This window comes from Strix aluco, chromosome 5 (assembly GCF_031877795.1).
Source record: "Strix aluco isolate bStrAlu1 chromosome 5, bStrAlu1.hap1, whole genome shotgun sequence".
Lineage (NCBI taxonomy): Eukaryota > Metazoa > Chordata > Aves > Strigiformes > Strigidae > Strix > Strix aluco.
In genome coordinates, this window is record NC_133935.1 from 73,765,631 (window position 1) to 73,832,764 (window position 67,134).

General features: G+C 40.3%; 1 protein-coding gene across 3 annotated transcripts; it reads left to right on the plus strand.

Moving 5' to 3' along the window:
- The first annotated feature begins 29,574 nt into the window (after window positions 1-29,574).
- Window positions 29,575-60,254, plus strand: NAMPT (nicotinamide phosphoribosyltransferase). 3 transcript variants are annotated; one of them, XM_074827801.1, is made up of 12 exons: window positions 29,575-29,738; window positions 40,909-41,065; window positions 42,240-42,343; window positions 45,034-45,162; window positions 45,648-45,806; window positions 46,167-46,303; window positions 48,317-48,542; window positions 49,725-49,844; window positions 52,378-52,395; window positions 55,158-55,298; window positions 55,451-55,585; window positions 57,335-60,254. In XM_074827801.1, exons 1-12 carry the CDS (start codon window positions 29,679-29,681, stop codon window positions 57,446-57,448), a joined length of 1,500 nt encoding a protein of 499 aa, XP_074683902.1. In that variant the 5' UTR covers window positions 29,575-29,678; the 3' UTR covers window positions 57,449-60,254. The 3 variants fall into 3 exon arrangements, with proteins under 3 accessions (XP_074683902.1, XP_074683903.1, XP_074683904.1); XM_074827803.1 differs by lacking the exon at window positions 29,575-29,738 and adding an exon at window positions 39,406-39,528; XM_074827802.1 differs by lacking the exon at window positions 52,378-52,395.
- Window positions 60,255-67,134: the final 6,880 nt, after the last annotated feature.

The window sequence follows — 67,134 nt, forward strand, 5'->3', positions numbered from 1 at the left end:
ATCTCCCCTCCTCCTCCTTTCTTCCACTGACCTCAGTGTTTGCAGAGATGTCTTCCCTTACAACAACTCCTCACAAGTGCCAACCACCTCCCAGATTCCCATTCTTAAATACGTTATCACAGAGGCGTGGCCACTGTCACTAATTGGTCAGAGGTGGATCTGACTTGGAGTCAGGGGAGCTTCAAGAAGCTTCTCACAGGGGGCCACTGCTGTATCCCCCTCCCCTGCTACCAAAACTCCACCACACACACACAAACTCAGCACAGACTCCACGGTTGTGTGGTTCAGGCAGCCCGGGCAGGCTCTAACCAGCCAGAAGCACATGTGGGGAAGGAGGACAGCAGCTCACACCCCTCTGTTTCCTAGCTGATGGCAGGAACAGTATTAGCTTGAAGTTTGCATATCTGGGAGAGTCAGGGAACAAGCCTGGAACTTGCTCTCGTGCAAGGACATGTATTAAAGAGACGCCCCTGTTTAACTCCCAAATTACCTAACTGAGCAGGTGGAGCATGAACCTCAACAGAGTGTTGAGAAATGGCGAGTTGTTGTAAAGGAAAGGTAGTAAGTGTTCGCTAGCTTGATGGGATGAATAAAAACAATTCTTAATTTATTCTTATCTTTGAGACTCAATGGCCTAAAAAGTTGGGCATAACCTTTATGAGCTCTTAAAACTGACTGTGATTTCCCAGGGCTCCAGGAGAGGACATAATATTGCTCACTGGCAGTCTAACAAGCAGTCATGAAATACTGCCAAGCCAGCAAGGTGCCTGGCTGCTCCCCCCAAGCCCTTTTGTGATCCTGCCTCCCATCAGGGCAGGTCAACCCATGCTGAGCTCCACACTGCCCACATCCATTGACCACAAGCCCATGCCTCAGCACAACACTGCCACCATTATTTTTGTGTCACTGCAGCATGGGCTGGCCCTGAGTTCTGTTTACTTGTAAGCATGAGAAAGGGAGAGGGTACTGCTATATTTGAAAAATAAGAAATTGGTTTTTTCCATGCCATTTCATTGTTTCAGCTCTTGATTTGGTTCCAGGATCTTGTCACCCCTCAGCAGGGATGGCCCTGTGACATAAACAAAGTCTTTTTGTTTGCTGTGGGTTCCTGGGCCCTTCTAGGACCTATCTCCCACTGAACTGCCTCAAATGCTTTTTCCTGCAGTAAGCTTTGAGGTGGTTCCTTTTCATACCACTTCCTCAGGGAGTTATCCTGCATAAAAATGCTGTAGCTCTTTCCCTGACAGGTTCTTAAGAAATATTATAACTATATTTCATACGGATGCGAAGAGGCTGGCAGCATTAAATTCAGATGGAGCCATTCATCACCAGAGGTTAGCATGGATGAACACAATTTAATAGCACGACGAAATTCTTGTTCTGTTTTTGCTGGAACCCCAAAGCTGTGGGAGAGAACATTTCATGCCTGAGATCCAGACCTTGTCACTCCTGAGTATCGGTGGGCACAGCCCTGGGGGCATTGCTGGAAAGAAAGGCTGACATACGATGCTAGTCTGACAATTCTGGGGGTAGCTGTTATTTTCTGAAACTTTTGCATCTATTTTATTTTATGCTGATCAGGAAAGCTCTGAGCTGAGACCAGATGGTACTGATTTGCTCAGGGTTACTGCTGTTCGAAATTAAACAGCGTTGTGCTCCATTTCCACAGACAGCTATTAAACTGGAAATTTTTATTATTTATTCATTGGTATTTCAGCGGTGTTCAGTTGGGATTGAAGCCACACTCAGCTGAGCACTATTCACTTACACAGGGAGTTACAGTTCTTCATCCCCAGAAACCTAAACCTGAAGTGAAAACCCCAGATGCAGGGTGCCCTGACCTCAGGCTGTTATCACATACTTCTCTCTACTATTTCAAAACCCATTTCTCAGCAGTATGGTTTCCTCTTTTTTTCCTCCCCAACTTGAGGAGACTAGATGTCATTTTACAGAAACTGCTGATCAGACTGGCTGAGAAGACACCCTTCAAGGCACTGCTGAGGCTGCTGCAGCTCCACTGCTGGGGTTGCTGGGAGTGGCTGCTTCTCTTTTCTGCATCAAAATATCCTCTGCCACCTTATCATACAATCTAGGACTCCTGCACCCATTTGAGAGTTGTTTGATTTGGTAAAACAGGCTAAACTGCCTGTGGACAGTCTCTTGGAGATGTGGCCCTTGGGCAGCTTTTTTCTCCTTGTTGAGAGAAAGGAAGACCGCATGAGGTAGTGTTGATAACAGAAACGTTTCCCTGAAACAATACTTGACAAATCCACTATCCTTCTCAAAGGCTGTATTAAAACTACTGGTTCTGAATGCTATGGTCTAGCAGAGCTCAGAGGACCTCAGCAGCTCAGTGTCCCACGTGGCAGGTCTGGGGCAGGCCTGGACAATTTTTGGGGATGGGGGAAAATGGCACTTCAGAAAGACAAAGTGTCTCTGGGGAACTGGAGAGCAGAAGAAACAAAGCACAATGCAACCTCCATTTACCTTTCCAAAAGAAACCAGCAGAGTGTAATCTCAAGAGGTTTTGTGAGGCCACCTTACTTTCTCTGTTAGCTCTGAGTTCTTGGTGAATGTACCTGTTGTGCTCCAGTGTGTGACAACATGCAAATAGTGAAATACACTGATGGCAAATATCAAGATGAAGAAAAGCTTAAAGTTTATGTAATGGTTGCCATAATAATTGACACCCAAATACAACTCATTATCAGGTTGTTTGGCTACAAATGTGACAGAGGCCAGTGATCCCCTTAAAATGGTAGAGCTAAGTCATAAGTTTGGATAAATAAAAGCTTATCTGCAACACTGATTGATTGCTTTGGACAATGTTACAATTTTTCCTGGGAAGTTTTATGATCCTGAATAAATTGGAAGTGCGTTCAATTTGAATATATTCTTTCAATCAGTAATCCAAGAACAGAGATTTCCAAATTCTGAAGACCAGAAAAATATCTGGAAGTGGCAGGAGTTGTCAGACTTAAGTTCTAAGTACGAAACTCAAGTCTGTCCCATAGTTATAACTGTGGCAAAGCTGGTTATCAGGGCTGTGCCTCTCTGCTCACCCAGTGCACTTCAGTCATTAATTCTCTGGGTGGTCCAGGAAAACACCAGCTTGTCATCAGCACAGATGAGATAGTAGGGCTTGAGACAATAGACTGCCCTGAAAGCAGGTCTGAACTCCTTGCCACCTCCATAATTAAGTAGTTGACACACAGGAGCTCTCCAGATGGGAATTTTGGACAGTTCTACATATTCCCCAAGGTAGCTCCTGCTGTAGGTCATCTTCTTTGTATGCCTAAAAGTGTACGTGTTGATTAACATCCAGGGAGGAGTGTCCCTGAGCTTCTCATGAAGTTCTGCTGCTTCGGCAGTTGCAGAAGGGATCAAGTTGTACACAGATAAGACATCTGCAAACAGTCAGTACAAACTGTTCCTGCAGATGCAAAAATACTCATGTAGGACAGTCTTTTGTACACAGTTAAGATATTTAAAACAGTTCTGTATGTAGCTGCCATGAACAAAGCAGTCCAGAGCTGAGAAATTTTACTTGAGTTACTTTATTGCCAGGCCACACAAGCTTCTGATCCCTGATTTGGATATTGAGGGAAAGAAGAACACAAACAGCTAGACAAACATTTACACAAAACTCCATCCTCCCTCCTTCCCAGCCTCAACCTCCCTTATTTTTACTGCAGTTACAACCAGTCCGTCAAAACTTCTCTAGCAGTGGGATGGGTGGTGTAGGAAGTGGAAATGATGTATGTGATGGCTTTCTGCTGCCCTGCATGTAACTGTTCCTGCCAGCTGCATTTTGTGATTCCTGACACACTGCACACCATCACTTCTGCTGCTTTCTTCCTCAGTGTCCCTGCTCTGGCATGAGTTACCCATGGGTGTGTTTTTTCACTTAGTTCAGGGCAGGCTGGAACTATTTTCAGCAGGTGGCAGTTCATGGGCTCACTCCAGGCAGGTCACCACTGCAAACCAATGTTACATACAGCCTGCCACATCTGCCCACTGCAGCAGGTATAGTAACAGGGATGGATTATATGTGGTCATGCAGGACAGCTTGCAACTGAGAACTTGCATGACCATTGCAGTTGGGACTCCTGTTGGCATGGGACAGTGAGCAACCATTCTGAGAGATTTGATTCCCCATGTGAGAGTTTCCTTATGATAACATTTAAAAAATATTTTTTATTTTAAACAAACACTCTGTCATTGAGTGTCTATGCAACATTGGGCTGCATGAGAAATGGTTATTAAAATATCTTTATAGCACTCCCTCTGAAAGATGCACATCTCAACAGCTCAATATATCCCCAACAGCATGAACATGAGGGTTAACTCTGTCTATCAGCAGTTGGCTCACTTCAGTTAGAAACCGTAGTAACCATACTAGAAGTAGAGCCAAAGATTATCAGAGCTGAGTTTTTTGTTTATGCTGCCAAATGAAGGGAGTCTGAAAAGTGGCTGTCTGTCCATCTCTCAGTAAGCATTGCAAAGGAGGGAACCTGACAGCCTGATGTCTGCCGAGTAGCGTTCCTACTTTAGGATGAGTTTCAGTCCAATAATTGCCATGTGTGTGTATGTGTGTGTAACAAGGAATCTGCTGAGATTGCAGAATGGAAGTTAAAGTCCTACCCACAGTCAGAATGCATGTAGCTACCACCCTCTGCACACTTTAAATAGAGATCTGGGACCACTGAGGTTTACATAAAGTGTCTCAGACAATTCCTCTGCATACCTATACTCTGAGCTGGGAAAAGTCTCCTCATATCATGCAAGAGCTGTACAGGCCTGCTCCAGCTGTGTCCATTTTGGGAAAGGATTAAGAGGAGTTTAAGTGCATGGGGGCAGCCTGCAGAGCTGGTGCACTTGGGTGGACTCCATTCTTCCACTTCTGCTGGCTGACTTGGAGTTTTCACACTTGATTGATTTTCACACCAATGCTGCTGAAGGTACAGTGATTGTTATAATTCAATCACTTCATTGATCTAAATAATTTCTGACAGCCTTATTTGTACTTATCTAAATTTATAAAGAACACTGTCAACTCTGGTATCAGTTATAAAGTCCTCAAATACCCTCAGATACTGCTGTCCATGATGAGTGCACTGTGAAATCTAAAGATTCTTTTCAGAATATGTTTTCAAATGAAGAAAGCCATGGCGGCTTCTCAGGGAATGCTGCTTGAAGTGGCTAGGCACTTAATTTTAATGCTGATCCCTAATACTACTTCAAGTAAATCAAAAGTGGAAATAAAATTGTACTATTACACAATTGCCAAGGCAGTCAATTCTGCTGTTAGCAGATGTGGTGGCTAAAGATCCTCTTAATCACAGACACAGGATGCCTGAGTGATACACCCCTTGATAAAAGAAAAAATACTAATGTGAAAGTGAAACATTGGCAAACATTTCACGTAAAACCTAAGTTACGTAGTGTGCAAGAGCATCTGAGTCATAGATACATTATACTGTAATATTAGATGTTGCAGACTGTGAAAATGTCACCATCAGTACAAGTGCTGCCCCCTCCTCAGGAAGAAATAATATACATAGGTCAGTTAACTTGCCACATACTGCATTTTTTTACTATTATGGTAACATTATCTGCATTGAATTCCTACATGTAATTAGACAGGAATAGATAGGTGAATAAATACATATTTAGTTTTTTTAAAAAATTTAAATCTGTATTTAAAAATATATATATTTTGTATATGGATCTCACTACTCCAAACAGTTGCAAACTTCTACAATCACACTACAAAGATTTCTTAGAGGATCCACAAGTTATTGATGTTTACCCCAGGGTAATTACTGTCATTCCATGTGTATCTTTCATGTGTCAGATATAGTAAATTGAGATACAATCTGTCAAATGATGAATTTCAGTTTTCTCAAATTCCTTTAAAGATGCTCAACCTTTAACTGTTCTTCTCAGACACCAGATGAAAGCAGCATTCAGACATTCAACAACTGAGTTTTGCTGCTTATATTCTCCCAAGGCCAAGAGAATGGAGATTCCTTGAGGACATAAGAAGGTGATCTCTGACAACACATTCTCAGCTGGCATGTACTTCAGCACATAATAAATACCTGGGAATAAATCCAACTATTTGGGGGGGAGTTGTATAAAGACCAATCTGATTCAGAATTCCTGTGCAAATGTTGATAGGTAAAATGGCATGAGATAATTTCAAACACAGGCTGTCTTCCTCATTCTTTCTGCACTCCCTTTCTTTTACTTTTTTTCCTTAAACTTTCTTTTGGCTTTGAAGGACCCGATCAAATTTTCATTGCACATGATTATATATGTAAAAATCTGGAAACTGAAGGGTTGTTTAATTTCAGTGTATGCATATGGGCTATGCTAAAGTCCATGTGAGTTACTATATTCCTCCTGAAAGCCTTGGAAACAGCAAAGGGCAATATGTTACTGCAACTTGTGAAAGGCTGCAGCTGTCTATTTAATTAGTCTGAGATTTCCGGAGTCAGTTGAGTTAAGAAGCTGTGAGCTGTGGACAGCGAGCTGACAAGGCTGTCATACTATGGCTTCAAGGGATTTGACCCTCTGCATTCACAGAGGAAGCAAAGCATTTTCAAGGCTGCATATGAGCAGTGTCCTCTTATAAAAGAACACTTAACACTAGTGTAGGTGGAGCCCTTATTTCCATCATCCCCAACAAAGCATAAATTTCTTCAAGAAATTGAGTGTCCAACCTTATGTAGATAATTCCCTGCTTATTACCTGATGAGTTCAAGAACCACATACAGATTGATTGTACTCCTGCTACAAGGCATACACTGCAAAAGACCTGGCTCAGATATTGCTTGTTACCTAATTTCTCCACTACAGAGTTATCTGTAGATCAAAGTTTCAGGCAGTGTCAGGTCTCTCAGTGTTATGGAAAACTATTCAGCCAAACACACGTTCCTCTCTGGCTATGTCTGCAGTATGTGTTTACTACATGTTCTGGTGTGAACTACTGGGCCTAAACTGCTGCCAATTGCTAGGTCTCACTGGCAGTTAGTGGGATATTTGGGACTGTTATTTTGGTATGGAACACTATTGTCGTGGTTTGACCTTGGCTAAATGCCAGGTACCCACCAAGTCACTCTATCACTTCCCCCCCACCCCTTCCCCCTTTTTTCTCAACAGGGCAAAGAGGGGAAAGAAAATAAGATAGGTAAAAAAACCCCCAACCCTTGTGGGTAAAACAAAAGCAGTTTTAATACAAGCAAAGCGAAGCAAAGGTCCGCGCGTGGAAGCAAAAAAAAAAGAAAACAGATTTATTTTCTACTTCCCATGAGCTGGTGATGTCAGGCCTTCTCAGGAAGCAGGGCTCCAATACGTGTAGTGGTTGCCTTGGAGGACCAAGGGTGACCCCACCCCCTTCCTCCTTTCTCCCAGCTTTATACTGAGCAGACGTCATATGGTATGGAATATCCCTTTGGTCAGTTCGGGTCAGCTGTCCTGGTTGTGTCCCCTCCCAAGATCTTGCCCACCCCATCCCACTGTGGGGGGAAAATGTCGGAAAGAGCCTTGGTGCTGTGTAAGCACTACTCAGCAGTAGCCACAACACCAGTGTGCTATCAACACCCTGCCAGCTCCCAACATAAAACACAGCACCATGAGGGCTGCTATAGGCAAAAACCAATTCCGGCTCAGCCAGACCCAGTACAACTATCCAGATTGGGCATGTCTCCACTGCACAGTCGCTCAAGAGCCTTTCCATGAGCACTGCACCCAAATGGCGTGGACACCTCTAATGCACACCACAAACCTCATCCATCTGATGCACATGAGTCTTATCAGTGTCTTTAGTGGCATAGGACCTAGAAGTTTCAACAGGGGCCCTATGGAATAAATGATTTCTCCAGGACAAAAAGTGACACTGAGGCCTCTGGAACAGAAGTCTGAGGAAAGTGTTCTTCTAACAGCAGAAAACTCATTGGCTCTGCTCCATACAAAAAGGAAACTCTGGGGCTGAAGGCTCACAAAGCATGCTCTTGAATGGTCTTAAAGGATTTATCAATCCTATTCCTTCTCTTTGGACTGCTGGTGCTACTCCATTAGGAGTGGCTGCTCTGCCACCCAGTTCCTCCTATACAGTCAACAGGCACACTCTTAGTGGAAGTGGTGCTCCCACTGCAGACCGGGTGCAAGACAACAGACCAGTTTTGATTCAGGGTCCCTGACAGGATAGGGTCACCAGTCTCCGGTTATCTCTAGGCTCTGGGCAGAAGGACTGGTCATGGTAGCATGGCAGCAGCCAGTGTCTCTCTCTCCACCTGAGAACCTTGTGGAGAGAACACGTGTATCAATACCTGCAGATTTCTGAAAACACACAAAACAATGCACCGCTCATATCTGCTCCCTACAGTGCCCTCAGTGTTGAGGTCTACATTTTCAGCAGTGGAGTGAGAAGCCTCAGATAGACTTGTTCATTTGTTGCCTGTGTTGTAAGAGGATTAGGCCACTGAGTGGAAAGTCTCTTTCAACACATTCAGCTCAGCAGCAGCCTATGCTTCAGATCACAGAGAGAGGATTTGAGCAAGCACAGGCAAGGGGAGGGAAAGGAAGTCAGTTTATGCACAGTATATGAAGGACACCCTGGTAAAATGCCCTTCTCTGCTGGTATTTTATAACCAACTCTAATTAGTGAGAGAACTGCACACCTCTTGCTGATTCAGGTCCTCAAGGAAAGTGGATGATGCCTTTGAGTACAGAGACAAAGCCCTTCCCACACTTGTTGTTCACCTGTCGTATGCTGTGACCCATCCAGACTGAGAAGTGGTCTGGTCCAGTATATTTCTGAAAACTCTAACCAATCCTTATTGGCAGTCAAGCAGGGATCTTGTTTTTACAAAGACAGGATGTTATTTGAGGGTTGAAGACTGCTGGGGAGTGACAGGATATGCCTGATGAAGTGGGGCAAGAGCATCTTTGTCAAAAGACTGGCCATCCTGGTAAGAAGGACTTCAAACCAGAAAGATTGGTAAATGGAGGTCACAACCCACAATAGTTAGGTGAGGAAACAGAGGCTGGTTGTGGAAAGCAAATGATGCAAGTGGGTGGGAACAAGAGAGATGTCAGGAATTATAAGATGGGCAAAAGGACACCCATCTCAAATGTATGTCCACAACCTGAAAAACAAGCCTGAAGACCTAGAGCACTACATGCAGAACTGCAACATCTCTGGGAAAACTGAGATGTGGTGGGACACCTTGTATGACAGCAGTAACGTGAGGGATGGATAGAAGCTCTTCAGGAATGACAGGAGGGAAGCGGACAAGAGTTGTCCTCTATGTGAAGAGGCAGCTTGGATGTATGGAGCTCTCCTATGGGATAGATGACATGCTGGTTGAGAGCTTGTGGGTCAGGATCAGAAGACAGTCCAATACAGATCATATTGTGCTGGGACTTTGTAACAGACTACCCAATCAAGGTGAGAAAGTGGATGAAGTCTTTTTCTAACATGAAAGTCTCCAGATCACAGACTTCTCAATACTTTTGGGGAGTTTTGCTTCTCTGATATCTGCTGGAAGAGTCACACAGTCGGATGTGAGCAATACAGGAGAATTTTGGAGGATGCCAGGTATAAATTCTTTACACAGGAACTGAATGGGCCAAACAAGGGTGACATACAGCTGGATTTGATATTCACAAAGAAGGAAGAATTAGTTGTGGATGTAGTGACCATGAAATAGTGGGGTTCAAGACCCTGAGGGGAGTAAGGAAGGTAAGTAGGACAGTACAGACCCTAGACTTTAAGAGAGCATACTTTGACTTTTACAGGCAACTGACAGAATCCCATGGGAAACAGCTCTGAAGTGTAAAGTAGCTCAGGAAAGCTGCCAAGGCCTTAAGTACAGCATCCTCCAAGCACAAGTGCAATATGCAGGATGTCAAGTAGACTTATCAGGAGACTGGATGGTGTAAATAGGGAACTCATGACTGAGCCACAGCACAATCAAAAGGCACACAGGAGGTGGGAGCAGGGATAGGCAACTAATGAGGAATTTAGAAAGTCTGTGCAGGCACACAGGGATGGGGTTAGGAAAGCCAAGTTCAAATAGAGTTAAAACTTGCAAAAGATGTGAAGGGTAAAATGCTGGTTTGGGCTGGAACAGAGTTAATTATCTTCATAGTAGCATGTATGGGGCTATGTTTTGGATTTGTGCTGAAAACAGTGTTGATAATACAGTGATGTTTTTGTTATTGCTGAGCAGTGCTTACACAGAGTCAGGGCCTTTTCTGCTCCTCACACCACCCCACCAGTGAGGAGGCTGGAGGTGCGCAAGGAGCTGAGAGGGGACACAGCTGGGACAGCTGACCCCAACTGACCAAAGGGATATCCCAAACCATATAATGTCATGCTCAGCATATAAAACTGGGGGAAGAAGCAAGGGGGTACATTCGGAGTGATGGCCTTTGTCTTCCCAAGTGACTGTTACACGTGATGGAGCCCTGCTGGATGGAGATGGCTGAACACCTGCCTGCTGATGGGGAGTGGTGAATGAATTCCTTGGTTTGCTTTGCTGGCATGCATGGCTTTTGCTCTACCTATTAAACTGTCACTATCTCAACTCATGAGTTTTCTCACTTTTACCCTTCCGATTCTCTTGCCCATCCCATGGCGGGGTGAGTGAGTGAGTGTGCAGCTGTGTGGTGCTTAGTTGCCAGCTGGGGTTAAACCATGACAGGTAATAAGAAGAGCTTCTACCAATACATTAGTAGTAGAAGGCTAAACAAAGAAAATATGGAACCATTGATGAATGGGGTAGGTTATTTAGACACAGAAAAAGCTGAGGTACATAGTGCCTTCTTTGCCTCAGCCTTCACTTAAAAGGTCTCTTGGGCATCTGGGCTGAAAAGCAGGGCTCAAGGAGGAGAACTACCAGCAATCAAGTCAGGGATGCCTTGCTACATTTCAGTCCATCCAAGTCCATGGGACCAGACAGGCTGTGCCCAATAGTACTGAAAGAACTGCCAATATTGTAGTGAGTCCACTGTAATTTTTGAAAGGTTGGGGAAAGTCACCAATGAGTGGAGGAAGGCAAATGTTACGCCCATCTTCAAAAAGGGCATGGTCAGCCTCACTACAGTCCCTTGAGAAGTCATGGAGCAAGGCCTCTTGGAGCACATTTCTGGGCACATGAAGGAGAAGATGGTGATTGGGAACAGTCAGCATGTTTTTACAAAGGGAAAATCATGTCTAAGCAATCTGATTGCCTTCTGTGATAAAATGACTAGATTTGTGGTGAGGAGAGAGAAGTAGATGCCCCTCACTTTGAATTTAGCAAGGGTTTTGACACACTGTCTCACAATAATCTTGTATCCAAGTTGGGATGTTACAATCTGGATAGACGGACATCTAGATGGAAAAATCTGGTTGGATGGCTGGGCTTAATGGTTAATAGGTAGTACTATACTTGGAGGCAAGTAATAAGCGGAGTACTGCGGGGGTCTATCATTGGGCTTACCCTGTTCATTAACTTTACCAGTCACCTGAAGAAGGCACTGTCATAGAGTTTGCAGATGATACCAAATTGACAGGGACAAAGGGAGAACCAGACAGTATGCTCAAGGTCATAGCAGCCATTCAGAGGGACCTAGGCAGCTCAGAGGAATGGACCAGCAAGAACCTTCTGAAAATCCACAAGGGCACATGCAGAGTCCTGCACTGCAATAGGAGAACCCCCTCAACTATACAGGTTGGGCACTGTTTGGCTGGAGAGCAGCTTTGCTGAACAAGACCTGGAGGTCTTGGCAGACAGCAAGCTGAACATAAGCCAACAGTGTGCCCCGGCAGCAAAGGCTGACAGCCTCCTGGGGTGTATTAACAGGAGCAGCACAAGTAGAACAAGCAAAGTGATTATCTGACTTGGAATTCATTAGATCACATCTGAAATACCATATCAAATTTGGGGCCCTCCAATACAAGAGAGATGTTGATCAACTGGAATAAGTTCAGTGGAGGTTCAGGATGAACAAGGGGTGCTGCACATGCCCCCTGAGGAGAGGTTGGGCTTCTATAGCCTGAAGAAGAGAAGGAGTGATCCATGCCAGAAGAGCAAAAGATAACAGGCACAAATTTAAATGAGAGAGGTTTTACCAGACTGGATATTGAGAAGAAGTTTTTCATCATGAGGACAATCAAGCATTAGAACAGATTGTCCAAAGAAGTTGTGGAGCCTCCATCCTCTGAGGATTTCAAGATCCAGCTGGATAAAGCCCCAAGCAACACAGTCTGATCCCATAGATGAGTCTGAGACCCCCTGAGGTTCCTTCTAACCTGTATTATTCTATGATTCTATAAACTTCATTGAGTTCTCATTGCTGTTGGGAGTTTGCCTCTGTGTCCCATTCCCAGTGGGCCTGGTGACACACCATAGATTCTGTGTTCAGATAGGAACTGGAAGAGTAAGTCTACTGGCTTTTAGTGGAAGTTATCGCCAACGTACACTGGTCCCATGTTGACTTACAATTGTCTGTACATCCTGGGACTTGTTTATGTGAAGAATTAAGAGGTTCCTATCTTGCTTGGTTTTACCAGAAAGTAACTATTTCTTCCAGCCTTTCCCCCTTCTTTTAGCATACCACTGGAATGGTACTGTTGATGACTGCTTGGACTGTTAGGAATGTCAGTGTGGCCTGACAACAGGTAGACATTTTCCAAGGCTAGTGGAAGATGGAGAAGGGATACTGTAGCCCAGGAAGTTCTAGAAAAGGAAAAAGGGGGCATATGCAGAAGACAGTGCTGCACTGGTTTTTCCCATGTAAGGAGAACAAATGTTACTGCAATAGCACATTGACAGTAACAGTGTGACACCAGGTCAGTGGCAGGAAATGAAAGCAGATGCTGTTCAGAGCAATTTTTCTTCCCAGAACTGCAATCACAATGTACACAACCAACACAATTATTGCAGCATGACTGATGTGATGTAGCTGGCTTCTGCACAGAAGTCCTCTCCAGTTGATGCCAAACAAAGGAAACTCCTGTTTAACAAACCCAGTATGCTCTGCTGTCTATAGGTGGTCCACAGCGGTGAGAATGGCTGGGACAGCTTTGGAAAATGCTTGCATTCACAGTCTGTTGCACTCACAGCCCAATCTCCCTTCTCTTAGGGTTGAAGCAACTATACAAAGCAAAGCAGTCATCAATGTTAGGCTTCTGGGTAGTCAAGAACTATGGCTGGTTGTGGATGGTGGTGACAGAGGAAGGAAGCTGTTTTCTGATTCCATTGGATGGACTTCACCTAGATCATTGTTCTTGACCTTGAATGGGAACAACAAGCCAGTGTCCCAGGTTTCCTCTACCATGATAGGCCTTATATGAAGGCCAAGCTACATATGGCACCATGATGAACTCTTAGCCAAAGCTTTCATCTTGATCATCTTAAGTAAGATCATTTTTGACAAGCCTTTGACCATGGACTTACTGCCCTAAATCTTGAACCAATATGATGCTAATAAGCATCACCTTCCAGCACTACTGCTAGGAAATCCTCCTGGCAGCAAAACCTGACCTGCCTCGTTCAGCACAACCTCACATGAACAATGTCATTTCTAGACCCCATGTCTTCCTTCTATAGGAGGATGAAGCCTGGGACATCTACCTTTGTTTGTGGAGAAGGAAGAAGCAAAAAGCAAAAAGTAAAACCCTACATTTAAACTGGATAAAGAAAAGGAGTAAGGATAGCAAAAAAAACGGCTAAAAAACTCCAGAAGAAATAATAGCAAACAACAGCAAAATGCAGTGTCCATGCCAATGGCCTCTGGCAGCAAGCTGCTGCATGGAGGGCTCATTTGAGCTACAATACAGGTCATGGAGGAACACAAACAAAGTGGAGTGATCAAAGAATGAGGCGCACACACAGTGATGAAGGCACCACAAAAAATGTTAACTCTTCCAGATGACTACATGGAATTGAAAATTCAAGGGTTAAACACAATTAAATGCTGTAAACTGTTCTGAACCCAGAGCCTGGGACAAAGCCTTTGCCCAAAAAAATCCCCAGTGGACACTTAAAAAATGGTTACAAATTTGTATGCCTTAATTTCCCAATTTATTAAATGAAAATAATTAAGTTACCTACTTGATATATTTTATAGGCTTCATTCCTTCAATGTTCAAAGGGCTCTAAGATCTTAGGAGAGTAGACTGATATAGAAGTACAAAACATATTCTTTTTGATTACCATCTTATTGATCAAAATTTCTCATATATTTAGAAATTCTCCCTGAATTGAAGTGACTTTTCAAAACTACATAGCAGTGTTTGACTACATGTGAAAAATAACCTGATGACCTTTGTTCCAATTAAGCTGAAGAGGTGGGAAATTTATTCAGAATGCCGGATTATTATTCTTACTTTAAAAAAATTTGTAAGGCTCTGTAAGATAATAAAAAATGCAAAAACCCAGAGTATAAATTCTTCTCATCTCAAATCTCTTTGGGCTTCTGATCTGGCTACCACCAGAGACAGAAAAATGTAAAATTTCAGTTCTTGGAGAAATAACGTATTAAAAAAAAAAATCTGTGTGAGGTACATAAAAAGGCATTTACCAAGGAATGTATGCAATCAACCTTCCAATAAAGAAAGATATGTTTTCAAAACCTAACTGCATCAATGGCATTAGCAAAACCTTCCAACAATTTGTACATGACAATATCATGACGTGGACACTTTTAATTTAATTTCATTCTATAATGCAAGACCTTCTGATACTGGCATAATGAGTGACTGATACTTGTAAAGTAAAAATGCAGTCCATTTAATAAAAGAATATACCTTTCATCTTGTCCACTGGCTAGTCCATAGAAGATAAGAATCTACTACTGCTCCTGATGGTGTTTTTGGTACTGAGAAACCCAGTCCTTGTGAGCTTAATCAGATTAAATGCAACAGGCTTGATATCGATCTGATATACAGTCACACTAATGTGACATACAGCAGTTTTATTCATTATTCAAAAATTTGGTTTTACCCAATACGTTAAAAGAATTTTGTTAACAGTACAGGTCTTTATTAATCTTTAAATGATTTAATTGTTATGATTTAACCAAACTGGACATGGATCAGAAAAAAGACATTTTGAACTGTTGTGTTAATTTTGCCTTTGTTGAATCAGAGTTCACATATGATAATCCATTTTACTTAAACCAGAAGAGGGGAAAATTTAATCTTAAATTTGCCTAATTCTATAATCATTACACCTGTTTCATACAGCTGTAACTACTACTTATTTCAATATGTTTATGTCTATTTTATATCAGTGTAACAGAGAATGAAACAAGGCTCAAGTATTTTCATTTGACTCTTCTTAAACTTCCTTATTCACACAGCTAAACTGTATGTAATCAGTATGTACAAAACAAGTAAAAGTTTATGCTCCAGCAGTGCCCTTAAAAATTCAAGCATTCAAGCACTAAGTGCCAGGCAGAGCTGCACGAACCTAACTGTAGAAGATTAAAGCACTTCAGTTGTGCTGCTTCTATGTTAACTGCTAGGTGTTGCTCAGAAAATGTTAAGTGAAGACCAAGTTTTCCCTAGGCATTTATAATGAAGAGTACTAAATCTATGCAGGAATTCACTATGATTTTCTAGATAACCCAGCTGAAGATCAGAAATTTCACAGAAGATAAAATATAACATAGTCTTTTATACATTAATAAATCACAGTAGCATTCACAGAAGTATTCACAGGAGTATTGGAAGTTCTTGGCTCCTTATGACGAATTTACAGACTTTAAAATATTTCTCAAAAAGTATACGGAAATCTCTATACGGAGAAAGATTTTAGTATGTGTTGCTTATACAGACTCATCCCACCATCGTGAGCTCACCTCCTGAACCAGAACTGTTCTGAATTACTCTCACCTGAAGTCAACAACCAGAAGAAACACTGACTACAGCAATTGCTCAAAGGTATTTACATTGATTGTAGTGTCTTTCAAGGGGCACACCTGAAGTTGCAATCTACATTCCCTACTCTGGTGGGTCTTTCAATAGGCTCACTTGAAGAAGAGAGTCAGTCATCAAGAAGAGTCAGCTATCTTCATGAAGAGGTTACTGTCTGTGCACAGTAAAAGGGGAACAGCTGATTCACATACCACGCTAGCCACTTTCCTTCACTGTTGGTATAACATTCAGGGTCTTCCATAATCTCTGTCTGTGATGACAAGGATCACCATTTCCTGGGATCCTAACAGCCTGCATTATCTGAGCAACCAGTTGGGGAATTTTCTGACTTAACAAGTAACAAAGACTGAGTAGCTAGAACTAACACATCTCATTAAAACTTATAGGCTTTAAACAGTTTTTTATTAAAAAGAGAAGTTCAAATAAAACCTTATCTTGTTTGTTTCCAACACTTTTATTAGGCTAGAGCATGCTCAGGCTTCCAGGAAACCCCGAAGGTATGGACGACCCAGTTTTATTTAGTGCTCTGACAGAGAGGGAGGAGCTCAGAAACCCTGCAACCATTGGTTCCAAAGCTTCCAGATTTATTCACTCTTCCTAGGGCTTCCAGCCTCCCAGTTCCCTTCATCCTGCTTGGACTCCAAGCAGAGCATCCAAGTTGTGCACTGCAGCTGAGGCAGGTGTCTTGAAGCTGAGCTCTCTGCCTCAATTTCAACTTTTTGAAGACTGTTTTTAACAAAATATTTGTATTTATCTTAAAACAATTAGGAATAGACCCTTCTACATTTTAACCTTTGTTTCTGACATAAAGAATTTTCATTGCACACACAAGTTTCCCACAAGGCAGGTATTTCTCTTTTCAACCAGCTCTGCTCCCAGTTATTTCATGTATTTAGCATTATGATACGCTGGTAAGACAGAAAAGCACAACTATCCTCATGTTACAGGGAAGGAACAGGCACCAGGCTTGTTAACTGGTAAAGAGGACTTCAAACAAGATACACCATCACAAGATGGTGATAATACCTTGCAGTTAAGTAAGGCAGGGCCAGGTGGTAAGTAGGTGAGACAAGGTGACAGGAGAAAGAGAGCCCTTGGGAAGGATAAAAGAGATGTAAAGGGGCCACCTCAAACGCCCATACACAAACACATGCAGCCAGAGAAACATGAGCAGCTAGAGCTCTGCATCTGGATACAGAGCTATGGCATCACTGGAGTCACTGAGACATGAGACCAGTCATACCAGCAGAGTTCTGGGATGGATGGATGGATGGATGGATGGATGGATGGATGGATGGATGGATGGAAGGATGGATGGACAGATGGGACAGACAAAGGCTCTCAAAGGGAATATTAAATCATTGCCCAGGCACTCAGGGAAGATGCCAGGAAAGCCAAAGCTCAGCTAGAGTTGAAACTTGCAAAGGACATGGGGGACAACAAGAGCTTCTACTGCTACATTAGCATTAAAAGAATAAACAAATGTGGGCCTGCTGCTGCATGGGGTGGGTGATTTAGTGACAGTGGGAACACATAAGGCTGAGGTACTCAATGCTTTCTTCACCTCAGTCTTCACCAGTAAGGTCTCCAGGGCTGTTGTGCCTAGAGAGGGGAGAAAAGGAGAACTATCTTCTCCTTGGAAGAGGACTGAGGCAAGTATCCCTTGAGAAATCTTTACTCCTTCAATGTTATCAGATCACACATGCCCTATGAAGTGAGGCTGAGCTTCTTTAGCCTGGAGAAGAGTTTGGGGAACACCTAATAGCAGCCTTCCAGTGCCTACAAGGAAGGTTCCAGCTGAATATAAGCAGGGGGAAAAAATCACTAGGAGGACAATTAAATATTGGAACAAATGGTCCAGAGACACTGGAGAACTTCTGTCCTTGGAAATTTTCAAGACCTGACACAACAAAGCCCTGAACAATATGGGCTGGATTCCTTATTGACCTGCTTTGAGCAGCAGGCCAGACTAGAGGTCTTCCAAGGTCTCTTCCAACCTGGACAGCTCTATGAATTATCACAGACAGTTTGAGTTGCCTGAGATCCAACAGGAATGGTGGGAAAAGAAATGGGCTCAGAATTTGCCAAGACATCTGCTCACCTTTTTCCCTTCCTGATGCATCTCCTCTCTCACCAGCTCAAAATAACATAATGTTTTTAGAGACAACATGTATATCATTGCATCCAGGAATATCCTTTAATTCCCAGGTCTGAATCTGGAACCATATCACCTCCTGACTGCACGTGGAGCTCTCATATCACCTTTATGAGACTGGAACTTCATAGCCATCCTCCTTGCCCTAGCCTTGCACACTCTACTAAATAATCTCAAGTACATCTCTTGGAAAGCTGGTATGCTAGAAGAGATGCTAAACTGGACAACCAGCAGCCAGAGCACCACTGTACCACAGTGTGACTCACGACATAAATTAGGATACAACTCCCCTGTTGATTTCCTGATCTAGTGGAACTCCTGAGAACCTCCCCATAGCCGTGACTCATAGGAGGGGTGGGGAAGATTACTCCAGCACTGTTTGCATAAACAAGGATGACTAACCATTTCTTCTACATATATATTATCATTGTTGTCTTCTGGATCATCTATTTTCAATCTTTAATTTCACTCCCACCCTTTTCCATTGCTCCATGCTAGTTAGTTGACCCTCACTGTCCTCTGAATATTTCCCTTTGGGAGGAAAAGTTTTGACTCTTTAGTATTTCAGCATCAAATAGAACATTGTTTCCTGAGCTACACACTCAGACATTCCCTCCTCAAATTTCCAGTGTTGCATTTTCATTCTCTCTGTAAAAGAGACCTTTGGGAATAACAAATATCGCACAATGTTTATCAGTTAATTGTTATTTAAACCTTAAAAGACTTCTAAATTTAAATATTTTAATTGGAATCAAGTTATTATGAAATGGCAGATATTCATGACAGTATAAGTTAGGTGAATGGATAATACATAAACACGAATAAATAAGAAGTGACGTAGAAATAAATCCTCTTAACAGGAATATGGATTAATTTCCACTACTATGATCAGTTTATGAAAGAGAGAAAACATTACTATGTAAACCATGAAGGAGGTATCTGCAGAGAAAAATTACATCAGATACCTTCTGCCTCCCCAGCAAGAAGAAAGAAACTCCTGCCAGAAGCAGCAAAGTGGGTGCTTTAGATAGAAAGACAAAATGAATGACAAAATGAAAACGTAAGGAAGGGTCTGGTTAAATATAGTAAAATTTTCAGAGACTGTGGAAAGGCTCACATTTCATTTGACACCAAGGATCATTCACCTCACTGGGTTCACTGGACCACAGATTTCCCCAGATATCTGTGGAATGATTACTACTTGCTACCCGATAAGCTAAATGCTGGATTTTTAAATTTTTTGCTAAAGTTTATCTCATTTTCATGTTTAAAAAGTAACACTGCCAGAGATCTCATTGTTGTTTCATCCCAACTTCAGTGTTGTTTTGACCCAAAAATCATACTTCTAAATTTTAGCAATCTAAAATCTCACTCCTGTTTCCACTAACTTTGAGATCTCAGGATCAAATTTACAGAGAGAGAAATACCAAAGACACCTTGCTAATGATTCCAGAGGAAAGACTAGCTATAAACAAGTGTGGATTTCAGAGATGTGTTTTAATTATTTGGTTTATTTCTTGAGAGCATTGAGGAAGATATGAGACTATAGGCAGGAACTGAATTCAGGGAGCTTGGCAAACCAGGAGGAGAAGAGAAGCTGGCAAGAAAACACTGAGTGCAGGGGGCCATGCTGTAATTCAATTCAGTGCAATTTATCAGATTGACAAACTTTCCAAATGTCACCAAAGTGAAAGGGTAAAGCCAGATCCTACAGGTATCTGTTGGGTAGGTGCAATCCAAATCAAATAGCTCAAACTGGGATCCCACATTGATTCCTGATGCAGCACAAGCTGTTACGTAGTATGCCTGCCATCTCTCTTCTTACCAGGCTCAGGCAGCTTTTCCTTCCCTTCTCAGCACCTCTTGTAGTGCCTCATAATTTGAGATAATATGGTTTTTCAATTTATGCATCAGTCTGATCTGTATTGAAATTGATGCATAAAGTTCATCCCTGTCTCCTCTTCTCCTGCCACAGTAGGCTCCAATCTTCAGTTTTCATTTCATGCTTAATAACAAAGCACTAAATTAAAATCAGGACAAAGGTAAGTAAAGTAGAATTCAATAGAAAAAAAATACCTAAACCCAAATGTACCACTCATAGAAAACTCTGTATGATTAGTAGGCGCCTATTTGTTTAGCCCAAAGACCTTCTTGGTTCCTATCAGTTTGCTTCTGTACATGACTACAGCCTGACTGCTTTGGTGCCTACCTCTCTTCAGCCCAGCAGCATCCACAGACAATATCCCTCTGCTTACATCCAGAGAGCGTTTCTAGGCCATGCTTCATGCACACTAATGGGATTAGGCTCTTCGCAAAATGCAGCTGCAATCTTTTTCCATGTGAAGAGTGAGAGCAGAAAACTGTCCACGCGTTTAAACAGCAGCCCCGCAGAGAGGGGCCATGCGGACGCTCCCAGCCTGTGCCCTCCACCACAGCTCCCTGACCAGCTGGCAACGTGAGCCTAGGCTGAGTGCCAGCCTACTGAGGGTTGTGTACTCTGGAGAGAATTGGAGATGGATTGGGTCTGAAAGAGAGCAGAAGAGACCTACATCTCATCTACACTGTAAGGATTGTGGAGCACTGCTCTAGGAGGGTGTCTGCTGCTCCAGTGACTCTGCATTTCCCATCAATCATTCCACAGAGATCTTGGGAAGCACAGCGCCCTGCACATATGGTGCAAGACCACTTAAAAAAACCACACAACACTTCTTTTTAAGAGATCTTTTCTGTTTGAGACATCAAAAAGAAAGATCTCCAGCTCTACAAATGAGTGTACACACATGCTATTTCATCACTTCTGCAATTATTCACCAAACGTGCCAATTTTAATCCTGCTCAAGTCAATAAACTGCTAAAATCCTAAATTTAAGCACCTGAGGTAGTTTTTGCTGGTTATGTGCTTGGGTTAATATTCTAAATTCAACTCTTTTCCCTTCATCATTGCCTTAAGCCACAAAGTACAAACATAAATATAGATTTCCATGAGGATTTCCCTGGTTTCAAAGGTGTTCTCCTAGACAATTCTATTTCCACCTCTGCACAGGAGAAGCACAAGCCACAGCACAGTCAAGCAGCAGTTTGCATGCACCAGCACTGAGTGAGCAGAAATGATCCTGCATCTATGTGCTGGATTTTTTCACCTACAGCTAGGATGACTTAGCAGAACAACAGTCCTGCATCCTATGCAGCATCACAGCTCCAGACACAGTTACAAATACCCTTGCTGACTGACTGAAAAGACCTTAATTTGTGTCCTAGTCAAACTCTGATCTGTGATGAACTGTTATGAAAATGGGCAATGCTTGGGGCTCTGTCCTGATCCCTTTATAATCTAAATATTCACACTCCTCCGGAACAGCAGGAGCAAGGTCTTTGCCTGATAAACCTCCCAGTTCCCTTTTAGAAAGGGTGCAAAGTTAAAAATCACACGTTTCTATAAACTTATAGTGTGACAAATTTTGTAACCTTGTGATATTTTTTGCCAGAAAACTGTCTGTTCAGTACAGCTTGCCCTCCATACCATTCTTTCAAAGAGCATAAATAAATTATTCCTTTTTTTCTCTCTTTAAAGAAACAGTATACAAGATCCTGAGGGTACTAAAGTCAGCGGCAGCTCAGAGTGCTCACTGGAGAAGCACTGCATATTACAGGATCAAGCCTAAGTAGCAAGTGTCCGAGCGTGTTAACACAACCCCAGAGAAAAGACAGTTCAAGGCTGAAGTTCATGTGAGGACACTGGTTGATGTCATAAACTGTGAAACTGTAACTGATGAGTTGTAACAAAATGCTGAGTGTCTGCCTCTCTACTGCTTTTTACAAATGTGTTGATTTACCTTGTTTTGCTTCAGGTATTCTCCTGCAAAACCAGCATGAATATTACAGAAACTGGGCAGTCACTAAATATGTATAATCTTTCATGTTGTCTACACAGTGAAAGCAGAAATTCTGAGCAGTCAGTGTTTCTAGGGGTTTCCAGGTTTTTTCTTTTCTTCCCGGGGAGGTAGAAATCAAAAAGAAGAGAAATATAACCTTCAGCTTGCTAGAGTGAACATAGAGACCTGGATCATTAGAAAGTCATTTCTCTCTTTCCAAACTGGACGACTATCATTTGGTTCTCAGACATAACTGTGGCGGCATGGTTGAACTTTGCATGTTCTGCTCACTCAGTGGTATAGAGGTGTTGTCAACCTTGTATTTTTACCTAGACACACAACTCACATCTGTCTCTCATATCTGAATACATACTGTGTATTCTGAAATACACAACAAAGATCAATCAGTTTAGCTTCAGATCTCTCATACCTTCACCGTACAAAGCTCAATCATGCCCCGCAGACACTGCAGTTGCTGTTGTTACTGTGTTAGTGCAGAGGCTCTGGTTTGAATCAGTCCTCACCACGTCAGGTGAGAAACACAGAACTAGAAATGCTCTCAGCTCCAGAGGACTCACTATTTATTGTTTTGCTTTGGAGCCGTAAAAACTGATCAAATTACAAATGTTATTCTAGACAAACAGCAGTAAAATCTTCACACTACATCATAACGTTGCAAATTCTCCACTGGCCAAACACTGCTTGAAGAAACTATTTAGAAGTACTTATGAATCCTGAAATATATTTATTGAAAATATTTCACTCTTCTTCCTGTAAAAGCCAGATGCATTCATCATGATGAGCTCTATTTGCCCAAGCTGAACCTCAGGGCACTGTAATGAAGTAGAGGCAATTTGGTTTCAGAGGCAAAGAAAATAATTTGTGCTTACTTGATTTAAAAGAAAAAAAACCCCAGCTGTTTAGATGTTTGAGAACCTTGACATGTGGGCAAAGCACAGGTGATCCAGTCTAATATTCATGTCAGCTCCTTTCTTGCACTGTGTCCCATACTCCACAGCCATCATTTAACTGGCTGTAGAGGGTTATTTCAGTTGCACATTAATTGTGCCATGGACACACTCTGTATAGCTCAGAGGTTATTAATACAAAGTTTATTGGCTCAGGTGCAGCGCTGCACAAACAAGATTAAACCGCTTTCGGTGTCAGTTCAGATCTGGAAGCAGTTCAACCATTTTTATATGATCTAGAGCACGAAACATAAGCTCTACTGACCCAAGCCAGCTCCATTCACTGTAAATCTGGACCACAGTACAAAACCAGGAAAACTCAGAAGTGCAACACCAGCACCTTTAACTTCATGGACCTATGTTAGATTCAGCAAGCTCCCACTCAGGAAGGTCTTTCTTGATCCAAGCTGGTGCTAGACAGATGCACTCAAATATCCATGCACAACACTTGCCATCCAGCTCATGAGGAATCTTAAGCATTGAGAAAATTCAGAGCAGATCCACCTGAGTGGCTCTTTGTGGAGGGAGCCTCAGGACTCTGCCAAAGCTGGTAAATTGTGCTGGATCCACAGTGACTATGCAGAACCAGTCAGGCATCTCTGTAACACAGGAAACTTCAGGGTGTCCTGTGGCATTCAACCACCTGTGTGACAGCATTTTCAAGTTATCCTAACATCACATTACTCTGAACAATGAAGCGATTGAACTTTTATCTAAAACCTCAGTATTGGTTATGCAATACATGCCAAGAAATAAAAATTTACGTGTTGTGATACAAAGCCATAACCATAATCTGAAATTCACCTCTTCCAAAAATCAAGGCAAGAAGTTTCACAGCATGTCTGAAAGGTAGTAATCCAACTCCCAGCAGAAATACATGCATTGACTTCCAAAGGTAAGACCTAATGGTGAGATACAGTTCTTAAGAAGGTATAAAGAAAAACTGACTTGCTGTGACTCACACTCAGAAGCACAAAACCTGACAAACATTTGAAAATTAGCTGCGCTGAGTTGAGAATCTTGCTGACCCAAGTCCTGCAGTCATATAAACACCTCTTAGTAGCTGGATTTCAAAAAAGAGATGCTATGCCATGGACTGAACAGGAACTTCAGTAGACAGACCATCAAGCAGTATTTCAACAGAATATATATATATACACACACATGCACAGACAAAAGATCTAAATATAAGATTACATATAATCTAGTATGACTGCTCGCCAGAAGAATCTGCCACCTCCTGTAAACAGAATCTTGCACTGGATTTAACCTTGTCCTATATAATGCATAGATAAAGCAATTCCTCTTATTTTTCATACATACTAGAGTCAGTTATTTACACAGCACATAAGTTTTAAGGAGAGACTTCTATACAAGCCTTTGGATAAACTACAAGGCAGAAATACTAGGCTTGCTTCATTCACTGAATATGATTTAAAACAATGTGTCAGGATTTTTTTGTTCACTTCTATGCAAAACAATCTACCTTGTGATTGGGATACTATTTAACAGGACTATTGATGGATACTGTTTAGCAATGAGAATTAAATTCTTGAGCCCACTAAAATCTACTTAGCTGATCTTAACCAATTACGCACTGATTAACTCTGGAGGTCTGGTCAGGTATCCAAGGTGAAAGAATGCTACAACAACACAGAGGGAACATTGATGTGCTGCAGAATGGTGTAGGATGGGAAGCTTTAGGAAGGCTAAAAGGAGATTTAGGAGACTTAGCCTTGAAAAAAGTCTACAGGCTCCACTCTGTTTTCCTCATAGCTCCACAGAGAAGAATTGTATGCACTGAGGTGGAGAGTGACAGATGTCCAATAAACTCCAGCAATACCAGCCTGACTGTCAGGCACTGAGGGACTTGTTGCCAATCATTATAAGCTTAAACAGCGCCATAAGTACTAGCTGCACCAAACCTAGAGCACAAAGGAGTAGAGCTAAAATTCTGTTCTTTTGCCAGCATATTTGAACAGAAAAACAACAGTATTAAGAGATAATGTTGATATTTAATCTATCAGTATGCCTTGGAATTATCACCAAGATAAAGGGAGCACAAGGGATTGGTTCGGACTCAGAATTATTGACCAAAAGAACCAGAAACTCTTTAGGGGGAAAAATTCACGCTCTGTGCATAACCATGCTGTGTGCAGAAATTTTAGTCACATAGATCTTCTATGTATCTGTGATGGGACTCTCACAGCTAGATGAAATAAATATCAAGTTTTGCAACAGTGATTGAATGAACAGATGTAATGCAATATCCATCTCAATTTGGCTGTCCTTGTATACCTCCTAGGACATCAGCCTGAGAACATATTTGCAGGATAGCTTTCCTCCAAATACAGCAGCAGACTACATTACAGACTTTATATACATAAAATGCTGACTGGACATTTCTGCTATGCAGAGTATCATTTATTATCCAAAATCCCTGGGGAAGGAAACATGGCCCTGGATTAATATGAAATTATTAAACCTCCCATTAGAGCTTTGTTTATCAAAAATATCTAAAATAAGTACCTCTAAAAATCTGTCATATGCCAAAAGAAAATGTTAGAAGAAAATTACTGAAGAATCCTGACTCTTATCAGTAGGCTAAATGGTGTCAGAAACAATTTAGCTGAATGCGTGTCCTAGTTTCAGCTGGGATAGAGTTAATTTTCTTTCTGGTAGCTGGTATAGTGCTGTGTTTTGGATTTAGTGTGGGAATAATGCTGATAACACACTGATGTTTTAGTTGTTGCTAAGTAGCGCTTACCCTAAGTTAAGAATTTTTCAGTTTCCCATGGTCTGCCTGTGAGCAGGTGCACAAGAAGCTGGGAGGGACCATGGCCAGGACAGCAATTGCTGCTCGGGAACTGTCTGTGTATGGACCAGAAGGTGGTGAGCAATTGCATTGTGTTTGTTTTTTTCTTCTGTTTTCTTTCTCTTTTTGTTATATCTCTTTTCATTACAATTATTATTATTTATTATTATTGCTATTATATTCTGTTATTAAAGTGTTCTTATCTCAACCCATGAGTCTTACTTTTTTTCCCCAATTCTCCTCCCCATCCCACTGCAGCAGCAGTGAGGAGTGAGCGAGCGGCTGCGTGGTGCTTAGTCGCTGGCTGGGCCTAAACCACAACAACACGCATTTAAGTTGAAGAACATAATTTCTTGGTATGGTGTCATCTGAAGAGAGAAGTTAAGCCCCACATACATTACAAATGCTGGTTTCAATAAGTGAGATGAACAGTCCAAAGACGGTTTTGCAGAGAACACTTGACAAATACAGAACAGGAATCGAGTGTTTGAGGTTCCTTGGATTATTTCTCTTTTGCTGTTGTAACTACACTCCCATCATCTACTGCTGCAAGAGTTGTATTTAATTTTTTCCAAACTTAAAATCCTTTCTCTTCACCAGCAAACTGTGATTTAATATAGTTCTGTTTAACATAATACCATTTTCTATTAATACTCTGAAGTGTCCTAACTTTACAATATTTCATTGTAGATACAGCTTTAGATATGTTCACATGAGCTAAATTAAACCATTATTCAAGTTCTGGCATGTCACAAGATACAAGAAAGAGCCAGGAGAAGGAGGAAGATGCTGACCAAAATTCTGACTGAGCAAATGATCATTAATTATTCTATTGAAGGCTTGAAGATATATCAGCAGAATTCTGTAGTGAGAAACATAATTTTTAAAAAAAGTCTTCAGTATTTCTCCAACTTTTCTAATTTCTTGCAACAGTTAAAAGACTGATCTGATCAAATTAATTATCTGCCTTATGTCAAAATAGACTTTCCAAACAAAAATTAAGATTTGTCCTTTGCGGCAGAGAAATTTCACCATGAAAAATACACAGATAATGGATGTGACACAGATAAAGAATGTGGTAAGGGGCAAAAATCTGATGTAAACGACATCACAGAAGGAAGTTTTGGGAGAAGACAAGGGAGATTTGGATATGAAGATTACTTCAAATCATCCCATAATCATGTTGTCACATTGATGGAACACTCCACAAAAGGAATCCTCAGAAGGAGTTAAGGAGGAGTCAAGTCTGGACAACTTCAAAAAAATCATTTTCTATTTAAGGAGGATGTGGAAAAAGAACAGTTTTCTAGATTGGCATGTAAATAGGACTTTAAGAAGTTTTGCCAATGAAAGAGAGCAGACCAAGCTGGCTATGCAGCAACAAACAAGACAAAGAGGTAAGAAGAGGGAAAACTACAGAGAGCCCTGAGAAAGAAAATGGAAATGTCAACTTTTTTTTGCTATGAAGGGGAAGAAGTAGTAAGAAGATAACTTTGTGTCTATGTGATGGAAGCGGAAAATCTAAGACAGGTTAGTTGCAAGTCCATGGTGGATAATAGCAATAACAGCAATTACCATTGCTACTCCCAGATTTTGTTGGAAAAGAGCACATAGACAAGCTGGCAGAGGGAAGTGTACAGCAAACTCCTGATATACATGTTCTCTTCATGTTTCCAACTGCTTCACTGACTTTTTCCTGCTCCCTGGGAATCCTTTCCCTCCTGAGAAAACTAATGAAAGTAGTTTCATATAGCTTGATTATTGTTAGTAGATGTCAGTATTTACTTTTTTTTTTAAACAGTAAGTAAATAGTTTAATAGTAAGCACTCACAATTAAAAAAAAAAAAGACCTGGTGCTTCTCTCACATGAAATGGCATAAAGCAAGAGCATGCTGAAGTCAGCAGGGGCACACAAGCGTAATCAAAAGGAGAATGTAGCTCACAGTGCAATTACGGATCAACCAGAACATATGTGGAATCAGGTCCAAAATATCTGGATCCCATTTCTGATCTTATTGTTTGCAATTTTCTTGGATATTTACATTTCTATGAAAATCTGTCTGGTGAAAACCATCTTTTCTGAATCATAATCATCTTAAAGTTATACAATTTTGGGGTTGGATTTGTAGATCATCAAATGTCAACCTAAGTGTTAATTCACCAATGGTTTTACAGAAAAGGCTAATTAAGCAGCTTTTTTAATGCTGTACTGATCAGTAGTATGGTCAATATTTAATGTTATTATTTATCCATACACCTAACTAGCAGAGAGCAAGAAGACCATCTTCTCATCATGAAAGAGCCATGATTGTGCCAGAAACCATATTTGCTACCTTGCTCGAAAAGAAGGAATGTTTCCTGTTGTCACAGCACAACTCAAATTATAGCTAAATATGATTCAAAAACATCAAGTATTGACACAGAAGTCCAATTACAATTATAATGAGTATAAAAGCTTTTGAAAAGCATATATATCTTTACATGTCATTTCAGATCAACACCCACTTAAAAGAGGGCTAGGAAGTATTGTGCTATAGAAAAGTATCTTATTCTTCCACTGGAGCAACTGGTTCTGAACAGTAGAGGTAGAGACAGAGATTTAGATGCCAGGGAGTCCCTTCCCACACAGCAATCCCAGCACCTTGAGAACAGGAGGCCTGACTGGAGCAGCAGGTCCTACACTTCGCCGTTGGGTCATCATTCTCCTTATGGCTACTGCAGCTTTTTCAAGTACCCACATGTGTCTTCTACTTCCCCCAAGGTCTCCACCTCGTTACTCCATCTCCTTCCCCCAGCATACGTGCTCCTCTCCTTTCTCCTCCTCACCATGCACACCCAAGGGCCCTGACTCAAGCTTAGATACTGTGTAATCAATAGCTGCTGCACTTGTGCTCTCCCGGCACGAGTGTGGTGGCAGGCAGGCCGTTAGCCGTGTCTGTGTCGCTCCTGAGGGGCTTGTCCTCCGAACCACCTCGTCCTCACGGGCTCGCTCCTCCTCAGAGGAGCTCCCCCTTCACCCCAGGGGCGGTCGAGACCAGGCTGCCCACCCGCCGGGCAGCCGCCCCGCACAGCCAGCCCTGCCCTCACTTCAGCAGTTGTTCGCCATCAGTGCGCCTGCCGGCACCTTCCCCCGAGGCAGCTCCCACAGCCCCGCCGGCGGCGGACACGGCCCGCTGCGGCACAGGGCCCCGGGCTCCTCACGGCCTGGGGAGGCGGGCGGAGGGCGGGAAGCCGGCCCTCCCTCACGGCCGCCGTGCTCCCGGCAGAGCAGCTGACCCTGGGCACTGCACCTCGGGGTTCGTCTGGCCAGGGCCGCCCCTCCCGCCCGGCGGGGGCCGAGGCCACCACCCGCCTCTTCCCGTAACCGCCGCCCGGAGGCGGTGGCCACAGAGAATCGAAACCGGGTGGCCCCCCGCGCATGCGCACAGCGCTCCCGCCCGTCCAGCGGCCGCCGGAGGCCTCGCCCGCTCTGCCTGGCCTGCCGCCGCGCTGCTGGCCAATAGCGGCAGAGCGCGCACCGGCCGCGCGGTGACGTCCCGCGGGCAGCCCCGCCTCTCCCGCCCTCCCCCCGGAATCCAATGAAAGAGAACGTGCAGCACGGGGCTCTGCCCCGCCTCCCGTGATGCCACGGCCCGCTCCTCCCTTCCCCTGCACCGGCCGGCCGGCGGGACCAATCAGAGCCTGCCTGGCGCCCTGGCCCCGCCCCGCCCGCGCAGTGACCTCACGGCACCTCTTTCGGCGGCGGAGACGAGCAGCCAATCAGCGGCGCAGGAAGCCGCGCGAGGTCCCCGCCCCCCGGCCGTAATCCCCTTGTCCCCGCCCCGGCCCCGTTCCCCCTTTCTCCTCTCTCCCCCCGCACCGAGCGCCTGGCGGCGGCGGCGCAGCCCAGTCCTGTCCGTGCGGGCGGCGACGCCTCCTCGGGCTCGGCGACATGGAGTGCGCTGCGGCGGGGGCCGAGTTCAACATCCTCCTCGCCACCGACTCCTACAAGGTGGGCGCGAGCACGGCGGGCGGGAGGGGGGGGTCACCTCTGCGAGCGCCCTAGCGCCGCCGCACCGGACCCGCCGGGCCTGGCGCCGGGGCGCTCCACGCCGCGGGGCGCCGGCACAGACCGTCCCCGCCGGCTCCCTTCCCCTGCCCTCCTGGCCGGGGCTCGGAGGCCCCCCCCCCCACACACACACACACCCCGTCACGCCGCGGCGTGAGAGGGTGCCCGGCCTCGGGGCGGCGCGAGGGGGGCGCCGCGGAGGCCCGGCCGGGGGCTGCCTCCCGCCGCCCCGCGCCGCGGAGGGGGCGGCCGAGCCCGCTCCCCCGCGGGGTGCCCGGGGCCGCGCTGCCGGGGACGCGCCGCTGGCGGCTAGGCGAGAAAAGAAAGTGAAAGCGGGTGGGGTGTGCGCCGCCGTCCCGCCGCCCGGCAGGCGAGGAGCGGGGCGGGCAGGGCGCGAGGGGCGGCCATGGCGGGGGCCGCCTGCCGCCGCCGAGCATCCTCTGGCCTTGCCGGCGACGGGAGCGGGCGCACATGTTGCCTCGGTGGGAGGGTGGAAAGAGAGCAGCGCAGTTACTCTTTTTTTCCGTGTCTCCTTTCTCCCACTTCGCTCAACTCGGGCGGTGAAACTGTGCCGGTTGCTGTCTGCCCACAGTTTCGGACCTGGTTGTGATGCAGAGTGCTCTAAGGAACCGGCTGACTCAAAATACGCATTTTGTAGTCCCTTGCTTCGTTTCTGGTCCTTGCGGTGTCAAATTTGCTAGGCAAGGTGTTTGTCCCGAGTAGGGAATCACACCTCCCAATCCTCCCTTCGTTCCCTGAAATTACTTGACAATAGTGTTGCTTGATAGCAATGGCCAAGTACAGGCGCGCTGTCCGCGCTCCGATCTGGTGATTTCTGACCCAGAAGCTCTTGACATGCTTCACAATGTGAGTATGTCCAGGCCCAAGTCCTACTTCTGCGCAGCGTTGCATTAACATAAGCATACGGCTTCTAGACACTGGGCAGAGCCAGAGTGTGACTCCCCGAGTCTGCTCGTACAGCTGTGTCCTGTGTCTCCTAGACTGAAAAACTTTTTTCCTTCAGAAGCTGCGTTGCAATGTCGAAGAGATTGTTGGTGCCCTAAACAAAGCTACAGGAATAGTCCTGTTTGTCATTATAAAGCATTTATTATGTTATAGCTCTTTAAAGATTTGACCTCTGGGACAGGTTTCTGGGGGGAGGGCACTTCTAGATAGAACAGTTGAAAAAAAGCAAATACGATGTTGTGGCCAGGTCTTGTTACTGGCTAACTACCAAAGTACAAGCCTCAGTACGTGCTCCGATTGCTGACTTGTGCTGTTATACCTTTCCTAGCTCTTCTGTGATGATATTATTATATGATATTACATAAAGATGCTCTTTTTATAAAGAAATTCTTAACATTTATTGTTGCTGTTTGTGGGAAAGTGTGTTGGCAGACTGGAACACGCTGATAATCTTAGAGCAGCTCAGTCAGAGCATCCTAACGCTGCTATTGAGGGCTCGCAAAACTGCTTTCATTAAGGGCTTAATCTAGATACAGCGCTCTTTAAGAACTACGTTTAAGTGTTCGTTATCAAACTTACTCAAATATGGAAGATCTGCTTTTCCTTCATGTCTGAGACTAATCACATCAAATACTGTAGGCCTGGGTTTAAACGGTATCTATTTTAAATCTAATTTGCACATTACTTTTTCTAAATTCATCGGATCTGCTCTAGGATTAGTGGTAGTGAGGAGTGCTGGAGTGACAGGTGACCAGTTTGCTTCTGTTCTGTTTGCTGTTTCATAGGAAAGATGATTTAGTAACATTCCAGAAGTGGTAGAAATCTTAGAGGTCAAATAAAGACCTGTGTTGTGGGTTTTTTTTTTCTCCAGTTTAAAACTGAATTTAGATGAGATTTTTTTTTTTTTTTTTTTTTGTGGCAGCCAGGAGCATTTGGTATTATATTAAAACCAGTTGAAATGTCTGCTTTGCTTTTTTAGGACTATTCAATTTGTCTCTCTTCCTGTATGCTTTTTTTCCGAATCTTAGGAACTCCAACATCTTTGAGCAATACTTAAACAAGTAGTTTCTTTTATCTTGTTAGGTAATATGAGCAAACATCACTTATCTTCTCCCTGGATGATACTGTCATTTCCTAATCAGTGAAACGCACTCAGTGAGAGCGCTTTCAGTAACAATTGCACTAAAATATCTGGTAGTTTGCAACATTTAAGCTTTCTACAGGAGTTACCAAACACTCTTACTAGCAATTAAAAATGAGAATTGATTTTGTGTGGTTTTCTTTTTTTTGATATTTCTGCTGTATCCACAACTGTAGCATCTGTTTGTGTGCAGTACCACATGTAACATGCAGACTCTGAGGAAAAACGTATATCAGTTCAGAAGCTTACTTGGTGATCCTATTGCAGTAGATGCCAATCCATACAAACTAATGTCGGTGATGAAAGTCATGTGGAAATAAACAGCTCGGGGGGGGGAAAAGAAAAAAAGTGGAGACCATCCTAAACAGTACAACCCTAGCTTAGGCAGCTGTCCATGAGTAAAAAGTTCTGGTGTCTCAGGGTCATATCTGTCACAACTCATTAGTTTGAGTGTTAGCTCCAGTGTTCCAGTTCTCTGTTGCTACAGTTCAAAATTTGGGGTGGAGAGAAAGTTGGTTAATGGTTTAGGGCCTATAAAAATGCAGAAACAAAGTAATTTGGTAGGCAAAGAGTTGTTTGTTGACAGTTAATCCACCCTCCCCTCTCTCTAAACTATTTTCCTGTCTGTGTGTTCATCATAAAACGTTTCCTCTTACGTCATAGAAGGTTATCAAATATTGAGTTTCAAAAATCTTAAAAGCTGTTTTTGAAAAACAGCTGAGCATCATGCTAATTTCTAGTATACTTGATTATTTCTAGATAGAAATAGTTCCGAGTGGGTGAATTTCAGAGACTTGCTACACACTGAAGCCAGGACTGAGCTTCCATTATGAGCTGGGGCTTACTGGATTGTACAAGTGCTCTAGGATTTTGAGGCCGGGCTTCAAATTGTCCACTTTATCTCTAACCCCCATACCAAGATACATGTTTTTACATCAGTTAGGCTTTTTTCTTCCTGTATACTTTGTTGCATATTCTTAAGCTTCGCCAAATCCCCCAACAGTATAATTCCTCCTGTGTGTTGGGTATTATATGCCATCCCCTCAGAGTCTGGGCATGGGCATATGGTGTGGTGTGCATGCATTTTGCTGATAAATAACAGCTGGTTTTTAATTCTTTGGATAATAAGACTTTCAAGAGATTCATCAATGCAGTGTTACGTGGGGAACATCTTTGTGTGAATGCCCAGTATAGCAATGCTTTTAATAATAAAGTTTTCCGCTAATGACACAGTATTACTGAAAAAGGGAAGCGTTTGAAGTCAAAGTCTTTGTTGCTAGAAAGCTGCGAGGGAATGTCAGCAGGCTCCATGAAGCTCGGTGTTCATACTGCATGATGTCTTACTCTTGTGTCTGTACTAAGAAGTCACAGCAGTCTTGCCCCTCTGCGATAGTGAGGGCTCTGTTCACTCATTGCGCTTCCCAAGCGAAAGGGTCCATGCCCTTCAGTTTCTCGTTCATCTGATGTTGACACACCACCTCTCCATTTTCTTTTTCTTTGATTCCCAATGCTCTGTTTATCCTATGTTTGTTTAGCACAGGCAAGAAATGTTCGAGGATACGTGTAGTCTGAAACTGTATTGAGAGGATCAGCTTAGCAGAGCTGTGTTGTTCAGTCAGGAGGTACCAGTGACTGGCGTATACCAGGCTTGGGTTGGATGGACCATGAGCTACAAGTGGGGAAAGGCCATCAAAACGAGGACTGAACCTTGTTTGCTAAAGTAATAATAGCTTATTTTGCTTTTACCAATGAAATGTATTATTGCTGCTTGGAATGTTTCGTAATTAAGCTGATAGCTGTAATAAGCTGCCATGAAATTACCCCATAGGAGAAGCTGACTTGCTATCTGGACTGTAAATGAGATCTGTTTCAGAATTCAGTTCTTTCTGGACGTTTCAAGGAAGCCTAAAAGATATGTTCTAACTCTGTATGTCTTACACGTTGAATTTTAAGTATTTGTCACTTTGAATGACTTTGACTCTGCATGGATGTAGGAGAACGCTTACTTCTGAAGCACTTCACATGAGTGTGTGTTTATTCCAGGCTCTGACAGCCTGTATATCCTTTATTTAGAAGGCTAGAGGTATGCAAGGAAGAGTCATGAGTACTCTTTAGCTTATTGGTTTTGACTAGTACTTAATGACTGCACAATATTGTTTTCAGCAGCCCATATATGTTTTTTTTTTTTTAATGAAAATTTTGTGGGGGGAATGTGAATGTGTTCTCTTTCTTCCTGTAATTCTGTCAGTGGAAAAGCATTGGAAACTTCTGGCTTGACGCTCCTCATAAGAAGCAGTCTTTGCTCTACCTAGGGTTGTTATCTTCCAAGTTTTGATTTGCAGTCACACAGCTCCGTTACAAACCCCAAGTCATCACTGCTCTGAAGGAATATTGCAACTGTACAAAATTCAGTCAATTTTTAAATTAATGGAAAGTAACCCCTTCCAGAATCATTGCAATTTTCATTGTTGAAAAGGTAAATGTTTTTCTCTTTCCATTAAGGAACAGGAAATTTGTAGCAGTATGTGAAGTAGTACAGCTGACTATTCACAAATGTGTAAACAGTAAACATAAGGCGTTTTGTCATCTTTTTATGATAATCTTGGATGCAAAACACATGGAAATTTTTAGTGGTAAAGGAATCTGCTGTAAAGCGTTATCTTTTTTTTAAGCATTGTATTTTTCTGAGGAATTTAGAATATGTTCAGTTCTAGTGTTTATACCGGACCTTGTTTTTTAAATGAATGTGGACATGGTCACTCACAGCATCTCTGCTGATAATGTGCAGCTTCCATGGGAATTCAGTTGCTTGCATGTGCTCTCCTTGGTTTTCTTAGTACTGACTGATCTCTTAATTATTTTTTTTTTTTGCTCACCTCTGGTCCTCTTATTTTTCAACACACGTATAAGAGATGATGGATGAACTAGAATACAGAGACATTAAAAGTGGTACAAGATCAGTCATAACCTGCATTAGCTTATCCCTCTCCTCTCGTAAGAGCATATATCTCCCAATATTCTCACTTTAGTTCTGAAACGTTATCTTAATCTGTATTTGCTTCACTTACACATTTTTAGTAAGGGGTCTGGAGTCTCTCTAAGGCTACTTTCCTGTGGTAATTTAAAACTTCTGTATAACCAAAATAATAAGATTGCACTTGACCCTTATATTTTTATTACTTGCTTCAAGTGTCTTGTGCTTTACCTGCTATTGTTGGATGCCCTTTTTGTTGAGTTAAAGATTGTTTCTTCTGACGTTCTGTCTTTTGTTCAAATAAGCTTATTTAACCACACCGACTTATGGGTTGGTTTTCATTTCCACTTTTGTTTGTGGTGTACATTCCTTTTGTGATTGCTTTAGAAGCTACAAAAGCATCCTTGTTGAATATAACTGTTAGTTACAGTTGTGGTGTTTTGGGGGTTTTTTTGGTCACTGAAGGGGGGGCAGCACTACCTTATGACTGCTCTTAGTTATGTCACATCCCAGTGAGGTATATCTGATAAAGCATTCCCTTTGTTCCCAGGTACTGGTTCATCTCCTTAGTGTTGTTAACAATGTTGTTTTCCATACACGTTTTTGGCAAGCTTTGCTTTTAACTGCTCCATTGGCTAAACCTCATAAAGGTTTAGGTAAAGCAGTCTTTCAAATCACAGCCTCTTTCCACAATGCTTTCAAATAATACTTAATAGCATAACTAATGGGTATCTTATAGGTGCTTTGCAGAAGTCTCCCCAGTGTAAATGCCAGAAACACCACTGCAGTAAAACTATCTAACTCAGTAAGTTGTATATGGGGGTGAGGATCCCTCAAATACATTTCTTCTAGCATCAACAAGCCATTCTGACACGGCACCCCTCAACCATAGCTCTCATTTTTACTTGTAACATAAACCAGGCTACAGTCAATTTTCACCAACACTGGAAAGGATGTGGCTCACTTCAGTGTACAAGCAAGGCTTGCAGTACAGGGACCAACCCATACCTTGGGCCCTCGTTACCTGCTGCAGACCTGAGGTGCCCTAGCCGAGTGGCCCAGCTACTAGCTTCCAGGACCACCCTGCTTCTGGCTTATCTTCCACCTATCCCTCTGATTCTTCATGTTTGTGGCTGTACACTGCCATGGGTTCAGTAGCTGGGTTGCTCTGTACCCATTTTGCACTAATTTTTCAGAATAACTGTCTTAGTTGAACTGGTATCATCTTATCACTTGTGGAGTTACAGTACAGGCAAGATCCTGCTGGCTAGACATTTGGCGTTTTGTTTTCTTCACAGTAGGCAGGGCTTAGAAGCATCTTCCTGAGGGCTCATGTTAGCACCCATCTGACCTAGGTGAGCACCAAGAATAAATCACCGATGGAGAATTTGGCCACGCCTTCTCTACACATCAAACCTGGTTTTCTCATGTTTGCAAATGGTTGAGTTATATAGACTTAAATAACCTTTTGAAGTAATTTCATTGCAATCTCTTGCCCAGAAAAGCTTGTAGATTATAAGTTTATTTGGCTTTTATGCCAAAGGTTTTCTTATCTAGCCTATTAAAATGCAGCCTTTACCTCAGTCATCCTCGTTTTGTGATGAATACCTGTTAATTACTTTTTCTTAAAATTTAACTCTTAATGTTTGGGGTGATTTTTTTGGATGGCTGATCTAAATGCAATTTGTGCTTCGTGGTTTTTCTCAAATGGCTGACTTGATTTAGTTAAGTAGATGTAGTCCTTGTGGAGGTATTCTTTGTTCAGAATACACCTCTATTTGGATTAAATTTAATAAGGAGCTATCACAACTGGAATAAAAGCACTATATTTCAGTCATAGTACATAACCTTGTTGTAGGTGCTTGTTCCAAGGCTGTTTGTCGTACTTTTTGTAGACAAAACCTAAAAAACCACAGCCTTTGAACTAAATATCAAAAGGCCTTTGAAGATATTTTGGGGTTTTGTTTTCTTGTAAGGGTGTCTTAATCCCAGTAGGGGCTTTTGTTTGGTTTTTGGTTTGTTTTCCTTTTCTGTAGTGACTTTATAGTCATTCCTACTTATCAAGAGCTCATCTGTACAAGTCCTGCTTCTGTCATTCCCTAACTGAAAGCATACATTTATCAATACTGTCTTGATCTGTAAGTCACATAAAATACATTTCATATGTTGTACATTGTCACTGGTTGTTCTTTCTGCTCTTCTTTTGAATACAGGAAGATGCAAAACTTATCTGACAACAAGGAAAGTTCAAGCATTTTTTTGAAGCATAGTTTTCATTGTCCAAGTGCCTTTTGGTGTTGTGTTGGGTTTTTTTGGTTGGTTGGTTTTTCAGTGGCATTCTTTGTGTCTTCTGTGAACTGTTCCCATTCCCTAGAGCTTGATCCTTTTTCAGACTGTTTTTTACCACCAAGCATTTCACTAAACACCAAACCTCCTGACCATCGCTATGGTGGATGGGTATAATTTCCCTGTATCCTGGTAGTCCAGAAATGCCAGCTAATGGTCAGAGCTGCCATGATGTTTTGTGGGCAGATGCTCCTGCTACATATGGTGCTCTGCCTGAGGGCTTGGAAGCAAAACAGGTGACCACGTAAGAGAACAGGGGATGTAGGTCTTGTGCTAAACTTCTCACATACTTGTACAGCATGTCTGGAGTAAGTAGTGCTTGGAAAGTGGGATATTTTAAGATTGTGATTGTGTCTTTAAATACTGAGTAGTCTGTGAGAATCCTTGTGGACACCCAAAGGTTGTTTCAGCTTTATAGATTAATAGTGTTGTGGAATTTCAAAAGAAGCACAATTTATTTAAAACTAGATGTAAATTTTGCGTAGACGTAAATATCTTGTCAGGGTTCTGTATTTTTCACTGTTTAAATAGATTGTAATGTGTGAAGAATATAATTGAATCTTACACATACAACTTGTAAAATTAGTTCATTATCTCTTTCAAGTACTTGAAAAAATTTAATTGATAAAATGACATTTCTATCATATACAAAATTTCTATTTAGATTTGAATCCCTAGAACTATTTTCTGGACATTAGCTGGTATATATCTTCAGGTTAAGATCTATCCTAATGTCAGAAAAATTAGCTAAACCTGTGATTTAATGTTTGAGGAACTTGAGCGGGGTTTTTAAGTTGAAACTACCAGCAAGGTAGTCTGGAGGAGCTGTTTCCCCAGGTATGCTACATAAAGGATAAATCAGCCTGATTTCAGCCCTCAGGTTCTGATTTGCAGCCAGAGCACCATGTGTTTGTGATCATGCTTCAAAGCAGAGCTAGAATGGGAAGTCCCTGAAAACCCCTGTATTTAAACACAACAGGAAAAAGTGGCACCAACTCAATGTGTGCACTGTATACCTTAAGCTATTCTGGGCCTGTAACCCATTTGATAGAAAGAAGCATTTTAGCTGGAGGCAATGTCTTTGAACTGTAAAAGTCAAATTTTTTTAAGTGATGGTAGCCGAAGATCATGCAAATTTTCATTATAAATATAGGTGTTGACTTTAGCAACCTGCCCATAGTTAGTAAGTTGGATAATTAAGGAAACCTGAGTAGGCAGTCTCATGCACATATAGTTTTCTTTGTTTTGCTTGAACTGTTATGGTGAGAACAAGAGTGTTACATTGGTCTGCTCTAGAGCTTGTCACAAGGAATTCAGATACTGCTTTGGGGAATTGTTCTTGGGACGTCTGTGATGTGCACTTGAAGCTGGTGGGCTCTGTGTTGAGCATTTACTCTGAAATCATGAAGCTGTAGTATGCCAATAGGATGAAGAATGGAAATAAAGTTAAACAGAGTTCCCAGGTGATACAATCAAATCATGAAGAAGCACCAACTTAAAGTCCAGTCATTAAAAAAAAGAGCAAAATTTTGTATACAGTTGCTGGAACTTAAGTAGTGATAGTGCAAAGCAAAGAGTTTCTACTCTGTGCCTTGCAGTGAAGGGAGTTGTGTGTGTGTTCATATTCCTATTAGTTAGAAAAGACATGTCAAACAGAGCATGTTTTTGACTACTTCACAGTAAGGGAGGGGAGATTAGGGCTTGTGTGTGTTTTGGTTTGCTTGGGGTTCTTTTTCCTTTAAACATGATGATATCCTGAAGAGAGTTTGCTGTGAGCTGACAGTATGATTTACTTTTTTTGGAAGTTCTGCATAGAACTAGGAAAGGACATGTTATAATTTGTGGAGTGAGACATTTCTTAATAGCTAGAACTAAATCTAAAAGCCAGGTTTTGTCTTTGGGTCTAACATTGCTACTCTTAAGCATTCTGCTTTTGAGTGGCTGTGGAATTGGAACAGAATACGTTTGTGCTCCATTAAATGCCTGTGTTGCAGAACTTTGATGAAGTAAAGGCAGAAAATTTGCAACGACAAGCTTGGGTTTTATTTGATTGGCCTTGAAAACTTCATACAAGTAAAGGTAATGGAAAGATCTGAAAACTGACCTTTTCGTTATTTGAATGTTTCCTTGCAGCATTGGAAACACAACCTTAACAGTGTTTTGCTGGTACAGGAGAACCAAAAAATTCAGTTGGGCGGTCTAGTTCATTGTCCAAACCGAGTGAAATGCTGAATATAAATGGCATTTGAGAGGAAAAAGAAACCTGTATTTTTAAAATCCTTTAATATACAGTTTTAGCAATGCAGGTAAGGGATTAAATTTTTTATTTTAAATGTGTCAGAGGTACATTTAAAAAAACAGGACAATAAGGAAGAAGTGGTAAAACAATCCCTTTTCCAGTTCCTTGTGATAACAGAAACAAAAATATTTAAGGTGATTTGGAGTAAGAAATAACAGCAAGAAACTTACAATGAACTCGTGCTTTAACCTATAAATTGTGTTTTTGAGAAAAATTCAGACATCACTTTCACACCTTTTTGAGTTTTGTTCTGATGCGTAATGGTGCTTTACTTGGTTGTAGGAACAGTTTTTTGTTATGGAATGTATAGATTTTTTCACAGACTTTTTGTCATAATTTAAGAAAACTTTTGATAGCTTCATCTCTGGGAATGCCTTAAAGCTGATTTATGTATCCTGTAATTTAAACATTGATAGTATGAAATTTATGTCATTGTGTATTTTTTTTGTTTAATTCGGAATTAAGGATTTTGCATGGAGTTTGCTTTTTAGACAGTAGGAGATAAAATTTTGCAGGTTTAAGTTATTTAGAGTGCACTTATTTCAAATGAAACATTACTCAAAGTAAATTTCTGGGTAGATTTAATATCAATAGCTAAGAAAAGCTGTTATGGTTGAATCCAGCATAACATTGTATGTTCACATGACCAGTTTCCATGTAATACACACTTACAGGCTGCAACTTTTCATGCTTCCTTTATATGCTGAATGCAAACTTTTTCAAAGATTGGAAAAAACTCCATCAAGCATTGTGGGGAGGTACAAACCTCAGGTAGATTTTTAACAGCATTACTGACAGTAACAGGTTTGTAAGCTGGCTTTTGTGTAACCAGGGCTTGAGAAACCCACTCATGGTGAATGAAATGCTTGGGTAAATGCCATTGTCAATGCCTTCTTGAGTCTGCATGACTTTGAACTATGTGATTATAGCCTTAAAAACTTCAATCAGATACAAGCAGGTACCTCCACTTTGATAGCAGCAGACAACTTTGTGCTTCCTGTAGCTATTAGGCTTGGCCAAAGTGCAGGAGAGCTACAACTGACCCGGCATGTTGGTGCACAGTGCTGCTAAAAATCCTAGCCATGTATTTCCCGGTTAATAAAAGCAAAGTCATGAGGGGAATGGAAGAGCTGACCATGAAGATTACTCTAGGGAGAAAGGCTTGACACAGAAGCAAATAATAAGATAGGGAAGACAGTCTTTTCAACTGAAAATTGAAGGCAACTCAAAAAGGGGAAATCCCCTAAATACCTTGTAGAATGTGAATGGATAAATAATAATAGTCCAGAAGGGTTGGGAGTTACTCTAAGCTTTAATGTACAAATATGATTTCTTTTGTGCTTTGTAGTGATGTTTTGAGCTCTTACTGAAGTTTTTCTTAATGTAGGTTACACACTACAAGCAATATCCACCTAATACAAGCAAAGTATATTCCTACTTCGAATGTCGTGAAAAGAAGACTGAAAATTCCAAATTAAGGAAAGTGAAATACGAGGAAACTGTTTTTTATGGTTTGCAGTACATTCTGAATAAATACTTAAAAGGTAACTGTCTCAAATTCCAGTAAAACTTTACCTGTAAATAAATACCTTAGTTTTTGTCAAGACTGGAGTCTTAGAGTTGAAACAATTACAGGTTATCTTGGTACTGTGTAGGTAGTGACATGCATAAGATCTTATTTGTGTGATTCTGAAAATGAGATGTCCAACCTCATAAAATGGTATTGACTTCTTAATTCAGACACCTCTCTGCTATGTTTATGCCAGTGCTTTTTTAAAAATGAAGAGGTGTTCATATCCCAACTTCAGTGGGCTAAATTAAAATTAATGGAAACAGAGCAAGGCTGTGCATAGAATCACAAGAAGCTAGAAGATTCAAGGAAGAATACATTTCACATTTTGAACATAAACTTTAGTGTGTATTTGCTGGTTTATTTACTGTGTAAAACCAATAGTGGTTTTAATTTCCCTTAAATTTTGATTGTCACTCAGCTTAGATCGTTGAATATGGCAGCTACATGTGAAAATTTTTTCAATATCAACAATTTTAAGAGTAACAGCTGAAAATTCCTTGGTGCTGTTTAATATTTTGTTTACTTTTTGCATTATATGTAAATATCACCTGTTCTGACCTGAATATAAGTTCCTTGCTTGTTGCTTTGGAAGGAAGACTTTAGTCATATGGCTGATGTATCTTTGTCATGATCCCTAATCTATAAATATCTCTGCCAATTCCATCAAAGATTGGAATTCCATTATAATCAAAACACTTGATAATCTTGTTTCTTTTCTCTTTAGCAGTCTGAGGATTGTTCTCTAATGTTTCCAGTAGGTGATTGGTCCTACAGCAGTAGCAATGCTTATTCAAATAATGTGGTTAGTCTGTCAGTTCCTATCACAAGGTGGTCAATCAAAGACTGGTTGTAAGGCATCTCCATGGGGATTCTCCCTGGAGCAGTGTAGTTTAACCCTTGTGCAGTCTGGTTATGTCTTGTTGCATGTGCTAACTTGCACAATCATTGTCTTGATCATCCTTATCTATATAATAAATGAAAGTAAAATTTGGTTTTAACATAGCTAGTATACTGCATTTGACATGTTCTCCATGTCTTTGTTGAAGGCAAAGTGACTTTTCAGTGTCTGAACCTTTTTGTTATTTATTTTATAACTGATGAATATCTTCAAGTTTCTAAGCTTTCATCTGTTTCTGAAACCACAGGTAAAGTGGTGACCAAAGAGAAAATCAAGGAAGCCAAAGAAGTATATAGGGAGCATTTTCAAGATGATGTCTTCAACGAAAAGGGATGGAACTACATTCTGGAGGTAAAAAATGATGAAAATAGTGTGAGATCATCATGAAGGATTTATAAATCAACTGTAGGAATAAATACAGCAGTCTCTCCTTTTAACCGTGATAGTAAAGACTGGATAAATTTAGCTTTTTATGTTTAGTGTACAGGGAGTAGCAGCTGTCAAAGAATAATCATATAATTGTAATTCCTTAGAGAAAAGTAATTTTCATCCTTTCAGATGCCAAATACAGCTTTGCAGGTAATAAGGATTTATGGCTGCCGTCAGCCAGCTAGTATAAGTGGGGGCTTGTTGGCAAGTCTCCATATGTAATATATTGCTTAGTGGTTGCTTGCATCATTTACATTGCTTTCTGCAACTAATCACAACCATTTTTATTCTAATGCAGAAAGCATTACAACTTCTTGCATGTGTAAATTGTTCCAGAAAATACATGGTTTGTTCAATTGTTTTCTAAATTTTTCAGAGATACTTAAGTTGAACTTTACTATGAAATACAAAGCTTGAGCACTTCTGACACAAATCCTTCCAAATTCCTTCTATAATTATCCTCCTTCCCTTTTTTTGAAAAGGTGTCAGTCTTCAAATAATTGCAAACATCTCTTCTCTGTAAAAACAGCAGGTTCGAACTAATAGCATTCATCAGAGCTGCTCTAATCTCTGCAGATTAATTAAATGCTAAGTTCCGTTCTGGGTTCTAGTGAATGGATATTTTTGGTATGTGAAAACACAATTTTTTAGTTCTTTGCATTTATTTTTCCCTGGATATCCCAACTGTATATATTTTATGGTGGCATCTGTTTGTGAATATATTTGGATGTCATCTTGCAACCAGGGTGGACCATAAGATGTGCAAGAGGAAAGTGAATTTCAACTAAATATTGCAAATGGCAGCAAGGTTAATAAAACCACTGTTTTCTAAGGGGGAGTTAGAGAGGTTTGTCGAGGACTTGTACCCATTCCAAATAACTACAGATTGGAATTCAATCCATAGTTGTTGTGAACTGCTCTCATCTGTATTTAAAGTAATCTTGATCCCTCTTTGGCTAAATGGAATTGATACACTTTTAATGCTGCATGTCTGTCCACACTGAGTTTTAACACGGTTTAACTAATTCTGTTCAACTTTTAGTCAAAAGAAGCCTTTCTGCATACCCCTGTATACATTGTTTATTCCTTTGTTAGATTTTCTTGTTAAAATTGTGCACATATATAAACAAGTATGATTTCCACTTCTTGATCTTAAATGCTGATGGCTCTCAAACTGTAAGTGTATGTACCCTTTGGGTCTTTGTATGCCCTTATATGCACGCAGACACCCCGCTTCTGCTCGTTGAATTCCTGTATATATTCACATACCTACTGCTGTTTGCTCTCTGCCTCTGTTACCTAAAGTCTAGGGTTAGGTAAAGTGGAGGAAACAATGGCTGTACGAGTGAAGCGCCACAATGATTTTGAAACATACACGCATGAATTTGTACCGAGAATAAATACTGATAGGGTGAATGGGTGGAAGAAAGGAATGGACTGCCTGGCTAATGAGAGGGTGGTGTAAAGGCTGGAAGTTGACAGGAATTGATGATGAATGAAAGAGATGTAAGCCCTGAACAGTACAAGTTGATTCTACCTGAAAATTTTGAAAAGGACTATAATATAGTGCTATGGCATGACCATATGGCTTTTTTCTGTGGACAAAATCAACACATATAGCAACTTTGAAATCTGGGGGGTTTTTTTCACTTAACTGTACTTCTGTCTTTTGAATCATTAATAAATTATTTTGAGCCTTTTTGAAGGCTTTGTCTTTTGTTAATCCAAACCAGACATCTCCAAGTCTGACAATTAAACCCTGTGTGGTATAAACACAATTTGCTTCAGCATATTACAGTTTTGAAGAAACTTAAAATGTAATGTTGAAGAGACTTCTGATTCATTTTGAGCACTGGAGAATATGTTTGGATGCTACTTATGAATCTGTGTAATTTCTCTGAATTGATGCAATTTTTGTTGCCTTTAAAGAATATCTCATGAAGCTTTCTGTTAAAAAATATTAATATGCAAAACATTTTAAGTATTACCGGTTTAGCTTGCAGAGCTCTTTGAGAAAGTTACAATTACTCTTTTTAGAGTTGCTATTTGCAACTTACTCTTTCAAAAGGCGTATTTCACACAATGTTTAGTCTTTCAGGGCTGAAAGACTGAATTTGACAAAAGCATGACACTTAAAGATTAGATTTCATGTTTAGTGAATAATTGAGATGATAAAATATTCTTTAAAATAGATATTAAATTGATCCTGCTCTAATAAATTAACAAAGCACACGTCTATACTAAGCACTGAAGAAAACTAAGTAGCAAATATTTCTTGTTCTGTGGGTACAACTTACGTATTTTTATAGAATATTTAACCCTTCCTGACTCAATTTGCACAAGGAATACTGGCAACTGATAACCATCATTTGGTTTCATAATGAGACTGTTTTCTAGGTTAAAGGATTTTCCTTCTGTTTTGATAAAATGTGGACTTTATTTATTTGGGCTGGTGGGTATGCAAACAAACCAAATTATTTTTAGGTTTGAAAGAAATTAAGAAGAAAGCTTTATCAATAAACTCATAGCCTGACTTTATATCCATTGCAGTCAAATAAGAGGTAGGTCTTAATATTTCCTGTTGTCTAACAATACTACTGTTTCTTACACAGAAGTACGATGGCCATCTTCCTATAGAAATAAAGGCTGTTCCTGAGGGCTCTGTAATTCCCAGAGGAAATGTTCTTTTCACAGTAGAAAACACGGATCCAGAGTGCTACTGGCTCACAAATTGGATTGAGGTCAGTTTTGGAAAGTTAACATGTTTTTTTCTAAGCAAATACTAATGCACTTAAATTAAAGGCTGAATTCTGTATTGTTTAAGGGGAATATCTGTCAGCTTTCATTTTCTACTTTAAGTAAGCCTGGATTCTTTTTTTTTTTAGTGCTATTTTACACAGACCTTTTCCCCCTACCTGGCAAGAGATTGTAATAATTCTACAGGAAATTCACAACAGTGCTTTTATCTACAAGGAAAGGAGGATGGGGGAATCGTGTGTCTGTAGCTTGGGAGTAATAACTCCTGAGATGGTCAATACCTGCCTACCTTATAAAGGTATTATAAAGGCTAATTACTATAGCCCTAAAGCAAACTGTTGGAGGCATCAGTACTTTCTGAATGGGTGATAAAAATAAATAGACCTTTTTGTGCCTGATTAAATGCCAAGTAGGGACTTTTAAGTTCTAAGCAAACATACACCTAATAATGTGATGGGTTTTGTTTTAGACTATTCTTGTGCAGTCATGGTATCCAATCACAGTGGCTACAAACTCTAGAGAGCAGAAAAAGATCTTGGCCAAATATTTGCTAGAGACTTCTGGCAGCTTAGAAGGACTGGAGTATAAACTGCATGACTTCGGCTACAGAGGAGTTTCTTCACAAGAGGTACAACTTGTCTAATAATTTGAGAAGTCTAATTGTTCTTAACTACTAAGGATTATAGCATGTATCTGTTAACAATTGTGTCCCTGTTCAGCAGTGAAATTGTGAATGCACAGAGCACAGTGTTTGGACTTGTGGAGGGGAAGATCTAGGGTTGAGGGCTGGGTATGTGTCTGAACTGTGAGCACTAGACTGGGAGAACTTTTTTCTATATGGAAGCTGTCTTTTTGTGTAAATGCATGAGGAGGGTATTGGTAAAATGGGAACTGAGTCAGAGTTTTGCTGTTACAAACTAGTGCTAGGCGGTGACTGGATTTAGGCTTCTATATTTGGCGTGACAACTGAAAGCTGCATCTTTTTCAGACTGCAGGAATAGGAGCTTCAGCTCATTTGGTGAACTTCAAAGGAACAGACACTGTAGCGGGAATTGCATTAATTAAAAAGTACTATGGTACAAAAGATCCAGTTCCAGGATACTCTGTTCCAGCTGCAGAACACAGGTAAGATACTGGGCTACTAAAGCCTTTTGAAAAATAGCTTAACAAAATATAATTTTTTTTCTTATCCATCTTCATATCCAGAAATATTAAGTTGTTTCACTTACACAGTATTAGCTGTGACTGAGCCATCTGTTGAGACTGAAGTTGAATACTGATGCCTCTGAATGTTCCAGGGGTACAACAGTAGCATGGTTGTTCATAACTATAAATATGTTTTAAACTACAACCTTCTTATCAGTGTCTAAGTAAATTTGGATGATTCTTTTTAAAAAGAACTTGAAGGCTTACAGGTTGAAGTAGATCTTTAGTAGAACTTGAAATTTTGTTTTAAACATAAAATCATAAAATTAAAACCATGTAAGTTGCAATTCTGGACTCTCCCAGATCATGTTCTGCCTCCAGAAGAGGCAGTTGCTCTAAAGCTTCTCATCACCATACCTAATTCAGTCAATGGTAAGTTCTTGATCTCTCACTAAGAATTGTGAATGAATTTTTGAGAGTAAGGAACTGACCTCAAACAGACATTTGAGATGAAGAGCTCTGATTTTTTTTTTTTTATCCAAATCCTGTACAAGGTCAGGAGTGAATGCAAATCCTTGGATTTTGTTTGCATGTCTGCATACTGAAATGAGCAGAATATAAAGGAATGAATGGTTGTTTTGAGTACAAAATCTAGTGCTGTTAAATAGTGAATATTTTCACTTAGGGTTGCAAGACAGATAATGGAAAGGCTTACCTGAATAGCCATCATAGGGTAGTGATTGTCTTTAAAGGAACACTGCTTCATACAACTTTCTGGACCATTGCTGTAGTGCAGTTCTAGAATTCCTGCTTGATCAGTAGAAATGACAAATTTTGTCCGAAACATCTTCTTAGCTTAGCTTAATACTACAGTTAAATCCAAAAATGATGGCCCAAGCAACTATAAAATTCTTTGTGATGAAAGCAAACACATGAAGTCAGAGAATAAGCATCTGTTGCACAGCATATTGAAGTGGTGATGAGAGAAGACAGCTTAAACTGTCCTAGTTAAAGTTTGCATTGCCAAATGCAGACTGCAGTCACGCTTTCCAAGTTAATAGACAAAAAGGGTCTCTTGCAAGAGACCCAAATTTGTCTGGAATTGTTCTGCTGTTCCACAATCTTCAGTGTGAGTTGTGTTGTGAGTGTGGTGCTTGCCTCTGACATGCCACTGGGGTTGTTCCTCAGACTGCCCCAATCTCTTTGAAACAAATTTTGTTTTGTCTCGTCACTACTGTGATCTGGGGTTTGTCCACACAGTAGTTAATGCTAGCATTTTTTTGGTAAAAATTCAATGCCGACTAGCTCTTACTGAGCATCTGTACTTTGCATGAGAGCGTTTTTAGGTTTTCACACACAAGTTACTAAAGTCAGTTATGTCAGCTGGTCTGGGAGAGCCACATACAGAGCAGCTACTGCAGATCAGCTGGCATTCAGTAACTTATTACCTCTCTTAGCAACTGTTTTATGTGCTTGCCTGTACCCTTGTACCAAGGGTAATGCCCTGAGGTTCCTCTAGAAGAATGTTTGTATGAGTGAGCAAATGGTTTTATATCACTATTAAAAAAGAAAATAATGGTGTTTTCTTCTAAGATTTTTCTAACATATGCTGCTAGTTCTCAGCTTCCCATTTTGTAGTCTGAAGTTGCCAGAGTAGATGTTCTGTTCTTGCATCTGTAGTTCCCTGTCTGAATTTCAGATTTAAAAGAGAAACTTTCACAACCATTTAAAAAAAATAAATCACATTTACATGTGGAAGAAGTATGTGTCAAGTGTTGGTCTGACTTGCCAAAGATAAATCCAGGGTGCTGTTTGTTTAGTATAGAGTATATTTACTATTCATGCAACACAGAGCTGATAAGCACATAGTTTATGCTGTCTTGTAATCATATTGCCTATTGTTACCTTGAACTGTTGCTGATAGGAAATACAGAATGTGTGATTTAACATATAAATGCTGCTCTAATATGGATTTTTCAATTGACTTTACAGTACCATAACAGCTTGGGGGAAAGATCATGAAAAAGATGCTTTTGAACACATAGTGACACAGTTTTCTTCAGTGCCTGTATCTGTGGTTAGTGACAGCTATGACATTTACAACGCTTGTGAAAAAATATGGGGTGATGACTTAAGGCATATAATTGAAGCACGAAGTCCAGAGGCACCACTTATTATTAGACCAGATTCTGGGAATCCCCTTGACACTGTTTTAAAGGTAATCCTGTCTTGAAGTCATTTGTATATAAGACTGGGAAGGGCAATTGTTTGTTTTGTAATGACCAGCTAACAAACATAGGAAACATAATGCTCTGACTTGATATGCATAGTATATAGTTGATGCTAGATAATTTGGACCTATGAAAAACATAAATGCTTACCTCCTTTCAGTATAGATAGGGAAACTCTTTTGCAGTCTGAAGAGTTTAATCTTTTTCATCAAACCCATTCTTGCATACCATTCTTGAAGCTTTTACAACAGTTACTAGTTTTGCTGGTCTAGTGATGCTGGAATGATTCTATGAAGAGAAACTTTAATCACTTAACAAATAAAGTGGGAAACAACTTGAGTATTAATAAATGCCAGGCCAATAAGACTTGTTACCACCAGGTTCAGGTATCTTGGCATCCTGTATTAAGGTAACTCACTATTTTATGCTACAAATGCAAGTTTAGCACTCTTCTCCCTTTTGTAAGACATGCATTTAAGTCAGTAGCACACAACCTCCAAGTTGAAAAATGATTCTTGCCTCGTAGCTCTTTAGAGAGCATAATGATTGTTGCAGTTCTATAATAAAAGCTGTTGATACCTCTGAATTTGAGTAGCTGTCAGCACTGTTTTAATAAGAAAGCAGGGGAGATTTTAGTTATGTTGGTACTCTATCAAATTAATCCATACAGCTTTAACACTTTTTTTTTCCTTTGGGACGAGTGACATATCACAGATAGGAACTTTGAATAATCTTTATCAGAGCTGATAAGAAAAACTCCTAACTGAAGTGTTTCATTTTAATTATTGGTGGCTAACGAAATTGCAGAAAACTGAAAGCCTCATCCACCATGTTTTAAGTGAGGTCAAAAGAAGAGCAGAATCTTCAGTTGACACATTTAATAGCAGCAACCAAAGAGAAAGGAGAGAAGCATGGTTCTGATTAGCTCTTGGGTACAAGTTTATGAAGGCCATATGGTCTGTGACTGCTTTAATTTAATGGCTTCCACCACAATGGCTGGCATGCTTTTTGTTTGTGTGCCTATGTGGATAGATTTAGAGCAAGATATGTGGGTATATTTATGGATTTTTCTTTTTTTGAGAGAAAGAGATCATAAATATGGAAATTGTGTTTCTTTATTGGAATGGCGGGTTATTTTTATTTTGAACTGTCTCCCTTCTCTTCGATAGGTCTTGGAGATCTTAGGGAAGAAGTTTCCCATTACAGAGAACTCAAAAGGCTACAAGTTGCTGCCACCGTATCTCAGAGTTATTCAAGGGGATGGTGTGGATATCAACACATTGCAAGAGGTAGGAGACCTGTTCATGTGTCAGGGTGACACTGGCAATGTTGATATTTAATCTGGACTCTGTTATGACTAGTCAGATGTTGCAGCAGAGGCTGCTGACCCCACCCTGCCCTTCATTCCAGACACTGGCAGCAATATCCTAATGTGTAAAACAAATTCATTAAAACTCCACAGGGAATTAAGATGCATTAAAAAAAAAACAAACCCAAAAAAACCTAAAAGGCATTTCCTAATCCCCCTGTTGTAACCCTTCTCCTCCCACTGTCTCTCCTTTTGTTTGCTTTCATCCTGCTTGTCAAGTCAATTCAGATCAAAATGTGGCAGTGTTTGGTCCTTTCATTGATATCGAAGGCACACTGCATGACTGCTGTGCTATAGCAATAGCGGTAATTAACTGGTTTGGCTCATAGCTATGTACCATCTGACGTGTGCTTGCGCTCAAATATTGAAGGTGTAGTTTTGAAGGAGACTTTTTAAAAACAAGGGTAAGGGAGGCGAGTTCATTGGTTGGGCAACTAGTGGAATAAGGATTGTTGAAAGTCAGAAGATATGTATAACAGATTAGACTGTAGTCTGAGTCAAAAGTGCAATTTCATCAAGACAAAAAATGGTTATTTAGTAGATGCTTCATGCTTGAAACTAGTTCTAAATTCACCACTATTGATGGAGGTACTAGGTAATATAATGTGGTTACAAAGATACAGGCTGCAGTAGCTACAGGTGATGAGGGGCATGTAAAAGGAGGAGGACTTGGCTTCATCAGGTTTGTCCTGAATCGATTCATCTTCAGCTGTATTAGAGTTCAAAAACAGAAATAAGTTGGATAAATTTAAGGTTAATTTTACTTGGTTTTATTGATGCTTATCTTAGCTTTCTAGACTGACATATCCTTAGATTCTTAAGTGTTGACTTTTGCTGCTTCTCAAAATTAAGAGTGAGACAGACATCAGGCTTGTTTTTTAGTTAGTCTGAAACTATCTGCATATCTAATGTGGGCACATAATGTGAACCTGAACGACAGAACTCAAATTTGTTACTCTGATCCTTAGAGAGCAGTTAATATTGAGATAGTTCCCTGATATGGCAGTTGTGGTGCAGTCATGCACTACAGTTTTGTGCCTCCTCCAATAGCCTTTAAAGCAAATTTTATTTTCCTTTATTTTTTTGTCCCATGTGGCTTTTTGAGAATATACAACTGTGCTAATGTGCTAAATAGAAGACAAGCTTGAGAGGTTAATAGCTGGAAAGAAAGTCTTACAATTAGTACTAGGCAAAGAGACTCTCTCTGTTTTTGTTTGGATTTAAATAAACTTCTGCTTGTTCTCAACAACCATTTAACAGGACAGATGACTGTTAGGCAAAGTGTGTTGTGGTTGAGATTTTCATGAGTCATGACAGAAAAAAATGGGACTTAATTCTTTCTTGTAAGGAACTCAGAGGTTGCTTTTCTGTAAGTTATACTGGACAAAATTCAAGGATGCTTGGATAGCATCAATTGTAATCAAAATATTAAAACTACTATTTAAAATGTTTACATTAGAGGAAAAAAAATGCACTGCTCTCTAAGTTCTAAAGAGAGCAGGAAAATAATTCCAGCAGCTAATAGGAGAGGATAAGACTCAGAAGGAGCAATTCTTTGTTCAAATGATCTGCCTGTTTACATGTTTTCCTCATCAAACTGTAACTGATTGAGAGGTCTATCTGTAATATGTAGTAGAATAGAGTTGAAGATGCAGTTCCACAAGACATACAGAGCAGACATAACTCACTGCTGCCTTCTCATCTCTTCCTGACTCTGTAACGTTGCACACCTCATGTCAGCTTTGGTCATTGAACTGCTGGTCATTAAACTAATTTAGCCCTCATATGTAGGAGCAAAATAACTCAAGCAAAAGTGATAAATTTTGTGGTTTAGTGAATTAAATTGGCCTAAAAAAGGGGCTAGTACTCACCAGCACAATACAAGAGAGAAAATAAACTCTTGTTTTAATCTGGGAGAAGCAGGCAAGAAGGAAAGAGTTCTCAATTGAAAGCAGCAAGTTATGTTGGAGCAAAAAGACCATGATCTTGCAGCCTAATTTTAGTCATTTAAATTTCATGGATCTCTTTATCCTCTTATGTCAGCAAAACCAAGGTTACCATGCTGACTTCTGGAAGACTGGGTAATAGTTTGCCATTTAAAAAAACAAAACAAAACAGAAAAAAACCCACCTCAAAACCAACCCAACTCTGAAGTATAACATCCTTTTCAAGAAGTTTACATGAACAGATATGAACATATTGTTGTGGCCATCTTTTTTTTCCCCCCCCTCTTACAGCCTATGCAAGTCATTATTCTAACTACTCCTTATCAGGCTTAGATTCTAAGCATGATTTATTGTTACGGATCAGATGAAAGGTAATGGGTACAATAGGAAAATCTAGAATGAGTAATGACCAATCAGTCTCACTTAACTATCCAAACTAGCTGAAACAACAATATAGAAAACAACTCAAGAGTATAAACTGGATTTTAAAATTCTTTGTTTTAATAGGGGATGCTGGTAGAACAGGTAAGGAAACTTTTCTGACTTTCTTCTAGCATTTTCACTTTTTAAAATCATTCCAATCTGCTAACTCCACAATATATTACACTTTCAAAGGATTTTCTTTGAACATTCAATTTCCAGATGTCTTTAAATTTTATACAAAGAAAATCCTCTAATCTGGAGTCACAGTTGGCATTAATCATGCTCATAATGGTCAGAGGAAGCTGGTCAGAACCTTGATACCTGAACTGTTCTCCCTGTATACGTTTGAAAGTGTGAGACAAGAAATTCTTCTGTATCATTTTCCTTTGGGGGAGGCTTCAGTTGTTTCAGATCTCCTACTTTTCTTCCCTATTACTGCTGTTGTTTGCCATCTCTTCCCCATACCTAAGGAAGCTGTTATCTGGGCCTCTGCTGCCTGTGACTGGTAGAGTCAGAGTTGTCTTTCAACTTAGTCTTGATTTCCCTTCCGCTCCACACCAGCCAAAGATCAGTCTGAGTAAGGAAATCCCTTGGGAGAGAGTAGAAAGGTGGAAGCCAGTTCTTTACCCAAGGTAAGTGAGTTGTGCCTGTGGCACAGGATGAACAAACCATCAGTAAATGAGAGCAGGAACACTAGCTGGAATGGGGTTCACATTTCTCCTCACCCAGGAAAGAAGGTTAAGCAGCCTTGGCCCAGCTATGCTATACTTGTACTAGCATGTGTTAACCTACAAGTGTCAGTGAACATGAAGTCTGTGCATTATGTGCCGTGGTAGGATGTTGTGTATACCAGGTAGTTTGCGTTACACCTTGCGGGCATGTTCAGGTGAGTTCAATGTCAGACCTGATATATAAAACTGGGTAAGGAAAGGAGTAGAATACATTGGCTCAGGCTTAGCCAACAGTTCACATGGCTTCAGGCTTGGTCAGCATCTGAACAGAACTTGATCAGAGTCCAAGTGGAGTTTATCTATATTTACCTTTTCAAAAGACAGTGTAGATAAGCAGAGTCCATATGCAGGCCCAGTTAAGTCTGTTTTTTTACAGTACTATTTGGCCTTATGCTTAAGGAAAGGGTATACAAAATCTGTTTTCTTACCCCTCTTTTGTCATCTTTCAGTTACTTCTGAGATGCTTAAGGGATAATTTTATTAATTTCAATTGTTTATCCTCCCTGAGTATCCCTTTTAACTGCTTCCAGGAGAACCTAATCACCTGAAAATATGGATTCCTTTTGTGCATGGTCACTGTCTGAAAGAGTTTGGTGACTACTGCTAAAATAGACTGGATTGTCACATATCAAGGGTCTATTTGTTTAGGATACAAAGCTTCTGAAGGGTTCCTTTAAGTGAAAGTCATGGTGGTAGGGCCTGAGATTAATTTTGCTTGGCTTCTTGGATGAGACCGAGTAAGCTGGTACCATTAAAATGATGGGAACTCAGTGATGAGCGCTCTACTGGGGAAATCTCCGCTAAAAACGTAGCGGGAAGGTGTTCAGAGCATATCCTCAAAAGGTTACAGCTCTGCAGTCCACCTCTCCTGTTGGCTGACCTCTGGCAGGCATTTAGACTGAGTATCTGTGAAAAGACAGTCTGCATGTGACTAAATGGATAAACAAAATACTAGTATGCTCTTTTGTTTACACTAGCTACCTGTTTGCCACTGTCTGAAGTTGGAATTGTCTCTTTTCCTTTTTATTTCCTTATGAATGAACTAATTTTGCCTTAGCTATCCCTTAAAAAAAAAAGTTGCTTGACATCAGTAGCTTCTGAAACAGTCCTGTTCAGTGTTACTCTGACATTTCTTTTTGATTAGGAAGCTGAGACTGCACAAAAGATGACCAGATTTCTGATAATGTTGATTTTTGAAACAGCACTGTTCCCCATAGATTTTTGTCCTTCCATTCTGCTTCTCACATTCCTTTTTTACTGGTTGGATGGGATTTTGCTATTTCACCCATCCTGAAGTTTTCTCACCCTCTTTTGTTAGTAAAATGGTTAGGAGAGAAGCGTTCAAACACTCTTATTGGGGCTATAACTGTAATTTCAGGCTGTCATAAGCGTAACAGGTCAGGGGAACAAATCTTGGCTGTTTATGAGCATGACTAAACTAGCACCCATTACTCCAGGCTAGAGGATGTCATGTTTGTCTGGATAGAATGAGGCTTGGGGGAAATGATATAGTAAGTTTTAACTTGACTGTTGATAGCAGTGCAGTTAACATTGATCTGTACCTGCTTGAGAAGGTGGCAAAGCAAACTTTTTGAGCAGCTTTATGTATTTCCATTTCCCATCTTCAAAATTGCTAATCTAATTCTAGTCAATGTGATTTTTCAGGATAACTGCTCTGTTGAAGTTGCTGGTCAAAGTGGGTAATAACTTCTTGGAGTTGATGAGCAAGATGACTGCTTTGTTTCAGGATACACGCTATGCTGTGAGATCTTCCCATAATTCTGAGAAATCAGAAGGCTCTAAAATGCTCTCATGAAGTCTTTTAGTTTCTTTAGAGCTCTGATTGTCTGGGCATTGCATTACTGTGCTACCCTAGTTTGGAAAATATATATGCTGGCATGATAATAGTTTTACAGCAAAACCTTTCTATAATTATGCCATGCTGAAATTACAAATAAAAATACAAACAGCGTGCCAAGTATTGACAGAATTGTTATGTATATCTCCTGGAAACTGAATGTTAGTTGGTTTAATTGTCTGTAAAAGCATCTTGTTTAAGTAGTATAATATTTTTATGGAAAAAATGGCATGGCCGAAACGTATGCTCCATCATAATTTTCTTTTTCTTACTAGATTGTGGAGGGAATGAAGAAGAATAAATGGAGTATTGAGAATATTGCCTTTGGATCTGGTGGAGCTCTGTTGCAGAAACTAACCAGAGATCTCTTAAACTGTTCCTTCAAATGTAGTTACGTGGTGACCAACGGTCTCGGGGTATGTCTTTGTACAAATTCTACCATTATGGTTTCAATAGAAGCCCACTTGAAAACCTGTTTGCCATTTCCTATTACATTACCACCATCTGCATTAGGTATACAAGCCGCACAGAGCCCATTCCTTATAAAAGAATACTCTTTTCATTTTAGGTAAATGTCTTCAAGGACCCGGTTGCTGATCCAAACAAAAGATCAAAGAAAGGACGACTGTCATTGCATAGGACACCTGCTGGAGACTATGTGACACTTGAAGAAGGCAAGGGAGATCTTGAAGAATATGGACAGGTATGAATTTCCAAAATGTATTACATCATTCTTCATGCAAAACTAGACTGAGGGAAAAAGCAGGTTATAACAACTTCAGAATTTATTTTTGATTGTCTTTTTGTTCAGTTCCCATCTTACTACCTCAGAAGTGTCCCCAGTGCCAAATTCAGTAACAACAGACTGTTAGAATGCCAGTAGAATGTTCAGGCTTTACAATTGGAAATCTTTCTCTTTTGTTTGTCTTCAGAAACAAAAGAACATTGCCACTCTTTCCCAAAGCTGATGTCTTAATGTTGTGGAATATATGCTAGCCAAGTAGTATGGGCTATATTGCACAATTTGAGTAGTGACCTGAGTTGGAGGTGGGAGAGGGACAGACATAACTAAAATTTGTTTCTGCTTCCCTCTTGAGACTTTTTTTTTAAGTAGTTCCTTCAGGTGTTAATGCTCTGTACATGGAGTAGTTGATCAGTTTTCAAAGGTGTAAATTTAAACAAGGAATTCAGTTTCCCTGTTAATTCTTTACAATTGCAAAATTAAACACTGTTTCAGTAAAGTAAGCACAAGCTTTATGCCAATCTCAGGCTTTCAGTTTGGTATCTCTTACATTTTCAGTGTGCAAGCAATGACATATTTAACTGTGTGTTGAGTCTCTTGCTGAATTAAGAGGACTGAATATAAGTTAGCAAACTGCACTTCAGCCTTTAGAAGCTGGAAGTTTCTTGAGTTTTCTGGTATACAGAAGCACGTTTCTGTGCTACTAGGCAGGAGGGGTGCCTCTAGGCATGCTGTTTTATGCAACAGTAAGCATACAACTGAGATCTCTCTGAGAAATTTCAAGACAGAAAACAGTTATATACACTGTAAATGATGTGCTCTGAATGCAAAGATCTAAGAAAAAAAAAGCTTTCAAAGTTATATATACACATATTCATGTGTATAGGTTTGTGATGAACATTAATTCATATGTATATATCTATATGTAGAGAAGGAGAGACCTAATGGTGAGAAATCTCTTCAGAACAAACCACAGGATTTTGGCTCTGAAATTAGGCAACATATAGTTCCTTCATTTTTGACAGGTGAAATAATTCATTAAAAAAATTTCTGTCCTGGGATATTAGAGAGGATTATTTGTGCAGTATAGGTTCTGGAGCTCCTTGGGAAATGACCTGGAAATGTAGTGTTTTGTGGGCCCATTTCCGTGAAGCTACAGGTAATAGGTCATCAAGGATAGTGACTGCCCAACGTTGCTTCTGTGCTGACTTTTCTGTACAAAGCTGTGCTTGCTGCTCTTCCAGTGTGCTCTTTGCAAGCACTTCTTGATACACTGTTTTAGAAAATATATGTGCAAAGGGGACTGTGAAGAAAGATTTTTTTTTTTTTTCATAGTTGCTCTAGAAGAAGTAAAGATTTTATTTAAACCTCTAATTGAGTTGTATTAAATTGGTTGAGCGTCGCCTTTCTTACTAGCTGCTCTAGCAGGGTATATTTAGCATGTGTGTATTTGGCTTTGACCAGATGTGGACAGGTCGCTTTAGGGACTACTCAGCACAAAGCTTCTGTCTGTGCACAGGATGGCCTAAATACTTTCTTCTGTCTAACCATTCGTGAAGGCACCAGTAGAAGCTGTAAAGATTTAGTATCTTGACAGTCTAAAGCTCTAGCCCTACCAGGCTTGTCTTGGGTGCTTGCTATTGAGTTTGTGTAACCTATGTTTGTTCATTTGCCAAATCAATCTTGCTAAAACAGTGGTGTTTCTTGCAGGATCTCCTTCATACAGTATTTAAGAATGGAAAGGTAACAAAGTCATATTCATTTGATGAAGTAAGACAAAATGCCAGGCTGAAGAACAGTGAACTAGAAATGACGTCTCACTAAATTTCATTCCATGTCTGTGTATGTGTGTGTGTAACAAGTACGTACTGCATAGCTACTGGGTTTATTGTACAGATTTGTGTGTTTGTGTTTTATGACATTGTAGCCAAATTATTTGTTGGTTTATGGACATACTGCCCTATCTTTTGCCAGTCTTTAGAAAAGATGAAATCAGGAAATGGTACTTACATTGTAAAACATATTTAATGCTAAAGTGTGCTTTTTAGGGCCCTTTGCCAGTAGTGATTCAATCTGGTATTGATCTTTTCACAAATGAGACAGAGCTGAGAAACTTTTTTATATATAACAGAATATCACAAAATGGATTTACATAAAATTATCATAATTGCTTTATGTTTATATTTAACTTGTATTTTTGTACAAACAAGATTGTGTAAAATATATTTAAAGTTTCAATAATTAAGTCTTTCCAACTTTTCATGATTTTTATGAGCACAGACTTTCAAGAAAATATTTGTGGGGGGGAAATCCATTGCCTTTTGTCCATTAATCAGCAAATAAAACATGGCCTTAAAGTTTGTTGTGACATTGTACCATTTGATGACTAAATCAGGACTCGTATCTCCTTAAGATCCCATAAAATTGCTGACCTCACCATTTCTTGTAGTTGTCTGTATTAGCAAATCTGCATTAAAGAAAATTACTGTTCTTACTAGAAGGTTTAGGTACTACAGACCTTGCTGGCACAGTAAGGTATGTAAATGAAATGCCAAATTTGAAAGGATTCTCTACTGCAACTTAACTTGCCAAGTCTATCCCACTTGGCATAAGCACCTCAATATTTTAAGAGTAAAGTTTTTAAGAGATCTCCTCTTCCAATATAGAATATATGTGTAAAATACTGAGATATGGAAGCGGTGTATTTTAAAGTAATTACACTTCTGGGTTTATTTTTCATATACTGTAAGTGACATGACTTTAAAGCAAAATACTGGATTGGGTAGTGCACTTTTTTACTTTTTTGTATTTTTTTCATTGATTTGCCTTTTGTCAGACTGGATGTTAAATTGTAAAAATGTTTAACTATTTTTGTTAACAACTTTAATAAAACTTTATGCTAGCCAAACTCCTACATGAATGGCAGACCTGTTTCCCCTTCTCGCCCTGTCTCATAGGGGTGAGGAGGGGCTTTTATTTTGCAGAGGGTAACTGTAAAACAATATGTTTGAGAGATACTTTGGAACTGTCTGCACTTGATTGTATTTGCTCTCTGCATATGCTTGATTTGAGTATCTGCTGGAAAACAAAACTGTTGAGGATTTTATTTGAGAAGCTATGTAGTAACCTCTGAAATGTTTTAGTACTGTAGGATGGCTCTCACTAGAAAAGTACCTCCCTTAAAAAACAACAGCAAAAGCAAGTGACTCCTGTGTTATGCTGGTGATAAACTATCAGCCAATGACTTAATGTACTAATGTAATTAATGCTTCTGATTAGTAAATGATGTTACAGAAAAATGTTTGGGGTCCTCTAAAATAATTTAAGCTTACAAAATTTTATAAAAAATGCTTTTAAAGGAAGATTGAAAAGCCATACTACATTGTTCTTATTCTCTCGCCAAAAAGGGCCACATTAAAGCACCCGTGATATTTCCGGGGTTTGTGGTTAAGACGTTTATGCCCAGTCTCAATAGTTCTTGTTAATAAAAACTTGTTTTCCACTTGTAGTGTATGTAATTATACATTTAAGTGATGTATTGTTTCTGAAATAGTGCTTTAGTAAAACTCTAAATGCTGACCTTTCACACTGAGGAACTGCCTTCCCTTTGCTATACCGATATTGTTTGTATTTGGCCAGGAAAGATTTTAAATCTGGACCTAGGATCAGTAGCAGGTAAATAGTACAGAGCCTTTTTCACTCCTCCACATGTGTACTAGGGAATTTTATGGTGTATGGTTTAAAAAACAATAAAGTAAATGCTGCTTTCATTCTGTACCAATAAAAATTTTGATAACTATTGACTACCCATAACTGATATTTTTGTACTTGAGAACTGAGGATATACTGTGGAAGCACTGTTTTCTTGTGTACCATGAAATACATCAGTAATTGTTCAGTATTGTCTAAAACTTTTAGCTTATTAGTTGGACACTTGAAGCAAATTGTCTACTTGTGCATGTCACTTTCAGAAAGTTGTCATGTTGCTCATTTTATTAAATGTTAATATATTTACAAGGAGGAAAAAAAAAAAAGAAAAACACCTGGTGCTATTCAGACCTGAATACATGTGTGTCTGTGTTTAGCGGTTTGATGTTCTGGGCATCAAGGAGTTGACAGAAATTACTGCAGTGCTTGAACCATACAATATCCTAATTCTTCCACATGGAAGCAAACAGCATGTTTAAGTTTGCTTTAAATTACTAGACTTGTAGTCATTGATATATTTTAACCCCATTTCATAATATAATACAGTATTTGTATGTAAAAATAGGAATTGGGAGTTTTGTGTTTAATACTCTTATTTGTAACCATATTTAGCATAAGAAATGGATTTTTATAAGACTATTTTTTTTCTTCAGCTGCATGGTTATGAAAAGATGATTTTTTTGGTACTTTGAAAGGTCTGAGGAGAGAACAGAAGAGTACTTAGCTGTTTGGTTTGCCAAAATCAAAACAAAGCTTAAAACAGTTTTTTCTTATAGGTTTTTACATTCCTTCTTAACCTGTTTAGTGAAGAATAAATATTCCTCACTTAAATCCTCTGTTAAAGTAATTTTAATGTACTTAGCATCAAATACCAGTATGTAATACACACGGAAATAAAGTTTAGTTCTGGCAGTGAAAATAATAGCCATTTGACTGTGTCTTAAAGTTGTGATGTTGGGCATCAGATTTCATTCCTGTGCTCTTTGTTGCCAAACACGGACCTGCACATAGCTGTGCTGTCATTGCAGTCCTCTGTAGGAGAGCTGCTTGGTTGGCTTGCATACAGTTTGTGGTTAAGTGATTGAATTTAGTCAGCTCAGTTCTAAAGAAAAGGAAAACTGGGTTCTATTTTTTGCTTTATTTCCCTCTTTTGGGGGTGGGGGTGGGATGGGTGAGCATACCTGTTTGTGCTTAAAAATTGAAGCACTTGTAATAAAATTTGGTATAATGAATTATCCCCTTTTTATATTTTGAATAATCCTTTCTCAAATAACGATTAATTATTTAAATTTTACCTCTGAAGCCACTAAAAATGCTTGTTTAAAAGCAAATTAACCAAAGATGTTGCAGCCTTCAGTTCACCTCAGTATCTGTCAAAAAATAATGTCAGCTCTTCAACACAGAGAATGTCTCATGTCCCTTTGGACAGGATTTTCATAATTAAAAGAAATTACACTTTTAACTTGTACATAACTTTAAATTACAAAGGATACCTTACAAACACAGATGCTGTTAGTATGGGTGTATAAAGCACCTAGTGTAAAGATAATTTATCATCGTTTGTTGCTGGTCCCTTCAAGTCATACTGTAATGTAAAAAGGGGCTTCTGTAGCCTATAATAATGGCCTTTTAGCATTTAGAATTTAAAGTCTCTGTTACATTATCTTTACAGAGAACATGCACAGCCTAAGTGGTAGGCAGGCTTTTACATGCTGGTAAAAACCTCCAGCTATACCACTCCAGCTTTTCTTACTCTAATCAGACTTTGTGCGAGTTAAGTGATTACCAACAGCAAGTGTGCAGTGGTAGCCTCCCAGGTCATCATGCAAAGGAGTCTGCAGAGAAATTCCAGGCCTCTGACTGTGCAGGAGAAGGCAAAGGACTCAAAAATGTGTCTCTTCCTATGTCCTCCAATTCTGTTGTAATAAATAAAATAGTATCTGTGCTGAGCTGCTCAACGCAGTTGTTATCCATGGATGTTACATTAATTTTTTCCCCTCTGTTTTACTGGTAGCACAGCTGACCTTGTTAATGATTTTAAAACACCCTTCACAGTTACCTGGAGATGTTTGGCTTTAATTTATGGTAAAGGATGAAAAGCACTTAGCAATAGAGCATTTCCAAAAAGTATTTTCCTGTGGCACAGTATTTTGTTGAAAGTTACCCTGATTTCTGCTGTAACATAATTCAGAGGATATGGCAGTGAAGTCCGCAGGATTCTTCTCAAGTAACATATTTCATTATGTATAATTTCCTTACTAATCTTTATCTGAGTTTTTCTAACTGCTTTTTGAATAGAATTTCTAGAATTCTCAATTTATGGCTGAGGTTTCCTGGAATCAGAATTACAGTCCAAGCTCCTGGCTGGAGCAGAGAGGTCTCTTAAGGATGGATAGGGAGCCATCAGGCCTCCAGCATGTTTTTACTTCCATCTTATACAACTCTTCTGAGTAGAAGGGCAAGTTTATTGTTTGTTTATCTTTGAGCCAAAAAAATCAGGAAGTTTGGGTTGTATGACTCCTTTTTTCCTAGCAATCTATATTGTATCTAAATCAATTCAAGCTGTTTCTCAATCACTAGATATATTTACATAAGCATACACTAATTTATCAATATATGTCACTATTTACATTTTCTTATGCTTCATTGATTAATATTGGCCTATGAGAACTGAGGATCTGATTCTTGGTAGTTGTTCCAATGCTTGTGTCAAGTAAACATATTGTACGTAGCCAGGCAATTATAAATTTTTGAAAATGGCTTCAGAATTTTCTATAATTACAGTACTTAAGAAATTCAAGTGGGTAGATAAAGAATGCATGGAGGGATCTGAGGGCTGGACATTTTTATTTCTTTGTCACTAGGTTATTAGTGTAGCTATTTAAAGGTTTCACTTCAGCTCTTTTAAACAAAAGGAGATGAGGAAACTTATTTTATTATGGCCGAGTATTCATATCACCAAAATATTAATAAAAGTAATACACAGGGCAGATGAGTTGTATGGGTTCTAAACCTTATAACTTCTGAAGTAAAGTGAAGACCATCAGTCTCAAACTTCATTCCCTTTCCCACAAAAAGGAGAAGAAAAAAGCTGTTTTCTCAAGGGTGTTTGGGATGCAGTTTCCTCAGCTTTCTGACTGTAAAGAACAAGGCTGGCATGCTCTTCCCTTTCAAGGAAGTTTTTCCTGTTCCAAAAGATGCCACCATATTTTAAACATAAGGAGTTGTGTCTGGTTGTTGGATATGTCAGAAGGATGACATAGCCCAGCAATTTTAAGAAGATAATCTCTGGGCAAAATGGCTTTGGGTAGAGATATGTCTGTAAGTCACAGAAAGGTCAGAACATGACAACTAATCTCTGTTGAGGGTGCCTCCCTGTGATTTCTGTCTCAGCTGAGCAGGTTCAAGTCTGTCCTATAATCTGCTGTGAAAACATTGAGACCATTCAACCAAAACAGTGTTGCCGTGTCCCTATGATAACAAAGCAGTGTTCTGTTAATGTGCCCCAGTCCAACCTTAATCCATTTTTCAAGGCTTGTAGATACTTGTTAAGCCAAATGCCAGTGACAAACTTCATTAAAGCTACTGTTCTTCCCACAGACTGCTTTTTGCAGCCTCACCTCCAGCACTGTTGCTTGAAGACCATTATTTGCTTTTATTGCAACTATAAATCTCCAGAAGATAAAAAGGGAGGTTTCACCTCGGTACAAGGTTTTGCAATCTTAAAGCCTTCATACAAAAGCAGATAGATTCACGCACTAAAACCAAAACGGAAAGCTGTCCCTTTGCTGCCTTTCATGTCCTCAGTTGTGACCATGAAAATGTAAATAGATATGTGAGAATCTGACAAAACTAAGAATTTGTTCTCCTAAAAGACTAGTTTCCTTATGAAAGCCATACACTGTAACATACACTTAATAATCTTTATCGTAATTAATAAAACATAGCTGAATATTCAAACACTTTAACATGGTTTCTGCAAGTGCTTCTTGACTCACCAGTCTCAGCCAGATTCCACACGGTTTACACACAGTTAATCCCATCAGAGAGGCTGCACTGGCACACAGAATAGCAAGACAAAGTACTCAAGTATATAGAGACCACAATGCTGGGTCTTGTGTCTGCTGGGAAAGTCCAGCGCTATATGAAATAGCCCATATTTTTGGTGGGTTTGGTGAGCCTAATTCAGCTCCAGCTCTGCTTATAGCTGTGGAGACTACTTCCATGGCTGTATTTTTGTAAGAAAGCATGTAGATGTTTAATCCCTGGTCTGTCTTTCACAGCCCATACTGGATTAGGCAAGACCTGGAAAGAGTTTCATTAGTTTCTTCCCTGTTACAATAGGATCCTGCCCAAAGGCATTTTGAGACAAGAACCCATATGGTTATTGAATATGCGGTATGCTGTAAACCAGCCAGAGAAGAGGGAGTGACTTTGCAGGTTGTGATATGACTGTAAATAATAATTCCTTCCCAAGTCAATTGATTAGACATAAATGCTGTCACTGAGATGGTTGTTACAACACTGCAGTAAAGGCAAGGGTATCGAGATGCATGTTGGCTAAGGCTGCTTCTGGTACTTTTCCAACTCTCATTATCCACTACTCTTTAAACACATGGAATTTGGAACGTACCACTCTCACCAAGCAGCCATGTGTAATTTTCCTACAATGGGGTAAAGCTCTGTGTTACAGTCTCTGTTCTTGCCTAACATTTGAGTTGCCTGGGTTTCTGTTTGTTTGTTTGTTTTTAGTGCTACTGAGATTTGTACTGACATTTTTATGAAGCTAATTTTTATAATGTCAGGATTTTGTATTTAAGTGATAGTAGAAGAATCATAACACATCACTTTATGCATGAAGTTAAGATTATTTTTTCCTGTACACCTCAGTTTATGTTTATGCTGAATTTCATCTCCCATTTTAATTAGCAGTCACTGTGTTTCATAAGGTCCTTTTGCAATTCTTCACAATCAGCTCCCATCTTTGTTACCCTGAGTAACTCATCACCTCCAGCAAACTGTCACCTACTCACTCATCCTTCTCTAGATTGTTTAATAACGTGGAGCTGCATGAGTTCCAGCACAGATCACTAAGTGGAGTTTCACACTCTCTGAGAAAGCTGAGTATTTTTCCTCCTCTGTTTAATATCCTTTGATCAATGTTGTATCCATGTAAGAACCTCCCCTCATGTCTCAAAATTTCTTAGCTTCCTTCAAGACTTGATTAGAAACTTTGTTGAATGCCTTTTTGAAATTGAAGCAGGCTATATTAAAAGGGTCTCCCTTATCCACACACCCATTGACTCCTTCAAAGGGCTTCAAAGAAAGTGACATTCTCTTGCACATGTCATGTGGAGTCTTCCCCAGGAGCTTAAATTCATTCCTTCCACTGTAATTTCAAAGTTAAGTTTGTCCACCTTCAGCATCCAACCCCTTGGTCTTTCTGTGCCTTTGTCTGCAAGATCAAAAGTCTTTTGAAAATTTGGAAAATCTGACTCCAGACAACTCAGGGAATTTGTGAAACTTTCTTGTTCTCTTGCTGTCTTTCCCATGTTGCAATACAGTTCTCAGTGGCAAACAGCACAATGCTGACAAGATTCTACAGTCTTATTCCTGTGTTGACAGTCACAAAAAAAACCCAAATTACCAGCTAGACATTAGGACAAATCTGTTCTTCAGGTTTGAATTAAAGAGGGACAGTTACCAAGTAACAGAGCAACTTGTGGGAGGCTTGTCACCTGGTGATGCTTCTCAGGGACTTGCATGAACAGGGAAGATGGACATTATAAAAGAGACAGCCTCACCAGCCACTGCAGAAGAAATTTGATGTGGACTAGAAGCAGAGAGAACCTAGTTTTCACAGTGCTCATCCTTGGACTCCAAAAAAGTTCTTGTATCCAACAAGGGACTCTCGACTAAACCAGACTCCAGAGTAGTTCTGAGTAGAGACATTTGTTTTAGAACTGCATGCAAGGCTCTGTGGACGTCTCATGTCCTGAAAAAATATATAACCTGGTCATCTCTATACTGGAGATAAGGGTGTATTGAAACTACTGAGATGCCTCTGGCATATTTGCTGGGCATGAAGTGAGCACTGGCAGTTGATATTTTACATATACTGACTGTACAGGGATCACATGCATCTAAGTATATGTACATCTATATATTACACAAAGATGCAAATCTATCTATATATGAATAGACAGATGTATATAAATGGGTATATATTCTATCTGTAGAAGGAAATGTCCATAAAGTCTGAAGACGTTCTTTCATGGGCTATGATCTTTCACAAACTGCATACAAGGATCCTTGCCCTATTTCTTCCTGACAGCTTAATTTTATATGTGAAAGGGTTGTGTAAGCAGCATTTTCAGCCACCACCTGACTGGCAGCTTACGATGAAATGATCATCTATGATTACTCCTAAATCTGTCTCTGAACTAATTCTTGCCAAGACAGTCTGTGTGTCTGTCTCTGGTGTTGTGTAAGTTGGTATTTAGCTACCTGTCAGTGGATGTCATGGGACTGTGACCAGGCCAGTCAGGTTAACGTAACAGTAACCTGTCTTTGTCCCTCTTTATTACACTTCAATTTACATGTCTTCCACAGACTTTATTAGCAGAAGTTTTATGTTATTATTTAGTTCACCGATGAACAAACTGAATTGTGTCAAGAAGACCTCAGCTCTTTGGCATTGCTGCTAAACGTGGTCATGCTTACTGGTGACCACCAATGATCAATATTTTGAGATCCGCAAAAGAACCAGTTTTTAACCATGTAGTTAATTACCTGGCAATTACATATTGCACAAGTTTTTAAAACCAAACACAATGCTGTACTAATGCCTTGGAGGAATTAACATTGCATTATGATGGTTTTCTTTATTCAACAGACCTGCAATCGTATCAATAAAAAGACACCAGCCCTATTTAACTCCCTTTGTTACTACTAGCCAGTAAAGTGCTCTGAACTGAAAGGTTAAGGATGATCTTCTCCTCCACTTGGGATCTCCTTCTCCCTTTAGCTTTGAGCAGGAAGCTCTGCCAGCCAAATCCTGGTTTCCACTGCAATTCCTGACAAAAGGAAATACCTTTAGGTAAGGCATGTGCTGGGAATATTTGGCTGGAGAAAACACAGCCCCAGAGGAGAAGTGGGACCTGTGTGTTAGCTAGGTAAAGTCATAGGAGAAATGGGGACCATCACCCTGGGGACCGTCCTGCCCAGCACAGCCCAGACCTGGCAGTTCATCTGTCCCTGGGTAAATGTCTGTGTTGGATCAAACTTGCTGAGCCCCAGGACCAGGGCTCCAGCTGAGCTGCAAAGGGGCTCCTGGGCCCTGGGCTGGGGCGAGGCGGGGGTCCCAGGTTAGGCAGGTCAGCATGGTTGGAGGCACTCGGTGCCTGGACAGAACCAGCAGATTATCACGCAGCTTGCAGCTGTGTTTCTATGAAATTAAAACACACGTACTTTGGTGATAAAGAAGGCAGAAGATATCTGTGGTGGACCTAAATCTAGTTGATGATATGTCCCCAACACGCTGCTCCAGCAACATTTAAAAGCTTCTGAAATGAACATAAATGTAGTATTCACTCATGTTTATGTGCCAAAAGTCACCACAAAGCAGTGAGTGATGCTGATGAGGTAGGAAAAGACAGTAAAGCAACATTTTTAAAGGAGAGCACAACTTCTTGAGATACTCATGGTCCAGGGCAAGCCAATGACACCCGCTTTCCAGTGGGAAGGGCAGCCAGGCCCCAGCCCCTGTTATGCCAGTGGTAGTCATACACACAAGAGGGCCC

Coding starts and splice junctions, on each gene's coding strand:
- NAMPT (XM_074827801.1), top strand. CDS start 29,679: ATGGAGTGCGCTGCGGCGGGGGCCGAGTTCAACATCCTCCTCGCCACC. Junction 42,344..45,033: donor GATGGAACTACATTCTGGAG/GTAAAAAATGAT, acceptor TTTCTTACACAG/AAGTACGATGGCCATCTTCC. Junction 45,163..45,647: donor GGCTCACAAATTGGATTGAG/GTCAGTTTTGGA, acceptor GTTTTGTTTTAG/ACTATTCTTGTGCAGTCATG.